Source organism: Salvelinus alpinus, chromosome 26, assembly GCF_045679555.1.
Source record: "Salvelinus alpinus chromosome 26, SLU_Salpinus.1, whole genome shotgun sequence".
Classification (NCBI taxonomy): Eukaryota; Metazoa; Chordata; class Actinopteri; order Salmoniformes; family Salmonidae; genus Salvelinus; species Salvelinus alpinus.
In genome coordinates, this window is record NC_092111.1 from 18770925 (window position 1) to 18843013 (window position 72089).

Genomic DNA, 72089 nt, shown 5'->3' on the forward strand with positions numbered 1-72089 from the left:
TGGGGTTAGAGTGGTGTTGTGGTGGTGGAGTGGGGTTAGGGTAGTGGTGTGGAAGGGTTAGAGTGGTGGTGGGGTGGGGTGGGGTTAGAGTGGCGGTGTGATGGGGTTAGAGCGGTGTTGGGGTGGGGTGGGGTTAGAGTGGCGGTGTGATGGGGTTAGAGCGGTGTTGGGGTGGGGTTAGAGTAGCGGTGGGGTGGGGTGGGTTTAGAGTAGCGGTGGGGTGGGGTGGGATTAGAGCTGCGGTGTGATGGGGTTAGAGCGGTGTTGGGGTGGGGTTAGAGTAGCGGTGGGGTGGGGTGGGGTTAGAGTAGCGGTGGGGTGGGGTTAGAGTAGTGTTGTGGTGGGGTTAGAGTAGTGGTGTGGTGGGGTTAGAGTAGTGGTGTGGTGGGGTTAGAGTAGTGGTGTGGTGGGGTTAGAGTAGTGGTGTGGTGGGGTTAGAGTGGCGGTTGGGTGGGGAGTGGTGGTGGGGTGGGTATACCTTACATTTACATTTGTTTTACAGTAGTAGTGTTGGAATAGATTTACAGTAATGTAAGACCAGACAGACCAGAGTCAGAGGGTTTGGGGCTTGTGAGAAGGAGGCTCATAGTTTTTATTCCAGTGGTGTCATTGCTTCACCCAGGTCACCTGACCAGGAAGTCACCACACCAAATCATGCACACACAAAAAATGAAAACATGAACATAAATGGTTGTTTACTCTCTCAACAAGTTCCTCTTTCCCATTTATTGAAAAGAGAAAGCCCATATCACTGCATGTATTGACATCAGGAGTGAAAATTGTTTTCTAAAACTGTGAAACAAAAATGTTCATTGGGTCAATTTGGTCATTTGTTGAACCAAATTGATATAACATTGTCATTTGGAGATGGTATGCATTTAACATTTTCATCATTTTCAAATAAACATGGTACATGGCATTTGTTCGTCAGACCTAAAAAAAAAAATATATATATATATTATATTGCAAAGGAAGGATACATTTTTTTATTAAAGAAATTAGAGATATTAAGAAAAAGTAACATGGAATCATACAAATAACCCAACAGCCTTCTAGAGTTTATCATGACACAGATAGTTAGTTACTTGTGCAATATGTGTGTCTTTGTCCCAGTGATAGGAGAACTTGACACTGTGAACATCTGGACAGATAGAGATCTGGCCAGCACATGGAGATATCTGCCACATTAAACCCCAGGCATCAGGAGGACGTACAGAATCCAGAACGATCGACCAGTAACCATCTCAATCCAGATCAGCCAAGCCATACAGGTACTATCTCTGTTTCTGGCTGCACAGCTTGGAGGTAAACATATCATTTCAAGAGAGCGGGGATAACTCAACAACTAATATAAAGGCTGACACCAACAATCAATTTATTTCGTACAATGTATTTTATATCGTTCATAACAAACATTTATCTGTTGACTCACTCAGCATTAATCCATGCATGTTAATATGGCACATTTCATGGCAGTAACAATTATTGTTTTACTCATTTTAATCATTGTACATCATTATCATGTTGGCATCACCTCACTATGGCATGATCAGTCATTAAAATGCTGGTATGCACTTTATACAAATACAATTATAGAGATGTATTGAATATATGCAATACTGACTCATAATCGATAAAAATGGCTTTAACATTGACTCCCAACCCTTAATATCCATGTGCATGTCCACCAGTGACACCAAGAAAACACTAATGTGGTATCTTAGCAAAAATGTAAAAGAATGAATTTTCCAGCTATACCAAATCATTCTCCTCAATAATTGGACAAACCTAGAACCTGCGGCAATTCTGCCTAAATAAATTATTTGGATGTTGTAAATAAGCTGGATTGTGTCTGTGTGGTTTGCCAAAAAAAATAACATTTTTGCTTTGGTTTGTATTTGTATGAAGCTACATGAATCCTTAGAGATGGCGACATATTTTATAAGGAAAAGGGTTGGATTTATTTCTCAGATGTAAAATGTGCCTACATGTATAGAAACATTGAAATATCGTTTCTTAAAGGCACATATTCTAAAATGTGTAAAAATGCTAACGCATCGGAGCTGTGGAAAGGCCGTTTTATTCCAAAGGATGAAAACGTACAATATATGATATAAAGTACTGTATATTTACATGTGTATTCCTGGGGTCATCTGAACATTCTAGAACCTTGGATGTTAATGTTACAATATTTTTTGTTATTCTCATTCAAGACAGACACAAGCTATGTTTCCATTAACTTGTCCAGGGATTTTTTGTCGATATTTAGAAAGTTCGCATAGAAAATATTGTTTGTGTGACAGTTGTCTGCTAGGGTGCGTTTTCATTTAACTATCTTGTCGATAAAAACAGAAGGACGAAATGACATCACATCAACAAAACAAAAAACATTTTTTGCAGAACCCTAGTGTCGAATAAAAATGTAGTGGTTGAATTGTTTCCTTTACCCTTTTAATCAAATTGCTTGTTAATACATTGGCAATAGCCTGTATGCCCTCCCACCTATCTGTTTCATGTCTCAGGTAGCCTGCGAAAGCCAGCATGGATAGAATGCAATAATTGACTAATATTTGCCATATTGTAATAATTCTCATGTGCCAACATATCGCCAAGGTCCTTGCCATGGTGAAACTCCTGTAGATCTGATATAATTGGATGGTGAAAGTTGCCAGCCAACCAGAAAAGCAAGGCAAAGCAATTCAGGCATTCTTGAAAGTCAGGACAATCCTTTTTCTGAAAAGAAACCATTTTTTATAGTTGAAAAAATACATTTTGCAAGCAGTTGGCATTTAGAATGAAATGTGAAGTAAAGCTTTATAGTTAACCTACGTGATGACATCACATACCCCGCGTACCTTCAAAATGATTTGGCAGTCATCATTTATTCGTAAATCACCATTTACGTCATCATTTGTCACAATAAAGAAAGTTAGACAAAATAAAAATCCACCCCTGTAGAATGGATACAATTTTTGTCGATCTTTAGACAATTTCTCCAATATTTGCCGTTTCCATTACACGTCACAAATATTTATTTTTCAACATTGCTTTTGATTATAAATAAACCAATGGAAATCTGCCTAATGGTATCCATGGCATTTATCCCTTCTCAATGTGGGTGACTTATATGACACATGTTGTGCTAAATGAATCAATGCCCAGTATTGCATTGTTCCTTCAGAAATCCATCTGGTCCTTTTTTACCCATTGATTGCCATTTGGCTGTCATTGAATTTAAATGACAGCCAGTGATAACATCACTGTATACATCTCAAATGCCTGTCATTGTGTTCGTGGGCTATAGGCGTGTATATATTCTCAGTGGCTCAACATCCTTACAGAATAGCAGAGGTTCCCTGGCCTGCTCCTCTGTGGCTTGATACAGTGAAGGGGGGGAGGGTGTGTGTGTGTGTGTGTGTGTGTGTGTGTGTGTGTGTGTGTGTGTGTGTGTGTGTGTGTGTGTGTGTGTGTGTGTGTGTGTGTGTGTGTGTGTGTGTGTGTGTGTGTGTGTGTGTGTGTGTGTGTGTGTGTGTGTGTGTGTGTGTGTGTGTGTGTGTGTGTGTGTGTGTGTGTGTGTGTCCGCCCACGCTTCTCTATAGTACAGGAAGTTTCCCTTAGTAAGATGATGCATCTCAATATCCTTTTCCTGGAAAATTAGTACAATTCTTTTTTCATTAATTAATATGTATTGTTTTGTTTGGCAGGTGCATTCGCATTTATGGGATTTCTTCTGTGATTTGATTCGGGGAGCAGAACTTAAAGAGGCTATCCATTCAAAACCTGAGAGCAAAGGTTATTGTACAATTTTTCTGAATGAAAAAAAATATGGAAAAGCGAATAAACTGTTCAGCCTACACTATACATCATTACTTTTAAGTGGCTAAATAAAGTATATTTTTAAATAATTATTATGATTATTTGCTATCAAAATTCATTTCAATTGCAAGGCTATTGTTTTTCTCCATTCATCTATATGCATACCAGTTTCACAAAGTACATGCACTTAGCAACTTTTCAAACTGGAAAGCCTTAAAATCCTTGCTTATTCCTTTTCACATCCTCATATTTTACACTATCTGAAATCCAGAAAGAAAACATCTACAGACACAAACCATAATAATACAAAATCTGCTGTTTAAAAAAAAATTGACAAAAAAAGTAATGAAATAAAATAATGACACACTCATTTGATGACATCTAATGCACATGCTAAGATTGGCAACAATATTTTGGCATGATGTTCTGTGAACAAATCATTTACACTTTTTTTCCCTAGAATTGCTTATAGAAAATAATACCTGATGTCATTTCAAATTGTATCATCTCTGTCTGCAGTGATGCAATGGAGGAAAAGCACTTAACTGCAATCATTTTAAGTTAAGGTGAAACAGGCATGCTCACTTTAAAAAAAATACATATCCCCCTTATAATGCTAAGTGTGCATCATTTGGTACATTGTTACCAAGGTGCTATATTATCTTTGTGAGCCGGCAATAAGAAAATGTATAACAAGATTTGTTGGTTCTGGTTAATATTTCTCTGATGGGACAATTTCCTGGGACAATAAGTATCCATGCTTCATGCTTTGAATCCCTCACAAGAAATGAATGTAATAATTCATGTCCAACAAGTTTGCCATTTCTTTCCAACGCTCCTTCCTCTTCAATCAATCCCTGTGAATCGCTTCAATATATTATATCCTTAGACCAACCAAAAGAAACAACACAAAAGTACTAAAAGGAGATTTGGTTAGGAGCAGCATTGGAGATGCATTGTACTTATATAAAAAAGGAAAGCTAGGAGTTGCCTGTGTAGATAGGCCAACCCAGTCTGATGATCTATTCCAATTCAACGTTTTACCATTTAGGCAAAAACGTTGAAATGCAATATGTAGTTCAAAACACTATGATGCACTAGGCTCAGATAGATTTCCTTCTCTTCATGAGTCGGCGATTGTCTGTGAAGCTGTGGAGGCCTGGGGAGACTGAGCTGATGGGCGAGGGGAAGAAGCTGTTCTTTAGGGTGCTGGGAGAGATCTCCTCGATGCGGTACGACACCGAGTGAAAGTACTGGTGGGGGTTCAACTGGGAACTAAAGGAGTTCTGGTGAGAGAAGGCACAGCCCATCCCTCCGCCCCCCATCCCTCCTCCCATCCCTCCCCCACAGCTACCAAACTCATGTGAGTGGTAGTTCATGCAGGAGCATACAGAAGGCAGGTCGGTGACCTCAGCGCAGTACTGGCCCTGCGTTTCCCTGCGCCTCCTCCTGGCACCACCTCCTCTCCCCAGTGTCTCCTCCTGGATATGGATGATCATGCTGTTTCTGTTCCCCACCAGCGAGGCCCTCTCCTCGGCATCCCGCCTCTCGTCCTCACTGTTCATGGTCAGGAACCTCAGCACCACCAGGTTGAGGAAGGCTCCTATGACAGTCAGGCCCACCAGGATGTACATGAAGCTGAAGGCCACGTACAGGGGCCTCCGCTGCAGGGCCCGGTTCTTCTGCAGAGCCACAAAGTCCCCGAAGCCGATGGTAGTCAGTGTGATGAAGCAGTAGTAGTAGCTCTGGAAAAAGCTCCAGTCCTCGTAGTGGGAAAAGGCGGCTGCCCCAATGCACAGCGTACCGATGCAGGAGAAGAACCCCACCGTCACCATGTTCTCCATGGAAACATCGGTGATGTGCATGCCACAGCACTTCTTGATGCGCTTCAGTAGGGACTTGACGAAGGTGTTCATCCTCTCACCCAGGCTCTGGAACATGACCAGGGTCAGGGGTATCCCCAGGACGGCATAGAACATGCAGAAGGCCTTCCCCGCGTCTGTGCCGGGAGCTGCATGGCCATAACCTGTAGGGAGACAACAGACCACAGTCACCAGGGTGTAACATCTATGGTACAGCACCATGGCCATAACCTGCAGGGAGACAACAGACCACAGTCACCAGGGTGTAACATCTATGGTACAGCACCATGGCCATAACCTGCAGGGAGACAACAGACCACAGTCACCAGGGTGTAACATCTATGGTACAGCACCATGGCCATAACCTGCAGGGAAACAACAGACCACAGTCACCAGGGTGTAACATCTATGTTACAGCACCATGGCCATAACCTGCAGGGAAACAACAGACCGCAGTCACCAGGATGTAGCATCAATGGTACAGCACCATGGCCATAACCTGTAGGGAGACAACAGACCACAGTCACCAGGGTGTAACATCTATGGTCCAGCACCATGGCCATAACCTGCAGGGAGACAACAGACCACAGTCACCAGGGTGTAACATCAATGGTACAGCACCATGGCCATAACCTGTAGGGAGACAACAGACCACAGTCACCAGGGTGTAACATCTATGGTACAGCACCATGGCCATAACCTGCAGGGAGACAACAGACCGCAGTCACCAGGGTGTAACATCAATGGTACAGCACCATGGCCATAACCTGTAGGGAGACAACAGACCGCAGTCACCAGGGTGTAACATCTATGGTACAGCACCATGGCCATAACCTGCAGGGAGACAACAGACCACAGTCACCAGGGTGTAACATCAATGGTACAGCACCATGGCCATAACCTGTAGGGAGACAACAGACCACAGTCACCAGGGTGTAACATCTATGGTACAGCACCATGGCCATAACCTGCAGGGAGACAACAGACCACAGTCACCAGGGTGTAACATCAATGGTACAGCACCATGGCCATAACCTGCAGGGAGACAACAGACCACAGTCACCAGGATGTAGCATCAATGGTACAGCACCATGGCCATAACCTGCAGGGAGACAACAGACCACAGTCACCAGGGTGTAACATCTATGGTACAGCACCATGGCCATAACCTGCAGGGAGACAACAGACCACAGTCACCAGGGTGTAACATCAATGGTACAGCACCATGGCCATAACCTGCAGGGAGACAACAGACCACAGTCACCAGGGTGTAACATCAATGGTACAGCACCATGGCCATAACCTGCAGGGAGACAACAGACCACAGTCACCAGGGTGTAACATCAATGGTACAGCACCATGGCCATAACCTGCAGGGAGACAACAGACCACAGTCACCAGGGTGTAACATCAATGGTACAGCACCATGGCCATAACCTGCAGGGAGACAACAGACCACAGTCACCAGGGTGTAACATCAATGGTACAGCACCATGGCCATAACCTGCAGGGAGACAACAGACCACAGTCACCAGGGTGTAACATCTATGGTACAGCACCATGGCCATAACCTGCAGGGAGACAACAGACCACAGTCACCAGGGTGTAACATCAATGGTACAGCACCATGGCCATAACCTGCAGGGAGACAACAGACCACAGTCACCAGGGTGTAACATCAATGGTACAGCACCATGGCCATAACCTGTAGGGGAGAGAAGACGGAGACATTGATCAGGACATAACATCTATGGTGCAGCAGCATGGTCCTAACCTGAAAGAGAGACAACAAACCAGAAACCAGGACCAGTATTTTACAGCGATGGCTCGATAACTGCCAGGGTTGGGGTCAAATCACTTTTCAATTCAGTACATTTAGAAGGATAAATAGCCCAATCATTTCCTCAATTGATTGAATTGAAAATAGAACTCAGCCCACCAAGTCACTTTCCATAAACTTAACTCCCCAGTTTGACTTCTGGCTTTGTTTACAAATTTGACCCAGTGAAAAATCCCCAAAGCATCCTGCTGTTCCTCTGCCAACATGGCTATTGAATAAGAGCTAACCCCCACAGATAGAGCCGGTATTGAATAAGAGCTAACCCCCACAGATAGGGCCGGTATTGAATAAGAGCTAACCCCCACAGATAGGGCCGGTATTGAATAAGAGCTAACCCCCACAGATAGGGCCGGTATTAAATAAGAGCTAACCCCCACAGATAGGGCCGATATTGAATAAGAGCTAACCCCCACAGATAGGGCCGGTATTGAATAAGAGCTAACCCCCACAGATAGGGCCGATATTGAATAAGAGCTAACCCCCACAGATAGGGCCGGTATTGAATAAGAGGGCAGCACAGAAATGGGTCCAGTCATTCATCTGAGTACGGCCCAGAGATTATAAGGTTATCCAATTTAGTGCAACTTTCCTTTCCAGTCCTGTGAGCTGCAGGGGAGTGTGGGAAACGTAGGAGTTATTGGATGAGGAAGGAGTCGTACAGGAGCCAATAATGCTTTTAGGATAAGTAGACTTCATCTTTAGGCCTGTAGGTGCTTACACACACACACACACACACACACACACACACACACACACACACACACACACACACACACACACACACACACACACACACACACACACACACATACACACACACACACACACACACACACACAATGGTGCTGTTCTAAATGCAACCTGTGGTGATAACTAAAGAGGAAATAATAGTGTTTTGTTGACCATCCAGATATGGAATATGATTAGATCTAACGCAGAGGTTGGGTAGGCTATACATGCTTTGTTATACACTACCGTACAGTACAGTACAGTACAGTATATGAATGGTTTTGAGTATGAAAGGCCATGCTGAGAATACGTTACATTTCTGTAATACATTTCTGCTGTATCTGGCTCAGATACTGTATCTAGGCCTAACTCACTGTAACCAAATAACACCCACCATTTTTATACATGGATACAGAAAGAAATGTTTTGACAAAGATGCATTGCTCTCCTATTTTTCACAGACCCATTGTAACCTGAACTAGTCCATTGGCCTTTCTGTTTCTTTACTATTGATTTCATACATTCCCTGATGGGTGTCCACCCACTCAAGCACATGAGGAATTATTATTTTTATAGACTCAGGACTTGATCTATCTGATTTGCAGCAAGCAGAGAATGGAATTTTATGTGCATATAAAGTGTGCTCCCGTGACCCTATATGCTTTACCCGTGGAATTCAAGTGCTAAACTTCTTGATGAAAATCAAAGATGGACTATGGGTCAATAGTTGATCTGACTGCATTTGATAAACTCCCGCAGCTTCTCTGGACTAGATTGGGTAATTTTGACTTATTTAGCAAACAAATGGAAGGATAAACTGGTTTGAAAATCTATGGTACCCAACATACAGAACCAGTCAAAAGTTTGGACACAGCTACTCATTCAAGGATTTTTCTATATTTTTTAATATTTTCTACATTGTATAATAATAGTGAAGACATCAAAACTATGAAATAACACATATGGAATCATGTAGTAAGCAAAAAAGTGTTGAACAAATCAAAATATATTTGAGATTCTTCAACGTAGCCACCCTTTGCCAGCTTTGCACACTCTTGGCATTCTCTCAACCAACTTCATGAGGTAGTATTTCAATTAACAGGTGCCTTGTTAATTTGTGGATTTTCTTTCCTTCTTAATGTGTTTGAGCAAATCAGTTGTGTTGTGACAAGGTCGGGGGTATACAGAAGAGAGCCTTATTTGGTAAAAGACCAAGTCCATATTATGGCAAGAACTGCTCAAATAAGCAAAGTTAAATGACAGTCAATACGGAACATTTCAAGAACTTTGAAAGTTTCCTCAAGTGCAGTCGCAAAAACCATCAAGCGCTATGGTGACACTGGCTCTCATGAGGACCGCCACAGGAAAGGAAGACCCAGAGTTACCTCTGCTGCAGAGGATAAATTCATTAGCGTTACCAGCCTCAGAAATTGCAGCCCAAATAAATGTTTCACAGACACATCACAGCATCAACTGTTCAGAGGAGACTGTGTGAATCAGGCCTTCATTGTCACATCCTGACCATAGAGAGCTGTTTATTCTCTTTGTTGGTTGGGGCATGACAGTGACTAGGGTGGGTCATCTAGGTGATTTATATTGTTGGCCTGGTATGGTTCCCAATCAGAGGCAGCTCTTTATCGTTGTCTCTAATTGGGGATCATATTTAGGCAGCCATTTCCCCTTTGTGCTTTGTGGGATCTTGACTATCTTGACTGCGAGCACTATAGTAGCTTCACGTTTCGTTTTGCGATTTATTGTTTTGTTTTGCTGTGAGTTTCACCTAGTAATAAAAAGATGTGGAACCCAGATCACGCTGCGCTTTGTTCCAGTTATTATGACGAGCGTGACATTCATGGTCGAATTTCTGCAAAGAAACCACTACTAAAGGACACCAATAAGAAGAAGAGACTTGCTTGGGCCAAGAAAAACAAGCAATGGACTTTAGACCGGTGGAAATCTGTCCTTTTGGTCTGATGAGTCCAAATGTGAGATATTTGGTTCCAACCGGCGTGTCTTTGTGAGACGGATGAACGGTGAACGGATGATCTCTGCATGTGTGGTTCCCACCGTGAAGCATGGAGGAGGAGGTGTGATGGTGTGGGGGTGATTTGCTAGTGACACTGTCAGTGATTTATTTAGAATTCAAGGCACACTTAAACCTCATGGCTACCACAGCATTCTGCAGCAATATGCCATCCCATCTGGTTTCGCTAGGTGGCACTATCATTTGTTTTTCAACAGGACAGTGACCCAACACACCTCCAGGCTGTGTAAGGGCTATTTGACCAATAAGGACAGTGATGGAATGCTGCATCAGATGACCCGGCCTCCCCAATCACCCAACCTCAACCCAATTGAGATGGTTTGGGATGAGTTGGACTGCAGAGTGAAGGAAAAGCAGAAAATAAGTGTATGCAGGAACTCCTTCAAGACTGCTGGGAAAGCATTCAAGGTGACTACCTCAGGAAGCTGGTTGAGAGAATGCCAAGAGTGTGCAAAGCTGTCATCAAGGCAAAGGGTGGCTACTTTTAAGAATCTAAAATATATTTTGATTTGTTTAACACTTTGTTGGTTAATACATGATTCCATATGTGTTATTTCATAGTGTTGATGTCTTCACTTTTATTCTGCAATGTAGAAAATAGTAAAATATAGAAAAACCCTTGAATGAGTAGGTGTGTCCAAACTTTTGACTGGTACTGTATATATACACACCCCTTTGCTATGATGCTTCATATTGAGCTCCGGTGCATCCAATTTCCTTTGATCATCCTTGAGATGTCACTACAACTTGATTGGAGTCCAACTGTGGCCAATTCAATTGTTTGGACATGATTTAGAAAGAAACACACCTGTCTATGCTGTATAAGGTCGCACAGTTGACAGTGCATGTCAGAGCAGAAACTATACCATGAAGTCCAAGGAACTGTCTGTAGATCTCCAAGAAATTGTGATGAGGCATATATTTGGGGAAGGGCATAAAACAACTTATAGAGTGTTGAAAGTTTCCAAAAGCACAGTGGTCTCCATCGTTGGGAAATTGACAAAATATGGAACTACCCAAACTCTGCCTAAAGCTGGCCGTCCGACCAAACTGATTGACCAGGCAAGAAGGACCTTGGTCATGGAGGTGACCAAGAACCCAATGAGCACTCTGACAGAACTACAGAGTTCCATGGCTGAGATGGGTGAACCTGCCAGAAGGACAACAGTCTCTACAGCACTTCAACAATCCGACGATTTATGGGAGAGTGGCCAGACGGAAGCCACTCCTGAGAAAAAGTCACATGAGTTTGCCTTGAGTTTGCAAAAAGGCACGTGAAAGAGAGCATAAGGCAAAAAATGGTGTGGTCTGATGAGACAAAAATGTAACTATTTGGCCTGAATGCAAAGGGCTATGTCTGGAGAAAATAAGGCACAGCTCGTCACCATCCCTACTATGAAGCACGGTGGTGGCAGCATCATGCTATGGGGATGCTTTTCAGCGACAGGGACTGGGAGACTAGTAAGAATAGAGGGAACAATGAATTAAGCCAAATGGCAATTTTCCTTGATGAGAACCTGCTTCAGAGTGCAAATGACCTTAGACTGGGCGTGCAAAGATTTACGTTCAAAGAGGACAATGAGCCCAAGCATACAACCAAAGCAATGCTGAAATGGCTTCCCGAACAAGATTGTGAAAGTCCATGAGTGGCCCAGCCAAAGCCCAGACTTGAGTCCCATTGAAAATCTGTGGAAAGACTTGAAGATTGCTGTTCACCACAGCTCCCCATCTAATTTAACAGAGCTTGAGAAAATCTGCAGGGAAGAATGGGAGAAAATCCCAAATGTGCAAAGTTGATACAGACATAACCAGGTTGACTCAAAGCTGTAATTGCCGCCAAAGGTGCTTCTACAAAGTATTGGCTCGGGTGTGAATACTTATGTAAATTAGATATTTCTGTATAAAAGTTTCAATTAATTTGCAAAAAATTCTAAAAACATGTTTTCCCTTTGTCATTATGGGGTATTGTGTGTAGATGGGTGAGAAATCGTTAATATTTAATCCATTTTGAATTAGTAACAACAATGTGGAATAAGTCAAGGGGTATGAATACTTTCTGAAGGCACTGTATTTATGATTATGTCTATCGTTCTGCGAGGTGAAAAGTTTAGCACTATGAATGTATCCAGAAATGTTAGGCTGACAAATAGTGTAACGGCAGATATGACTGTGCCCTCATTCATATCTTTATTTATTCATGTTCCTGCCCCAGTCCTCTCAGTGATACAGTAGCCCTGCGGTATTCATAAAAGGAATGAACTGCATTATTAACCCAGAGCCTGGTCGACTCACTACATGTTCTGTCTGAACAAATGAAACACAGTTATTCTGTCAGACTGATTCTCATATTCCTCCTCAAAGTTTCTTAAAAGTTTCTACTTCATGTTGGTCGGTAGTGTGTTATAGTACCCCTCTCTCTATTTCGTTTTTGCCCTTTATCTCTCTCTTTCTCTCTCTTCTCTCTCAATCTCTCTTGCTCTGTCTCTCCCACTGCATTTACATATGTAATGGTTGTGTACAGCTTGACAATGTTTCTCCGAGCAGCCACCAGAGTTGGATAGCCGACTTGAATCTGATGACAGAAAGGTGCAAATCAAAATCTCACATTGTCAGTGGGAATTCGTCTTGCTCCGTTTTGCACCAAATCAATGAACCTCCGCAGCTATATCTATTTCTCAGACAAAGAGATGTCTGAAAGTGTTGTCTGTGTGTGAGCGGAGGGAGAAGTTGAACATCTGCCAACTAGGATTTAGATCAGTTACAGTGTAAGGGGGTGTTTTGTTGATGGTGTCGTTATGCTGCTAGTAGAATTGTGATACAGTATGCATTATTAAAATACAGTTAGGACCCCAATGACAACACTGATATTGTTTTCTCAAAGTGACCATATTACTCAGTTCCACAGCATTTACTTTGAAATCTCTGGCTTCAAAACACAGTGAGAACCACCTCAGTAGCTAGGTGTAATATAAGATGTTACTAGAGACGTCCCGTGTACACTCCATCACCTTGCTGTGCTGCTCCCCTTGCCAGTGCTTATTCATCACCTTTAGATGGAGTGATGTTATTATCATCATCTCTGTGCTCTGTTTTTTAATCAGGTTGGGAGAGATAACAACCTCTAAGTGATTAAACTGTAAATGGATTTCATGAGACCAAACTGAGAGCCAAAACAAACACAAGTTGTTTGGAATTACCACAGGGAAATTAGATGTTTGGAATTACCACAGGGAAATTAGTTGTTTGGCATTGCCACAGGAACACTAGATGTTTAGCATTACCACAGGGAAATTAGTTGTTTGGCATTGCCACAGAGACACTAGTTGTTTGGCATTGCCACAGGGACACTAGATGTTTGGCATTGCCACAGGGACACTAGATGTTTGGCATTGCCACAGGGACACTAGATGTTTGGCATTGCCACAGGGACACTAGATGTTTGGCATTGCCACAGGGACACTAGATGTTTGGCATTGCCACAGGGACACTAGATGTTTGGCATTGCCACAGGGACACTAGATGTTTGGCATTACCACAGGGACACTAGATGTTTGGCATTGCCACAGGGACACTAGATGTTTGGCATTGCCACAGGGACACTAGATGTTTGGCATTGCCACAGGGACACTAGATGTTTGGCATTGCCACAGGGACACTAGATGTTTGGCATTGCCACAGAGACACTAGATGTTTGGCATTGCCACAGAGACACTAGATGTTTGGCATTGCCACAGAGACACTAGATGTTTGGCATTGCCACAGGGACATTAGATGTTTGGCATTGCCACAGGGACACTGGATGTTTGGCATTGCCACAGGGACATTAGATGTTTGGCATTGCCACAGAGACACTAGATGTTTGGCATTGCCACAGGGACATTAGATGTTTGGCATTGCCACAGGGACACTAGATGTTTGGCATTGCCACAGGGACACTAGATGTTTGGCATTGCCACAGGGACACTAGATGTTTGGCATTACCACAGGGACACTAGATGTTTGGCATTACCACAGGGACACTAGATGTTTGGCATTGCCACAGGGACACTAGATGTTTGGCATTACCACAGGGACACTAGATGTTTGGCATTGCCACAGGGACACTAGATGTTTGGCATTACCACAGGGACACTAGATGTTTGGCATTGCCACAGGGACACTGGATGTTTGGCATTGCCACAGGGACACTAGATGTTTGGCATTGCCACAGGGACACTAGATGTTTGGCATTACCACAGGGACACTAGATGTTTGGCATTACCACAGGGACACTAGATGTTTGGCATTACCACAGGGACACTAGATGTTTGGCATTGCCACAGGGACACTGGATGTTTGGCATTGCCACAGGGACACTAGATGTTTGGCATTGCCACAGGGACACTAGATGTTTGGCATTGCCACAGGGACACTAGATGTTTGGCATTGCCACAGGGACACTAGATGTTTGGCATTGCCACAGGGACACTAGATGTTTGGCATTGCCACAGAGACACTAGATGTTTGGCATTGCCACAGGGACACTAGATGTTTGGCATTACCACAGGGACACTAGATGTTTGGCATTGCCACAGGGACACTAGATGTTTGGCATTGCCACAGGGACACTAGATGTTTGGCATTGCCACAGGGACACTAGATGTTTGGCATTGCCACAGGGACACTAGATGTTTGGCATTGCCACAGGGACACTAGATGTTTGGCATTGCCACAGGGACACTAGATGTTTGGCATTGCCACAGGGACACTAGATGTTTGGCATTGCCACAGGGACACTGGATGTTTGGCATTGCCACAGGGACACTAGATGTTTGGCATTGCCACAGAGACACTAGATGTTTGGCATTGCCACAGGGACACTAGATGTTTGGCATTGCCACAGGGACACTAGATGTTTGGCATTGCCACAGGGACACTAGATGTTTGGCATTGCCACAGAGACACTAGATGTTTGGCATTGCCACAGGGACATTAGATGTTTGGCATTGCCACAGGGACACTAGATGTTTGGCATTGCCACAGAGACACTAGATGTTTGGCATTGCCACAGGGACACTGGATGTTTGGCATTGCCACAGAGACACTAGATGTTTGGCATTGCCACAGGGACACTAGATGTTTGGCATTGCCACAGAGACACTAGATGTTTGGCATTGCCACAGGGACACTGGATGTTTGGCATTGCCACAGAGACACTAGATGTTTGGCATTGCCACAGGGACACTAGATGTTTGGCATTGCCACAGGGACACTGGATGTTTGGCATTGCCACAGGGACACTAGATGTTTGGCATTGCCACAGGGACACTAGATGTTTGGCATTGCCACAGGGACACTAGATGTTTGGCATTGCCACAGGGACACTGGATGTTTGGCATTGCCACAGGGACACTAGATGTTTGGCATTGCCACAGAGACACTAGATGTTTGGCATTGCCACAGGGACACTAGATGTTTGGCATTACCACAGGGACACTAGATGTTTGGCATTGCCACAGGGACACTAGATGTTTGGCATTGCCACAGGGACACTAGATGTTTAGCATTACCACAGGGACACTAGATGTTTGGCATTGCCACAGGGACACTAGATGTTTGGCATTGCCACAGGGACACTAGATGTTTGGCATTGCCACAGGGACACTAGATGTTTGGCATTGCCACAGGGACACTAGATGTTTGGCATTGCCACAGGGACACTAGATGTTTGGCATTGCCACAGGGACACTAGATGTTTGGCATTACCACAGGGACACTAGATGTTTGGCATTGCCACAGGGACACTAGATGTTTGGCATTGCCACAGGGACACTAGATGTTTGGCATTGCCACAGGGACACTAGTTGTTTGGCATTGCCACAGGGACACTAGATGTTTGGCATTGCCACAGGGACACTAGATGTTTGGCATTGCCACAGGGACACTAGATGTTTGGCATTGCCACAGAGACACTAGATGTTTGGCATTGCCACAGGGACACTAGATGTTTGGCATTGCCACAGGGACACTAGATGTTTGGCATTGCCACAGGGACACTAGATGTTTGGCATTGCCACAGGGACACTAGATGTTTGGCATTGCCACAGGGACACTAGATGTTTGGCATTGCCACAGGGACACTAGATGTTTGGCATTACCACAGGGACACTAGATGTTTGGCATTGCCACAGGGACACTAGATGTTTGGCATTGCCACAGGGACACTAGTTGTTTGGCATTGCCACAGGGACACTAGATGTTTGGCATTGCCACAGGGACACTAGATGTTTGGCATTGCCACAGGGACACTAGATGTTTGGCATTGCCACAGAGACATGAGTCCAAATGTGAGATATTTGGTTCCAACCGGCGTGTCTTTGTGAGACGGATGAACGGTGAACGGATGATCTCTGCATGTGTGGTTCCCACCGTGAAGCATGGAGGAGGAGGTGTGATGGTGTGGGGGTGATTTGCTAGTGACACTGTCAGTGATTTATTTAGAATTCAAGGCACACTTAAACCTCATGGCTACCACAGCATTCTGCAGCAATATGCCATCCCATCTGGTTTCGCTAGGTGGCACTATCATTTGTTTTTCAACAGGACAGTGACCCAACACACCTCCAGGCTGTGTAAGGGCTATTTGACCAATAAGGACAGTGATGGAATGCTGCATCAGATGACCCGGCCTCCCCAATCACCCAACCTCAACCCAATTGAGATGGTTTGGGATGAGTTGGACTGCAGAGTGAAGGAAAAGCAGAAAATAAGTGTATGCAGGAACTCCTTCAAGACTGCTGGGAAAGCATTCAAGGTGACTACCTCAGGAAGCTGGTTGAGAGAATGCCAAGAGTGTGCAAAGCTGTCATCAAGGCAAAGGGTGGCTACTTTTAAGAATCTAAAATATATTTTGATTTGTTTAACACTTTGTTGGTTAATACATGATTCCATATGTGTTATTTCATAGTGTTGATGTCTTCACTTTTATTCTGCAATGTAGAAAATAGTAAAATATAGAAAAACCCTTGAATGAGTAGGTGTGTCCAAACTTTTGACTGGTACTGTATATATACACACCCCTTTGCTATGATGCTTCATATTGAGCTCCGGTGCATCCAATTTCCTTTGATCATCCTTGAGATGTCACTACAACTTGATTGGAGTCCAACTGTGGCCAATTCAATTGTTTGGACATGATTTAGAAAGAAACACACCTGTCTATGCTGTATAAGGTCGCACAGTTGACAGTGCATGTCAGAGCAGAAACTATACCATGAAGTCCAAGGAACTGTCTGTAGATCTCCAAGAAATTGTGATGAGGCATATATTTGGGGAAGGGCATAAAACAACTTATAGAGTGTTGAAAGTTTCCAAAAGCACAGTGGTCTCCATCGTTGGGAAATTGACAAAATATGGAACTACCCAAACTCTGCCTAAAGCTGGCCGTCCGACCAAACTGATTGACCAGGCAAGAAGGACCTTGGTCATGGAGGTGACCAAGAACCCAATGAGCACTCTGACAGAACTACAGAGTTCCATGGCTGAGATGGGTGAACCTGCCAGAAGGACAACAGTCTCTACAGCACTTCAACAATCCGACGATTTATGGGAGAGTGGCCAGACGGAAGCCACTCCTGAGAAAAAGTCACATGAGTTTGCCTTGAGTTTGCAAAAAGGCACGTGAAAGAGAGCATAAGGCAAAAAATGGTGTGGTCTGATGAGACAAAAATGTAACTATTTGGCCTGAATGCAAAGGGCTATGTCTGGAGAAAATAAGGCACAGCTCGTCACCATCCCTACTATGAAGCACGGTGGTGGCAGCATCATGCTATGGGGATGCTTTTCAGCGACAGGGACTGGGAGACTAGTAAGAATAGAGGGAACAATGAATTAAGCCAAATGGCAATTTTCCTTGATGAGAACCTGCTTCAGAGTGCAAATGACCTTAGACTGGGCGTGCAAAGATTTACGTTCAAAGAGGACAATGAGCCCAAGCATACAACCAAAGCAATGCTGAAATGGCTTCCCGAACAAGATTGTGAAAGTCCATGAGTGGCCCAGCCAAAGCCCAGACTTGAGTCCCATTGAAAATCTGTGGAAAGACTTGAAGATTGCTGTTCACCACAGCTCCCCATCTAATTTAACAGAGCTTGAGAAAATCTGCAGGGAAGAATGGGAGAAAATCCCAAATGTGCAAAGTTGATACAGACATAACCAGGTTGACTCAAAGCTGTAATTGCCGCCAAAGGTGCTTCTACAAAGTATTGGCTCGGGTGTGAATACTTATGTAAATTAGATATTTCTGTATAAAAGTTTCAATTAATTTGCAAAAAATTCTAAAAACATGTTTTCCCTTTGTCATTATGGGGTATTGTGTGTAGATGGGTGAGAAATCGTTAATATTTAATCCATTTTGAATTAGTAACAACAATGTGGAATAAGTCAAGGGGTATGAATACTTTCTGAAGGCACTGTATTTATGATTATGTCTATCGTTCTGCGAGGTGAAAAGTTTAGCACTATGAATGTATCCAGAAATGTTAGGCTGACAAATAGTGTAACGGCAGATATGACTGTGGCCTCATTCATATCTTTATTTATTCATGTTCCTGCCCCAGTCCTCTCAGTGATACAGTAGCCCTGCGGTATTCATAAAAGGAATGAACTGCATTATTAACCCAGAGCCTGGTCGACTCACTACATGTTCTGTCTGAACAAATGAAACACAGTTATTCTGTCAGACTGATTCTCATATTCCTCCTCAAAGTTTCTTAAAAGTTTCTACTTCATGTTGGTCGGTAGTGTGTTATAGTACCCCTCTCTCTATTTCGTTTTTGCCCTTTATCTCTCTCTTTCTCTCTCTTCTCTCTCAATCTCTCTTGCTCTGTCTCTCCCACTGCATTTACATATGTAATGGTTGTGTACAGCTTGACAATGTTTCTCCGAGCAGCCACCAGAGTTGGATAGCCGACTTGAATCTGATGACAGAAAGGTGCAAATCAAAATCTCACATTGTCAGTGGGAATTCGTCTTGCTCCGTTTTGCACCAAATCAATGAACCTCCGCAGCTATATCTATTTCTCAGACAAAGAGATGTCTGAAAGTGTTGTCTGTGTGTGAGCGGAGGGAGAAGTTGAACATCTGCCAACTAGGATTTAGATCAGTTACAGTGTAAGGGGGTGTTTTGTTGATGGTGTCGTTATGCTGCTAGTAGAATTGTGATACAGTATGCATTATTAAAATACAGTTAGGACCCCAATGACAACACTGATATTGTTTTCTCAAAGTGACCATATTACTCAGTTCCACAGCATTTACTTTGAAATCTCTGGCTTCAAAACACAGTGAGAACCACCTCAGTAGCTAGGTGTAATATAAGATGTTACTAGAGACGTCCCGTGTACACTCCATCACCTTGCTGTGCTGCTCCCCTTGCCAGTGCTTATTCATCACCTTTAGATGGAGTGATGTTATTATCATCATCTCTGTGCTCTGTTTTTTAATCAGGTTGGGAGAGATAACAACCTCTAAGTGATTAAACTGTAAATGGATTTCATGAGACCAAACTGAGAGCCAAAACAAACACAAGTTGTTTGGAATTACCACAGGGAAATTAGATGTTTGGAATTACCACAGGGAAATTAGTTGTTTGGCATTGCCACAGGAACACTAGATGTTTAGCATTACCACAGGGAAATTAGTTGTTTGGCATTGCCACAGAGACACTAGTTGTTTGGCATTGCCACAGGGACACTAGATGTTTGGCATTGCCACAGGGACACTAGATGTTTGGCATTGCCACAGGGACACTAGATGTTTGGCATTGCCACAGGGACACTAGATGTTTGGCATTGCCACAGGGACACTAGATGTTTGGCATTGCCACAGGGACACTAGATGTTTGGCATTGCCACAGGGACACTAGATGTTTGGCATTACCACAGGGACACTAGATGTTTGGCATTGCCACAGGGACACTAGATGTTTGGCATTGCCACAGGGACACTAGATGTTTGGCATTGCCACAGGGACACTAGATGTTTGGCATTGCCACAGGGACACTAGATGTTTGGCATTGCCACAGAGACACTAGATGTTTGGCATTGCCACAGAGACACTAGATGTTTGGCATTGCCACAGAGACACTAGATGTTTGGCATTGCCACAGGGACATTAGATGTTTGGCATTGCCACAGGGACACTGGATGTTTGGCATTGCCACAGGGACATTAGATGTTTGGCATTGCCACAGAGACACTAGATGTTTGGCATTGCCACAGGGACATTAGATGTTTGGCATTGCCACAGGGACACTAGATGTTTGGCATTGCCACAGGGACACTAGATGTTTGGCATTGCCACAGGGACACTAGATGTTTGGCATTACCACAGGGACACTAGATGTTTGGCATTACCACAGGGACACTAGATGTTTGGCATTGCCACAGGGACACTAGATGTTTGGCATTACCACAGGGACACTAGATGTTTGGCATTGCCACAGGGACACTAGATGTTTGGCATTACCACAGGGACACTAGATGTTTGGCATTGCCACAGGGACACTGGATGTTTGGCATTGCCACAGGGACACTAGATGTTTGGCATTGCCACAGGGACACTAGATGTTTGGCATTACCACAGGGACACTAGATGTTTGGCATTACCACAGGGACACTAGATGTTTGGCATTACCACAGGGACACTAGATGTTTGGCATTGCCACAGGGACACTGGATGTTTGGCATTGCCACAGGGACACTAGATGTTTGGCATTGCCACAGGGACACTAGATGTTTGGCATTGCCACAGGGACACTAGATGTTTGGCATTGCCACAGGGACACTAGATGTTTGGCATTGCCACAGGGACACTAGATGTTTGGCATTGCCACAGAGACACTAGATGTTTGGCATTGCCACAGGGACACTAGATGTTTGGCATTACCACAGGGACACTAGATGTTTGGCATTGCCACAGGGACACTAGATGTTTGGCATTGCCACAGGGACACTAGATGTTTGGCATTGCCACAGGGACACTAGATGTTTGGCATTGCCACAGGGACACTAGATGTTTGGCATTGCCACAGGGACACTAGATGTTTGGCATTGCCACAGGGACACTAGATGTTTGGCATTGCCACAGGGACACTAGATGTTTGGCATTGCCACAGGGACACTGGATGTTTGGCATTGCCACAGGGACACTAGATGTTTGGCATTGCCACAGAGACACTAGATGTTTGGCATTGCCACAGGGACACTAGATGTTTGGCATTGCCACAGGGACACTAGATGTTTGGCATTGCCACAGGGACACTAGATGTTTGGCATTGCCACAGAGACACTAGATGTTTGGCATTGCCACAGGGACATTAGATGTTTGGCATTGCCACAGGGACACTAGATGTTTGGCATTGCCACAGAGACACTAGATGTTTGGCATTGCCACAGGGACACTGGATGTTTGGCATTGCCACAGAGACACTAGATGTTTGGCATTGCCACAGGGACACTAGATGTTTGGCATTGCCACAGAGACACTAGATGTTTGGCATTGCCACAGGGACACTGGATGTTTGGCATTGCCACAGAGACACTAGATGTTTGGCATTGCCACAGGGACACTAGATGTTTGGCATTGCCACAGGGACACTGGATGTTTGGCATTGCCACAGGGACACTAGATGTTTGGCATTGCCACAGGGACACTAGATGTTTGGCATTGCCACAGGGACACTAGATGTTTGGCATTGCCACAGGGACACTGGATGTTTGGCATTGCCACAGGGACACTAGATGTTTGGCATTGCCACAGAGACACTAGATGTTTGGCATTGCCACAGGGACACTAGATGTTTGGCATTACCACAGGGACACTAGATGTTTGGCATTGCCACAGGGACACTAGATGTTTGGCATTGCCACAGGGACACTAGATGTTTAGCATTACCACAGGGACACTAGATGTTTGGCATTGCCACAGGGACACTAGATGTTTGGCATTGCCACAGGGACACTAGATGTTTGGCATTGCCACAGGGACACTAGATGTTTGGCATTGCCACAGGGACACTAGATGTTTGGCATTGCCACAGGGACACTAGATGTTTGGCATTGCCACAGGGACACTAGATGTTTGGCATTACCACAGGGACACTAGATGTTTGGCATTGCCACAGGGACACTAGATGTTTGGCATTGCCACAGGGACACTAGATGTTTGGCATTGCCACAGGGACACTAGTTGTTTGGCATTGCCACAGGGACACTAGATGTTTGGCATTGCCACAGGGACACTAGATGTTTGGCATTGCCACAGGGACACTAGATGTTTGGCATTGCCACAGAGACACTAGATGTTTGGCATTGCCACAGGGACACTAGATGTTTGGCATTGCCACAGGGACACTAGATGTTTGGCATTGCCACAGGGACACTAGATGTTTGGCATTGCCACAGGGACACTAGATGTTTGGCATTGCCACAGGGACACTAGATGTTTGGCATTGCCACAGGGACACTAGATGTTTGGCATTGCCACAGGGACACTAGATGTTTGGCATTGCCACAGGGACACTAGATGTTTGGCATTGCCACAGGGACACTAGATGTTTGGCATTGCCACAGGGACACTAGATGTTTGGCATTGCCACAGGGACACTAGATGTTTGGCATTGCCACAGGGACACTAGATGTTTGTGAGGATGCCTATTTGTAGTGTTTGCTTTTAAGTGAAGCATCTCTGGATGGGTTCTTACAGCTATTACATTGTGTACACCTTCTAGCAGCAGCAACCAGATGTCTTCGTTCCCTCTTGCACATTAAACAGCCTAATTAATATTGATTTTAATGTCTGGAATTATTCCTGGGGAGTAATCAGGCGGTAATTAATTACATTGGCAGACAGAAATGACAATGAATGAATGGATAAATCATATTTGATTTGTGGCACTAGTTCAAGAGTGTGTTGAAACTAGCTCAACACCGTCTGTAGCCTATTGTGTAATGGCTGATTTATGCTTGATCCGGCAATGCTGTCCGGAGGCTCCGTATAGAGGTGGAGGCTCCGTATAGAGGTGGAGGCTCCGTATAGAGGTGGAGCCTCCGGAGGCTCCGTATAGAGGTGGAGCCTCCGGAGGCATGCGGAGCTTGATTGATCACCGCGAGCCTCACAAATTTTGAAACAATGCGGAGGGCTTCTTTTATACAGAATATCCCTATACCTCTGCATTGACAAGATTGGTTGATGGTAGGTGAGGGCGGGATGTCCTGTATAAACACAAACTAATTTCCTTGACAACTTCCTTCACAACAGCTCTGCTCAGCTGCTCTGCTCTGCTCCTCGAAGCAGTGTGTGCTTTGCCCTTTCGGAAACAAGGAGCGCAGCCCATTGAGTACCTCTGTCTCCCTCACTCAAATCCACACAGAGTATCTGGCATCAAACCTCACGTCCTCTGTACTCAGTCTCAGAGAGAGAGAAGGGATGAGGGCCTAGACACCTTGGTAAGCTGACAGCATGCACTTCTCTAACGTACAGTGTGAGTCTTTAACTAAGACGTTAAGGAACCCACTGACCCCAGAACTGCTGTTACTAATGTCCTTGAAAAGATTCAACCATAATTGGGGAGAGGTTGGACATGTCATTTTTCTGCATTTCTCTCAGTCACTACTGGCTATAAGACCACTTTATTCTCCTTTCCTCTGTCCCTGCAATTGTTTCTATAATCAAGTTTAATCACAATGTTCAACCATGCTGTTATGTTTTCCTATTGCAGCTGTAAATATCGCTTACAGTAAAATATGATTTCATTTTGCAAGATTGTCCAGAGCAGAGGGATTGTTGTCTTAGTAATGACTTGATTTATACAGTATATACAGTACATCTGTCCTCTCTGAGCTGGCCTGCTAAAGTGACTGTTTGATGTTGGATACCTGGTTTTGTGTTGCAGTGTTGGACTGGGGATTGGATACTGTGTTCTATATTAGTGCTAGATTGGATACTTTCTGGACTCTGTAATTTGTTTGTCCTGTTATGACTATATTAGCTGTTGTCAAGAGAACAGACACATTTATTCTGCTGAGCAAAGACCTGTGTGTGTAGATGGGTGCCTGCGTACGTGGGTGTTTGCGTGTGTTGATAGATGTGTAACAGTGATGCACTTGACAATAAAATAGCTGAATAATCTCCTGTGCCTTTACAATTAGCAACTGAATGTGACACTTACAAGACTTCCATAGAAATCAATGCACACTGTGTTGGTCAACTCAAAGCTTTTGATACCTCTTTAATAATCGCAGTATTATCCAACTTGAACATCATGAAACTAATCCTGTATCTTCTCAACTTTCCTCATATATTTCAAGGCTAGTTAATGAGAATAAAATGCCCAGTATTGCAACACAGTGCTAGACTCCCAACCCATCTCATACTGAGGTCTTGGTGAACCTGCTCTCTTTGTCATTCCTAACCATGTCAAATGTATGGTAATGTAGCACACATAAGTAAGTTGCTTTGAATAAAAGCGTCTGCTAAATGGCAGATATTATCGAGGCCCCTCGTTGGTGTTGCGGAGAAGTGTTAGTTACTTGAGTAGTTATTAAAACAAAATCTCTATTAGCTCGTCTGTTCTGGGAGGTTAATCCACCTCACATTATTCTAGTGGCCCAGAGACATTAATTGCCTGTGAGCCATGGAATGTATAAAGAAGGTCAGGACAGGGGAGTTAGACCGCAGGATAGGAGGCGGAGCAACAGTCAGACTGGATAACACCTTGTGCACCTCCCTCTGATGGCCTATCACCAGCTGCCACACTGACAAGAGCTAACTAACTGTGAGCTAGCTAACTGTGAGCTAACTAACTGTGAGCTAACTGTCTGTGAGCTAACTAACTGTGAGCTAACTAACTGTGAGCTAACTAACTGTGAGCTAACTGTCTGCGGTCCAAAACAGCACCTGCAGAGAAGACCTTCAAACACTCCTTCCATGACTCTGGCCAACTCAATGTTAACATAACGGCCCATAATGAAGTATCCTTAAATCTATGTATTTACTGTAGGTACACATTCATTTATGTGTGTTTGTAGTTCTGGAGAACATGAGAGAGAGGTAGAGAGGAAAGCCAATGGACATTAACTGAAAATAGTATCAATAGCCCTTCATTGCAATCACTGATCCTTGATATGGAAAGTTGAGTATGTGTAGTCTAATGCTTTATGAGCGACGAAGCCTATGCTTGAAAGTATTTGCTTCATAGATGCATCTAGTTTCTCTGATGAAAGTACAAGAAACAGTATCTGTCATCTAAGATTACAGGAAACTTCCCACGGACACAAGTCTATTTTTATCATTTTGCTAATGCTGAAGCTTCCAACACAGTCTCATACACAGATACCAGTACGCAGGAACGTACACACATGCGCGGGTGAGCGCACACACACACACCAGGCTGTTAAGATATATACTATCTGCTGTTCAAACATCAAATTTGATCATATCTGTGTCATTTACGTTATCAGATAACCTTGTCGTCTTCACCCACTCACCTGCTCTACCTTTCTCTGCCATCTCCTGTGAGGCGCACACACACACACACACACACACACACACACACACACACACACACACACACACACACACACACACACACGTCTTACTGATAACACAGGGGTTGGGTAGTTTATTATATTACAGCGTTAAAGCACATATCCTCTAACAACAACAAGGGATAGGATGTTTTACTAATTTCCACCATCTGAACACATGCTGGGATCAGCAGGTTTTAACGTGTTTAGTCTGAGGCCTGATTAGTTTGCCTTTCTCTTGCTGGGTGTCTGGTGCTCTTAGACTGATGCTAGAAGGCCCACCCTGAGTTACTAAAGAAACACACACACAGGTATACGTTGGGTTTGCAAAATTCAAGGAATTTTCAATACATTTTCTGGTTTTCCATAAATCGTGGTTGGAGAATTGCGAATTTCCTACTTATTCCCTCATGATTCCAGGAATCCTAGACCAAAGTGGGGCTACTACCATATTGCTTACACATCAACTGCCTCTAAAAGGCGCTGCATGGTCAATCCGACGTCTGCATTTACGGTGATACGGCCTCTGCAGAAGTCAGGGCATTCATTATTTTGGAGCTTCGCAGAGCAGCGTAGACCTGTTGTATAGGAAGTTGTCAAGGAAGTGAGTTTATGTTCAAACAGGACCTCCCGCCCTCACCTACCGTCAACCAATCTTGTCAATGCAAAGCTATACGGAACCCTCCGCAATGTTAAATCATTGGAGAGGTGCACGGCGATGCGGTACAGAGCTCAATTTGGCCTCCAGAAGCTCCGCAACACAATCCATACGCCGCCTCCTAACACATTTTTGGATCAAAGCATAAATTGCCTATAATCCTTGTCAAGGTGAGTGGACAGAACTGTTAATTAACATGCCTCTAAATTACAAGAAGCTATCAAATAAACCGATACTGAAGGTATTTATGGAAACAGCTCCACAGACAATTAGAATGTTCAGCAATAACATAATTGGGTTTGGTATTGATGCTCACCAACCAGTGTGGTTGAATATTGATGTGGGTGTCAATCATGTAAAGGTCAGTAATTTGTGCTAAAGTCACGGAGGCTTATAAATTATTAGTAGGCAATCTCGACCCAGAATAACATTAAGGATGTTTTGTATTATTCTGAGGTGAATTAGGTTTTGGATTTCAGAATTCGATGTGAAGCATTTCAGTTCAGAGTTCAGTGAGCATATTCTCTCTCTCTGCCTCTGTCTATCACATTCTCACACACACACACACACACACACACACACACACACACACACACACACACACACACACACACACACACACACACACACACACACACACACACACACACACACCCCTACACACACTCACTCATTCACACAGTGCCTGCCTCCCTATCCCCTCTACACACTCATTCTAAAACTCAAAGGCAGGCAGTGCAGAGACTTTAAAACCGGTGTAATGTGTGCACTCCATCTGGTCTTGGTCAGTACCCACGCTGCAGCATTCTGTATGTTTTGCAGTTGACCAATTACTTTCTTGGGTAGACCAGACAGGAGAGCATTACAGTAGTCAAGCCTACTTGTAATAAAATCATGAGGATGAGCCTCTCTGTATAAGCCTGAGAGAGGAACAGTGAATTTGGTGAAGTCGTTATTTTTCAATAGAAGCTGGAAAGTATCAAATAGTATATTTTACATACAGAAGCTTTTTATAGTGGATATTTTTGCTCACACACATGGTCTAATTCTACGCTACTGGTTACATGTCTCAACATGCCCATTACCTCACACTTCTGTCTGTTGTGGCACTGTTCACATAGGGCTATTTATAGTTCAGCTTTTTACACAGTGACACACACAGGCAGTGCTATTCCCTGCTGTGACCTGCAGGGAGAGCTGTGAGCACAGTGTTGATCAACTCCGGGGTATATTTGACTTTCCAAGCTGTGAAAATCCACTGTACTGCAGCCCTCCCGTGTGTGTGTGTGTGTGTGCTCTATTACTACTGTGGCTCTATTTGTTTTTCCAGCCCCTAGGGACACACTGTTTAGTATCACAGACACAAGACACCACTTGTAGAGCACAGCATGCTCTAAACTGCCAGAGCAGTCCTGGTAGAGCTGATTTCACTGTGCCCTGCCCACCACCATGTCTCTGGGGAGGGCATCTATTGTGGTACGCCAGTCTGCTTTTACAAGGCAAACTACTGCTTCTTAATGAACAGAATGATAAGCTAATTAGGTGGGTGCTTCCATTTGTCCGTGGAAATATCATTGTTGCGTATCTCACTCCCTGAGAGTGGGGTCAGAGCCAGGGATCAGCCATTATTGACAGTGACCCTGGAGCAATTAGAGTTAAGGGCCTTGCCCAAGGGCACGTCGGCAGATTTTCCACCTAGTTGGCTTGGGGATTTGAACCAGGACCCTTTCAGTTACTGGCCCAATGCACCTAACCACTAGGCTACCTTCCGTCCAAGAGACAGGACATGGATAACTCAGTTATTCCTCCCACTGAGTGTGAAGAACATAATGCCCCCCAGGAAATGGACTCTACAAGGTGTGAAAGCGTTCCACAGGGATGCAGGCCCATGTTGACTCCAATGCTTCCCACAGTTGTGTCAAGTTGGCTAAATGTCCTTTGGGTGGTGGACCATTCTTGAAACACACGGGAAATCCAGCAGTTCTTGACACACTTAAACCGGTGCGCCTGGCACCTACTCCCATACCCCGTTCAAAGGCATATACTGTACATCTTTTGTCTTGCCCATTCACATCATGAATGGCACACATACACAATCCATGTCTCAATTGTCTCAAGGCTTATAAATCCTTCTTTAACCTGTCTCCTCCCCTTCATCTACACTGATCTGAAGTGGATTTAACAAGTGACATCAATAAGGGATCATAGCTTTCACCTGATCAGTCTGTCATGGAAAGTTCCTAATGCTTTGCACACTCAGTGTAGATAAACCTCATAGGAGGCAATGAAGAGCACATTCCATCCCTGAAAAGTAGTGGCAACATCAACACATGTTGAGCACACAACACGGACCTGACACACCACATAAACACTTTGGAAGAGGAATGATTGGGAAGCAGAAGGCTGTGAGCTAAGACCAAGCTGTTGGGTATCGTTGTGGCATTCTGCTGGCTCACCCGGTGAGGTGGGGTGGTCAGAGTGGACCAGGGGATTTAACTTCATGGATCAATAGCCTACTCTGAGCCAGAAGAGGAGAAGCACTGAGGTGGTCCGGGGGCACAGAGCAGGACCGGAGGTGCAGCGTGGTGTAGGACTGGGAGTGCAGTGCGGGGATGGGCCAAGGCCTGGACCTAATGGGCTAAATGTCACGGCTCCTAACGCAGCAGCACCCACGGGCCAGGCTACCTCCATCCATCCCCCAGATCAGACTGCTATGGAAAGATTTGTAATATTCTAGTTCAGAGAAAGTTCTGTGGAAACATGTTTGGTCAGTAACTATATGATGAAAATGAATATCCAATCCAACCAGTGACTTTGGTGCAACAACCGCAAAACGCCTTCTAAATCGTCATACTGTGGTGTGATTGGGCTCTTTTTAACTTATTATTTTATTTGATATCTATTTTCTAAAAGTAATATATATGAGCAGGACAATAACCTACAACACAAGGCCAAATCTACACTGGAGTTGCTTACTGTACCAAGAAGACAGTGAATGTCCTGAGTGGCCTGGTTACAGTTTTACAGTCGCAGTGCTTGAAAAATTAGGGAAAGACTTGAACATTGCTGTCTAGCCATGGTCCCCAACATCTTGAAGAATTTTGTAAGGAATAGTGGTCAAATATCGCACATTCCGGGTGTACACATCTCTTATAGACTCACCCAAACAAACTCAGTAACAGTAATTGATGGCAAAGGTGATTCTAACATGTATTGACTCAGAGAGTTGAATACTTATGCAATGACTATATTTTAGTTATTACATTTTTATTCATATTATTATATATTTTTTTCCCACTTTGACAGAGTATTTTGTGTAGATTGTTGACAAAATATTTATATCCTATTTTGTCACCATAAAATGTGAAGAAATCTGAATACTTATGCAAGGCACTATATATCAAACCTTATACGTTTTAAGGCAATATGCAATATTTAAAGTGCATAAATCAATATTTAAAATATAACTGCTTCATTTTTATGCATTATTAATATTGGTACCCCTTTACCACCAGTATGCACCAGTGTTTAAGGATTACTGCATATTTTAATGTATTTTTTATGAGTACAGTTGGATAAGAACACGTCTATGTATTTAATGGCATTTGATATGTTAAATTTTTAACGTGGTTTCAAGGCTAGGATTGTTAGGGAATAAGGTTAATTCATTAAATTAAAAAAACTCTCAAAATGGCTACTTTCTGATGTTGTTCCTACTTGTTGTTCATATATCTCAGTAGTGGTCCAGACACTTTCATTTGGATGGAGTATTTCAGGAGTTAAGGAGTCTGCCCTAACACAAGTTAAAGGGTACACTTGTTTTCCCCAACACCTGCAGAGTTCAAGTGTTTAATCACTGTCTCTAACCACAGGGAACCCAAGACAACAGAGGTTAATTGGATGGAAAGGAATCCTGCAATATTACATGTAAAAAGTACAAGTAACTCCGCACACAGGTACTCTACATACATCTTGATTTCAGGAGAAAACGTCTGCACAAGCAGTAGCCATTTTGCTACACTTTCTTCACAATCTCCATTTCACAGACAGTGAGATAGCGAACTATATCTGCTATAAACTCAGCACAAAGAGTGAAACAGAGGAGGAGCTCTCCTTTGGTAATAGATGTTCCATGCAAGCTGCTCTTTGAAAACGGGGGCGATACTTGAATGAATAGAACATGAAACATGAGTTTGATGAGACGCGCAACACGCTGTGTAGCACACTGCAAGTTTGAAGAACATCCTCACCGTGTGAACATTAGACTGAAGGCTCTTATTAAGACCAGGGGCCTTATCCACAAAGTGTTTCAGACTAGAAAGTTGGTGGTAAGTGCTGAGAATAGAGACATTTTACTCCTACTCTTATGGGTAAAAATAAAAGCTATGGAGGAAGCCTTTTTAGTCATAGGAGTCCCACCTAGTCGACAGATATTTAGGACACCTCATGAGTTGAGTTACCAGCAGATGTCTTGATAATAGAAAATGTATGTCAGTGGTTCCTGTTCTACAGGCAATTGCTTTGGAGTTGTTGAAAGAATGTTTTGATATTTCTATATGATCAACCCATACATAAGCTAGACCGACATACTTTTGAAAATGATTTCACATGAGCCCTATTTCACATGATATGCCTACTGTAACGGTTGTCGTCGGTGGAAGGAGAGGACCAAAGCGCAGCGTGGTTAGTGTTCATCTTATTTAATAAATCCAAAACTGAACACTTCAAAAACAAAACAACAAAGTGAAAACCGAAACAGTTCTATCTGGTGCAGACACACAAACACTGAAAATAACCACCCACAAAACCCAACAGAAAACAGGCTACCTAAATATGGTTCCCAATCAGGGACAACGATTGACAGCTGCCTCTGATTGAGAACCATATCAGGCCAAACACAGAAATAGAAAATCATAGAAAAACTAACATAGACAACCCACCCAACTCACGCCCTGACCATACTAAAACAAAAGACCAAACAAAGGAACTAAGGTCAGAACGTGACACCTACATACTTATAACCACATAAGCTAATAAATTATTAAAAAAAATATATATATATTTTTTATTATTATTAATTAACCTACGTCACTTTGTTTCAACTAATCCCTTCGGAGCGCAATAACACGTAATAAAATATGCCTAAAGTAAAGGCATCTAGGGCCTATGTTAACTTAGATTGTGTTCGGTGAAAATGGTTGACCTTTCAAACATGTTATGCAACATTATCGGCAAGTGATTTGATGCCAACTGTGCCAAAGCCATTTAAAAATACCTGATATATGTTATGCACAGCAACATATTAGCAAAGACTTAAGAGAATGGCTCCCTACTCCTCATTATGCTTTCAACCAAGGCCCACAGGGAATAAGGTGCTTTACACAATATAATGCTAGGAATAGGGTGTGTTACACAATATAATGCTAGGAATAGGGTGTGTTACACAATATAATGCTAGGAATAGGGTGTGTTACACAATATAACGCTAGGAATAGGGTGTGTTACACAATATAATGTTAGGAATAGGGTGTGTTACACAATATAATGCTAGGAATAGGGTGTGTTACACAATATAATGCTAGGAATAGGGTGTGTTACACAATATAATGTTAGGAATAGGGTGTGTTACACAATATAATGTTAGGAATAGGGTGTGTTACACAATATAATGTTAGGAATAGGGTGTGTTACACAATATAACGCTAGGAATAGGGTGTGTTACACAATATAATGCTAGGAATAGGGTGTGTTACACAATATAATGCTAGGAATAGGGTGTGTTACACAATATAATGTTAGGAATAGGGTGTGTTACACAATATAATGTTAGGAATAGGGTGTGTTACACAATATAATGCTAGGAATAGGGTATGTTACACAATATAATGTTAGGAATAGGGTGTGTTACACAATATAATGTTAGGAATAGGGTGTGTTACACAATATAATGCTAGGAATAGGGTGTGTTACACAATATAATGTTAGGAATAGGGTGTGTTACACAATATAATGTTAGGAATAGGGTGTGTTACACAATATAATGCTAGGAATAGGGTGTGTTACACAATATAATGTTAGGAATAGGGTGTGTTACACAATATAATGTTAGGAATAGGGTGTGTTACACAATATAATGTTAGGAATAGGGTGTGTTACACAATGTAATGTTAGGAATAGGGTGTGTTACACAATATAATGCTAGGAATAGGGTGTGTTACACAATATAATGCTAGGAATAGGGTGTGTTACACAATATAATGCTAGGAATAGGGTGTGTTATACAATATAATGCTAGGAATAGGGTGTGTTACACAATATAATGTTAGGAATAGGGTGTGTTACGCAATATAATGCTAGGAATAGGGTGTGTTACGCAATATAATGCTAGGAATAGGGTGTGTTATACAATATAATGCTAGGAATAGGGTGTGTTACACAATATAATGTTAGGAATAGGGTGTGTTATACAATATAATGCTAGGAATAGGGTGTGTTATACAATATAATGCTAGGAATAGGGTGTGTTATACAATGTAATGCTAGGAATAGGGTGTGTTATACAATATAATGTTAGGAATAAGGTGTGTTATACAATGTAATGCTAGGAATAGGGTGTGTTACACAATATAATGCTAGGAATAGGGTGTGTTAAACAATATAATGTTAGGAATAGGGTGTGTTACACAATATAATGTTAGGAATAGGGTGTGTTACACAATATAATGTTAGGAATAGGGTGTGTTACACAATATAATGCTAGGAATAGGGTATGTTACACAATATAATGCTAGGAATAGGGTGTGTTACACAATATAATGTTAGGAATAGGGTGTATTACACAATATAATGCTAGGAATAGGGTGTGTTACACAATATAATGTTAGGAATAGGGTGTGTTACACAATATAATGTTAGGAATAGGGTGTGTTACACAATATAATGCTAGGAATAGGGTGTGTTACACAATATAATGTTAGGAATAGGGTGTGTTACACAATATAATGTTAGGAATAGGGTGTGTTACACAATATAATGTTAGGAATAGGGTGTGTTACACAATATAATGCTAGGAATAGGGTGTGTTACACAATATAATGCTAGGAATAGGGTGTGTTACGCAATATAATGCTAGGAATAGGGTGTGTTATACAATATAATGCTAGGAATAGGGTGTGTTACACAATATAATGTTAGGAATAGGGTGTGTTATACAATATAATGCTAGGAATAGGGTGTGTTATACAATATAATGCTAGAAATAGGGTGTGTTATACAATGTAATGCTAGGAATAGGGTGTGTTATACAATATAATGTTAGGAATAAGGTGTGTTATACAATGTAATGCTAGGAATAGGGTGTGTTACACAATATAATGCTAGGAATAGGGTGTGTTAAACAATATAATGTTAGGAATAGGGTGTGTTACACAATATAATGTTAGGAATAGGGTGTGTTACACAATATAATGTTAGGAATAGGGTGTGTTACACAATATAATGTTAGGAATAGGGTGTGTTACACAATACAATGCTAGGAATAGGGTGTGTTACACAATATAATGCTAGGAATAGGGTACCATTTCAGACGCAGTCAGAGAATCAGCTGGTGTGGTGTCGCTCCACCAGTCATACCTATGATACATCACCTGTCTGCTGTAAACGTTTACACTCTGCATGATGCCTTCACACATACCTCCCTACACACACACACATACATACGCACACACACACACACACACACAGACAGACACACTTTATAATACTCACCAAACGCAGCATTAAATTATTCATATACACTCTTGATTGGAAACCCACCCACAGCTACTACTGTCACCACATTCCGTGAATGAGATGTGAATGTACATACAGTCGTATGAAAACGTTTGGGCACCCCTGACAATTTCCATGATTTCCATTTATAAATAATTGGGTGTTTGGATCAGCAATTTCATTTTGATCTATCAAATAACTGATGGACACAGTAATATTTCAGTAGTGAAATGAGGTTTATTGGATTAACAGAAAATGTGCAACATGCATCAAAACAAAATTAGACAGGTGCATAAATTTGGGCACTGTCACGTTCTGACCTTAGTTCCTTTTTTATGTCTTTATTTTAGTTTGGTCAGGGCGTGAGTTGGGGTGGGTATTCTATGTTGTTTTTTCTATGTTTTGTTCTGTGTGTTATATTTCTATGTGTTTGGCCTAGTATGGTTCTCAATCAGAGGCAGGTGTCAATCGTTGTCTCTGATTGAGAATCATACTTAGGTAGCCTGTTTTCCCACTATGGGTTGTGGGTAGTTGTTTTCCGTTTTCACCATTCAGGACTGTTTCGGTTTTCATTCTCTTGTTCTTTTTGTATTCATTCTCATTAAAAGTTATTATGGATACGTACCACGCTGCATTTTGGTCCTCCTCTCCTTCCACCAACGAGAATCGTTACATTCACCCCAATAGAAAAATCACATCAATATTTAGTAGAGCCTCCTTTTGCTAAAATAACAGCCTCTAGACGCTTCCCATAGCCTCTAATGAGTGTCTGGATTCTGGATGAAGGTATTTTGGACCATTCCTCCTTACAAAACATCTCCAGTTCAGTTAGGTTTGATGGTTGCCGAGCATGGACAGCCCGCTTCAAATGTGCGTTTGCATACCTCAAGCGACTCTGTTTGTGGCGTGTGTGCAGAAAAGGCGTCTTCCGCATCACTCTCCCATACAGCTTCTCCTTGTGCAAAGTGTGCTGAATTGTTGAACGATGCACAGTGACACCATCTGCAGCAAGATGATGTTGTAGGTCTTTGGAGGTGGTCTGTGGGCTGTTTTTGACCGTTCCCACCATCCTTCGCCTTTGCCTCTCCGATATTTTACTTGGCCTGCCACTTCTGGCCTTAACAAGAACTGTGCCTGTGGTCTTCCATTTCCTCACTATGTTCCTCACAGTGGACACTGACAGCTTAAATCTCTGCGATAGCTTTTTGTAGCCTTCCTCTAAACCATAATGTTGAACAATCTTTGTTTTCAGGTCATTTGAGAGTTGTTTTGAGGCCCCCATGTTGCCACTCTTCAGAGGAGAGTCAAAGAGAACAACAACTTGCAATTGGCCACCTTAAATACCTTTTCTCATGATTGGATGCACTTGTCTAAGTTCAAGGCTTAATGAGCTCACCAAACCAATTGTGTGTTCCAATTAATCAGTGCTAAGTAGTTACAGGTATTCAAATCAACAGAATGACAAGGGTGCCCACATTTTTGCATAGCCTATTTTTCACATCTGATTTAATTTCATACAACTTAATATTCCTACACTAAAAATCTTTGTCTGGACAATACCCCAGTACTCAGCTTTTATTAGAAAATGAATGGCATGCCACTGTGATCATTTTCTGTGACGACAGAGTAAATTATTATGCAGCCTCAGAGGGGTGCCCAAACTTTTTCATACGACTGTATTGTGTTAGGAGACATAGAGACCAGGGCTTTTTATAAGAGGACTTCTTTACAATACTGAGGTCTACTTCACATAGCCACACTCTTAGAAAAAAAGGTGCTATCTAGAACCTTAAAGGGTTCTTTGGCTGTCCCCATTGGAGAACCCTTTGAAAAACCCTTTTTGGTTTCAGGTAGAACCCTTTTGGAACCCTTCTTTCTAAGAGTGTAGTTAAGTGACAGTGAATCAGGCTGTGCTGAACTGCACCTCATTGACAGTGCTTAACCCCTGTCTTTTGCAGCGACTGTACACAGAACATGATTGGTGCTCAGACTTCAATAGGTCCAGTAGTTGTTGTTATGGTAGAAAGGCGTGGGCAGTGTTTGTATTGGAGAATCTAACTAGTCGTGACACACAAAAGCAGCACAGCGCTTCGAGAGCTTATTCCTGGCTCCCATAAAAGCTATTGTTCTGAGAGCAATAAGAATATCAGTGCACCTGTCCAACACTCAGGCGTACGCTTGCACACACACACAAACACACACACACACACACAAACACACACAAGGCAAAGGGAGTTTTTTCATCTCACACAGTCATCAGATCTTAAAAGATGTCGATCTATATACACCGTTTTCACATTTAGCTGTATTCCAGTAAGATAGAAACAGCTTTTTGAAAGTTGATTTAGCAGCGCCATTTTGTTGCTATGTATTTCAGTGAATTAAATGTAAAATGTCTGTAACACTAATACATTTTGTACCATGCCTTTTGAAGAAGAGAGTGCTTTGTGACTAACGGTCTGTGTCTGTCATGTTTCACCAGTTACCCCATTACTCATGAAACCAATTCAAATGCATGATTTAATCAAAGGACAGAAATCACTACAGAGAAAAGCTCTACAACTGTTTTCCCACCACAGGATCCATATTGGCCCTGGTGGAAGTAGTGCAGTAACTAGAGAATAGAGTGTCATTTGGGACGAAGCCTATAATAACATGTTACATCACAGCCTCTGTAGTAACCTGTGCTTGATCCATCACTGTACTGTCTCTGTCTCTGTCTCTGTACATAACACTCAGCGAGTCAGACCCCAACATTGAGTTTCTGCAAGACATAGGATTTTTCAAATCTGTGTCTCTTGCACACCACAAGACTGTGTTAGCCTGTAGAACTAAACGCTTATCTTGTTCAGCTAAGGCAAGGCCTTATGTCTCAGGTAAACTACACTGAACAAAAATATAAACACAACATGTAAAGTGTTGGTCCCATGTTTAATGAGCTGAAATAAAAGATCCCAGAAATCCATCTACCTGAGACGTGTGGCATATCAAGAAGCTGATTAAACAGCATGATCATTCCACAGGTGCACTTTGTGCTGGGGACAATAAAAGGCCACTCTAAAATGTGCCGTTTTGTCACACAATGCAAAGCCACCGATGTCTCAAGTTTTGAAGGAGTGTGCAATTTTCATGCTGACTGCAGGAATGTCTACCAGAGCTGTTGCCAGATAATTGAATGTTCATTACTCTACCATAAGTGACCTCCAACGTCGTTTTAGACAATTTGGCAGCCCGTCCAGCCAGCCTCACAACCGCAGACCACTTGTATGGTGTTGTGTGGGCGAGCAGTTTGCTGATGTCAATGTTGTGAACAGAGTGCCCCATGGTGGCGGTGGGGTTATGGTATGGGCAGGCATAAGCTACGGACAACGAACACAATTGCATTTTATCAATGGCAATTCGAATGTGACGAGATCCTGAGATCCATTGTCGTGTCATTCATCCGCCGCCGTCACCTCATGTTTCAGTATGATAATGCACAGCACTCATGTTTCAGCATGATAATGCACAGCACCCATGTTGTAAGGATTTGTACACAATTCCTGGAAGCTGAAAATGTCCCAGTTCTTCCATTGCCTGCATACTCACCAGACAAGTACCCCATTGAGCATGTTTAGGATGCTCTGGATCAATGTGTACGACAGCGTGTTCCAGTTCCCACCAATATCCAGCAACTTCTCACAGTCATTGAAGAGGAGTGGGACCACATTCCACAGGCCACAATCAACAGCCTGATCAACTCTATGTGAAGGAGTTGTCGCGCTGCATGAAGCAAGTGGTGGTCACACCAGATACTGACTGGTTTTCTGATCTACTCCCCTACCTTTTTTTAATGTACAGTATCTGTGGCCAACAGATGCATATCTCTATTCCCAGTCATGTGAAATTCATAGATTGGGGCCTCCTGAATTTATTTAAATTGACTGATTTCCTTATATGAAATGTAACTCAGTAAAATCTTCAAAATTGTTTTCATGTTGCGTTTATATTTTTGTTCAGTATAGTTACGTGAGTGTGGTTCGCCATCTGAACCTCATCCATTACCAAAGCCCCTTTGTCTTTCTTTACACACGGATGCACAGAGTCAAGAAACGTCTTCACTTTCCGAGCAATTAGTCAGAGAAATGAGAGGAACCAACCCCCGGGCCAATCTGGACACAGTGGAAACGTGAGTTAGAACTGCAAACAGAACAGAATTACCACCACGACATGTCATGCAGTGTCTCCACGGCAACAGCCACGTCGCTACAGCTGTTCGCGCATGTGCTCATCTCCCCTCCTAAATCAGGACGATCACACGCTACTTATAGATTACAAGCAGTTGGCAGTGTTGGTGGCCATGGTGATGATGATGATGATGACGATGAGGATTTGATTTGAAAATCAACTATAGTCAAATTCAGGAAATAATTCTACAGTTTTGGTTTCTTTTTACACACAACAAGCACAGCCAAAATGTTTACTGGAGTCTGTAGTTGTTCTCTCTTGTATGACTTCTCAAAATCATTATGACAGTTCTGTGTCCAGACTTGTGAATATCGACTTCTTTGTTCAAATATGCTGTGCAGGCACAGTTACAAAAACACCCACAAATCTAGTTGTTTCAACTCATTATAATTAAGTAACTGGTTCCACAGACTTTTTTTTGTTTACTCAAATTTACGGTCAAAGTGTTCCCTGAACTTAACATTTTTAGTTGGTTCCAACTTGAGAAAATGTAGGAAACAATTCTGTCCACTTAAAATAATTTATTTTCTCAACTGTATATGTTCATTCAACCCCAATTTTTATTTTTGGTATCTTAACTAAAGAAAAGTCTGTGTACTGTATCTAGTTACACAAACAGATTGTAACATACAATGTTTGACACACATTGTACATGTTCATTTATACAGTAATTATTATTCAACATGTCCTCACCTGGGATTTGAAATCACAACCTCTTGTTTCAAGTTTTTCTGTATAGTTGTCTAATGTTGGTGGGGCATATTTCTTTGTTTTAATGTTACTCCTTAATCACTATGATAAATAAAATCGTTTTTCTTGAGTGTACTTTTAACATAGCAGAGGTTTACTTTGAAGTGCAAAGTGTAGCAATACCATTGAAATCAGTTATTGACACAGACATAGTTGTGTAGCAGGAAGATTGAAATGCTGTGAACCCAGAGGTTGTGAGTTCAAATCCCAGGGGACAACATGTTGAATACTAATTCATGTATAAATATCCATGAATGTGCACAATGTAATCATGTATGTTGAATACGTTGTATGTTAAAAGCACTGTGTTTGAAACTAGTTCCACAGCCTCCTTTCTGGTAAAACGCCAAAAATAATCATTCTATTTGAATTGAGAAAACAATTTTTCTAAAGTTGACTTAATTTTTGTCTACGTTTCCTCATGTTGGAGCTAAGTTTGGGCCGACTAAAAATGTTAAATTCAGGTGACACTTTGACCGAAAAGTTGAGTAAACAAAAAAAAGGCTGTGGAATCAGGTACTTAATAATATTTAGTTTAAACTATTGTTTTTACAGTGCACACACACACACACACACACACACACACACACACACACACACACACACACACACACACACACACACACACACACACACACACACACACACACACACACACACACACACACACACACACACACACACACACACACACACAGGCACCCTGAGAGGTTCCCAAGGTTCATTCTGCCCTTCTGATGTCTGTCTATCCAGCTAGCACTAACAACTACAGCCAATATTATCAGCCTATGGATACAGTATTATCAGCCTTGTGTACATAACGTGTACCGTTCGTAACGTGTACCCCTCACATGGCAAGCCGTTAGTGTCAAGTCAAGTGACACATCCTCCTGCGGAATGTTTTGATGGGGGGGAAAATGGTTAGGCAAAACTGCTACGCTGTGGCCACATAAACTCTTTCTTCATCTGTATATGGAACGTGTCTCTTACAGTGTAATTATAATGTAATAACTACAATATCATTTCCATAACTATCCAGCTCATGTAGATAGGCTATAGCAAGACTTTGAATCATTGGATAATATTTTAAACATGTTCGTATTATTCAAACATAACTGGCTCCTAACCCCTTCTCCATCTGTGGAAACCAGAAAGGCATGAGCCATGGGCTGAGTATGAGCCAGGTCAGGTAAACTCATTATAAGGCAAGCCATCAATACACTCTACAGCCATGCATAGCCATGGGCTGACCCACTTATAAAACACAGGGTTTACTAGGGTTTACTAAATGTTATTTGTTTCAGCTTTACTCCAAATGCATTACAGCATTATTGTCACCATTACCTATGCATAATCATTATCATTACCTAGGCCATAGGTGATGTCTGTCTGTCTGTCTGTCTGTCTGTCTGTCTGTCTGTCTGTCTGTCTGTCTGTCCGTCCGTCCGTCCGTCCGTCCGTCCGTCCGTCCGTCCGTCCGTCCGTCCGTCCGTCCGTCCGTCCGTCCGTCCGTCCGTCCGTCCGTCCGTCCGTCCGTCCGTCCGTCCGTCCGTCCGTCCGTCCGTCCGTCTGTCCGTCTGTCCGTGTGTGTGAATACATGCGTGCTTGTAGGTGTTTGTAGGCTGTTACCTTAATTTTACCACGCCTCCACATTTGGAATGCAGCCCAGGAATATTTTCTATTTCTCCTGGATTGTACGACAACATACTTTGTGAAAGGCTCATGGGTTATGACATAATCTGTAATGAATCAGCAAGTGGAGCTGCTTTCTCTAGCCTCTGTACAGCAGGCTGTGTTGCGTGTCTTTGAACAGGTTTCACTGGACCTGGAACGTGATGTAACAGATGGCTAGAATGTTTTTATGGAAAATCAAATAGTTAGTCAAAACTGCTACGTTGTGGCTTACATCCATATGAACTCTTTATCATGGAACGTATCTCGTACAGATTCATTACAATGTAATAACACTTGTATATAATTTGAGTTTCCATACCTATCTAGATAAAACCAAGTGTTTAAGATCTGAACACATAACTAAACACTTTTCTGTAACACTTTTTAAACGCGCCAATGTATTTAGAGTTTCAATGAAAACGTGTCACAATGTTTCGATTGTAAAGACCAGAACATGTTTATACGCTGTAACACTTTTTAAACACATGAACACGTTTATTCAACACTAAAACTGGGGATGTTGTTTTAACAGGGTTAAAGTTGTTTGCGTATTTCCAAGCATGCCTTTCAAGTGAATGTGAGCGAGACCCACCCATGACCGTGTTTGTTAGTGAAATAGATTGCTGCGTTCAATAAATGATATCCCTGAAGCCTTCACAAAGTGACTGCCTAAGTGAATGTGTTTCAATTAAAAGTGAACCTTTTCTAACCACATACTGTATTATACATTTCATAAGGCCTTTAGTGATGGCCTAGTTATCCTCAACATTGTGGTCTGAAAATCCTGGCTCATGGGCCACATCAGACGTGCCAGTCACAATACGTTGGTTTGTGAAGTGATTTGAGGGAGGACACCCAACAATTAGAATATTTTATCAACCACAAGCTGCACTGAGTGACTGCTATGGTGAAGGACTTAACAAAACCAGACTACCTAAACCATCTAAACTGGAACAACCATCTCAGCAGCAGGTGCAATAAATCCTACCCCTTACCGATTGGATTAGTTTAGAACAATATAAGTTATTTGTCTCTGTATAGTATAAGATCAATTCATCAGTCAATGTGCATGACGAAACAGATATTCAAAGAAACTTTTTCTAAAAATCTACCTGCAAAAAAATCATGCTGGGAAATATGATGAGGCCCTTCCCATATATTCTCACTCTGAGAGAGTTAACGGAAATTAAGTCAACATGGTCGAGTAACAACAACACCAAGATTTCTTGAATCAAATGTCCTGTTCAGTTGTGCTGAAACGTAGGTAAGGGGACAGACGTTCCTAACCCTCATCTGAATTAAAGACAGGGAAAGTCACATCAATTTCTAATGACTAAATGTGTTCCACGATGGGAAAGTAAACACTAGTGTTTAAAATCTGAACACTAGGGAGATATAGGTGTTCTCCTGGTTGGAAACTGACTGGAAACAGCTGACTGTCATGTTTAGTCTTGCATTCTAAACGCCTGTGTTTAAGATGAGAATGCTTACTGGCAAATCTAAATAGCTAATGGTTAAGTTTTAAACACTGACATTTAGGTTCTAAACGTGTCCCATGTTTCACATGTCCACATCACTAAGGAATTATCATGGTCCACACACACCAACGCAGCCATGAAGAGGGCACGACAACGCCTCTTCCCCCTCAGGAGGCTGGAAAGATTTGGCAGCTGCATTGAGAGCATCATGACTGGCTGCATCACCGCTTGGTATGGCAACTGCTTGGCATCCGACCGCAAGGTGCTACAGAGGTTTGTGCGTACGGCACAGTACATAACTAGGGCCGAGCTCCCTGCCATCCAGGACCTCTATACCAGGCACCTCAATTACCTCGTACCCCTGCACATCGACTCGGTGCTGGTACCCCATGTATATAGCCATGTTATCGTTACTCATTGTGTATTTACAATGCATTCTGAAAGAATTCAGACCCCTTCCCTTTTGCATAATCTGTTACGTTACAGCCTTATTCTAAAATTTATCCAAAAAAAATCCCAACCAATCTACACACATTAACCCAGAATGATTAAGCGAAAACAGGTTTTTTGAATTTAACAAATTTCTTCTTATTTACATAAGTACTCAGACCCTTTGCTATGAGACTCGAAATAGAGCTCACGTGCATCCTGTTTCCATTGATCCTCCTTGATGTTTCTAGAACTTGACTGGAGTCCACCTGTGGTAAATTAAATTGATTGAACATGATTTGGAAAGGCACACACTTGTCTATATAAGGTCCCACAGATGACAGTGCATGTCAGAGCAAAAACAAAGCCATGAGGTCCAAGGAATTGTCCGTAGAGCTTCAAGACAGGATTGTGTCGAGGCAAAACATCTCTGCAGCATTGAAGGTCCCCAAAAACACAGTGGCCTCCATCATTCATCAATGGAAGAAGTTTGGAAGCACCTCTTCCTAGAGTTGGCCGACCGGCCAAACTAAGCAATCGGGGGAGAAGGGCCTTGGTCAGGGAGGTGACCAAGAACCCGATGGTCACTCCGACAGAGCTCCAGACTTCCTCTGTGGAGATGAGATAACCTTCCAGAAGGATAACCATCTATGCAGCACCCCACCAATCAGACCTTTATGGTAGAGTGGCCAGGCGGAAGCCACTCCTCAGTAAAAGGCACATGACAGGCCTCCCGAGTTGCGCAGCGGACTAAGGCACAGCATCGCAGTGCTAGAGGCATTACTACAGATGCTTAATTCCCGGGCTGTGCCACAGGTCCAATAGGACAGCGCACAATTGGCTCAGCGTCGTCCGGCTTAGGGTAGGGTTTGGTTTGGCCGGGTAGGGTTTGGTTTGGCCGGAGGGGCTTTACTTTGCTCATCGCGCCCTAGCAACTCCTTCTGGCGGGCCAGGTGCCTGCAAGCTGACCCCGGTCGGCAGTTGAACGGTGTTTCCTTCGACACATTGGTGAAGCTGGCTTCCGGGTTAAGCTGGCGGGTGTTAAGGAGCACGGTCAGGTGGGTCATGTTTTGGAGGACACATGACTCCACCTTCGCCTCTCCCGAGCCCGTTGGGGAGTTGCAGCAATGAGACAAGATCGAAATTGGGGAGAAAATGAATAAGGCACACGGCATGCTTGGAGTTTGCCAAAAGGCACCTAAAGCACTCTCAGATCATGAGAAACAAGATTCTCTGGTCTGATGTAACCAAGATTGAACTCTTTGGCCTGAATGCCAAGCGTCACGTCTGGAGGAAACCTGGCACCATCCCTACGGTGAAGCATGGTGGTGGCAGCATCATGCTGTGGGGATGTTTTTCAGCGGCAGGGACTGGGAGACACGCAGGATTGAGGGAAAGATTAACAGAGCAAAGTACAGAGAGATTCTTGATGAAAGCCTGCTCCAGAGAGCTCAGGACCTCAGACTGAGGTGAAGGTTCACCTTCCAACAGGAGAACGACCCTAAGCACACAGCCAAGACACCTCAGGAGTGGCTTCGGAACAAGTCTCTGAGTGTCCTTGAGTGGCCCAACCAGAGCCCAGACTTGAACTCGATCGAACATCTCTGGAGAGACTTGAAAATAGCTGTGCAGCGACGCTCCCCATCCAAGCTGACAGAGCTTGACAGGATCTGCAGAGAAGAATGGGAGAAACTCTCCAAATACAGGTGTGCCAAGTTTGTAGCGTCATACCCAAGAAATCTCAAGGCTGAAATCGCTGCCAAAGATGCTTCAACAAAGTACTAGGTAAAGGGTCTGAATACTTATGTAAATGTGTTATTTCCATTTTTTCTTTTGAATACATTTGCAAAAATTTCTAAAAACCTGTTTTTGCTTTGTCATTTTGTGGTATTGTGTGTAGCTCGATGAGGGAAAGAAAACAATTTAATTCCTGTTGGGGAGTTGCAGCGATGAGACAAAATCAAAATTGGGGGTGAAATACATTTATTTTATAATAAGGCACTTGACAGCCCGCTTGGAGTTTGCCAAAACCCACCTAAAGCACTCAGACCACGAGAAACAAGATTCTCTGGTCTGATGTAACCAAGATTGAACTCTTTGGCCTGAACGCCAAGTGTCACGTCTGGAGGCAATCTGGCACCATCCCTACGGTGAAGCATGGTGGTGGCAGCATCATGCTGTGGGGATGTTTTTCAGCGGCAGGGACTGGGAGACTAGTCAGGATCGAGGGAAAGATGAACAGAGCAAAGTATAGAGAGATTCTTGATGAAAGCCTGCTCCAGAGAGCTCAGGACCACAGACTGAGGTGAAGGTTCACCGTCCAACAGGACAGCGACCCTAAGCACACAGCCAAGACAACGAAGCAGTGGCTTCGGGACAAGTCTCTGAATGTCCTTGAGTGCCATCAAACACATGTAAATAAGATAACATTCCACCTATTCCACTCCAGCCATTACCAGGAGCCCGTCCTCACCAATTTAGGTGCCACCAATTTCCTGTGGTTTACATTCAACAACGGAAATATGGCCAAACTCTAAAGGGATCGTTTCACATTCAAATAGATCTAACCAGCTCATTCTACATGTAGATACAACTCTAAAGCCCATTCATTTGAATGTTCTTTAGCTGCTGTAACTTATAAAATACAATGGAAGTGTACTACCTGAATTTACACTCTCCAGTAGCCAGTTAATAAGTTTTGCTAGGCTTATCTGAAGACGTGCTTAGTGCATTAGTTTCCTTTGCACCGTTAAGTGCCCGTGTTGAATAATATAATACTTAGATGGTGTCCATAACATAGATGGTGTCCCCCTGCACCTCTATGCTTCAGAGGGGTTGGGTTAAATGCAGAAGACACATTTCGGTTGAATGCATTCCGTTGCGCAACTGACTAGGTATCCCTTTTCCCTAATGTAGGCCTAAAGCCCACCTGCTCTGATCTTCGATACAGTTTAATCAAATATTGTTTGGGGGAAATTAATTATTGATATTGATTTCTGTCTGATGAAAACCTCTTCTCTCCAAAACAGAAACTTTTCAGGAATTTGAAAAAATGACCATATTTTCCCATTAACGAAAATACAATTATGAAACTTCAGAAGCAATTTAGAAAATATTTTCTTGGTCCTAGAATCATTAAATGATCAGTATACATTGAGGGGAGTTATTGCTTTAAATAAATGTAAACAAATAAAATAAATGAAAATAGGTTAAAATGTAGGCCTACTCTCAGTGTAGAAACAATGCTATCTAATCTACTGTCTGTCTTTTCTTGGCCCTCTACAAAAACCATTATGAGTTTGTCTTGTTTAATAGAAATGCTGATTCACCTTAAAATCCATTGTTTTGGGGATGAGAGCTGCTTAAAGAGATGTCCATATTGTGGCAAAGATCAAAGGAGGCTGAACCTTTCACTTTAAGGTTGGCAATACCACTTCAATCAATTAACAAACATGTTCATTATAGGCCCTAAGGTAAATATAGGCCATGCAAATCTGTACATAAAAGGAACCAGACTACTCTGAATATGTTTTCTTTTATTTTCTTTATTTCACCTTTATTTAACCAGGTAGGCTAGTTGAGAACAAGTTCTCATTTACAACTGTGACAAGATAAAGCCAAGCCATGCGTCACAAACAACAACACAGAGTTACACATGGAATAAACAAACATACAGTCAATAATACAATAGAAAAAGGTCTATATAGAGTGTGTGCAAATTAGGTAGGATAAGGGAGGTAAGGCAATAAATAGGCCATAGTGGCGAAATAATTATAATATGGCAATTAAACAATGGAGTGATAGATGTGCAGGAGATTAATGTGCAAGTAGATACTGGGGTGCAAAGGAGCAAAATAAATAAAATAAATAACAGTATTGGGATGAGGTAGTTGGATGGGCTATTTACAGATGGGCTATGTACAAGTGCAGTGATCTGTGAGCTGTTCTGACAGCTAGTGCTTAAAGTTAGGGAGGGAGATATGAGTCTCCAGCTTCATTGATTTTTGCAGTTCGTTCCAGTCATTGGCAGCAGAGAACTGGAAGTAATTGGCTTTGGGGGTGACCAGTGAAATATACCTGCTGGAGCGCGTGCTACGGGTGGGTGCTGCTATGGTGGCCAGTGAGCTGAGATAAGGCGGGCCTTTACCTATCAAAGACTTACACAGTGGGGAGAACAAGTATTTGAAACACTGCCGATTTTGCAGGTTTTCCTACTTACAAAGCATGTAGAGGTCTGTAATTTTTATCATAGGTACACTTCAACTGTGAGAGACGGAATCTAAAATCCAGAAAATCACATTGTATGATTTTTAAGTAATTAATTTGCATTTTATTGCATGACATAAGTATTTGATACATCAGAAAAGCAGAACTTAATATTTGGTACAGAAACCTTTGTTTGCAATTACAGAGATCATACGTTTCCTGTAGTTCTTGACCAGGTTTGCACACACTGCAGCAGGGATTTTGGCCCACTCCTCCATACAGACCTTCTCCAGATCCTTCAGGTTTCGGGGCTGTCGCTGGGCAATACGGACTTTCAGCTCCCTCCAAAGATTTTCTATTGGGTTCAGGTCTGGAGACTGGCTAGGCCACTCTAGGACCTTGAGATGCTTCTTCCGGAGCCACTCCTTAGTTGCCCTGGCTGTGTGTTTCAGGTCGTTGTCATGCTGGAAGACACAGCCACGACCCATCTTCAATGCTCTTACTGAGGGAAGGAGGTTGTTGGCCAAGATCTCGCGATACATGGCCCCATCCATCCTCCCCTCAATACGGTGCAGTCGTCCTGTCCCCTTTGCAGAAAAGCATCCCCAAAGAATGATGTTTCCACCTCCATGCTTCACGGTTGGGATGGTGTTCTTAGGGTTGTACTCATCCTTCTTCTTCCTCCAAACACGGCGAGTGGACTTTAGACCAAAAAGCTCTATTTTTGTCTCATCAGACCACATGACCTTCTCCCATTCCTCCTCTGGATCATCCAGATGGTCATTGGCAAACTTCAGACGGGCCTGGACATGCGCTGGCTTGAGCAGGGGGACCTTGCGTACGCTGCAGGATTTTAATCCATGACGGTGTAGTGTGTTACTAATGGTTTTCTTTGAGACTGTGGTCCCAGCTCTCTTCAGGTCATTGACCAGGTTCTGCCGTGTAGTTCTGGGCTGATCCCTCACCTTCCTCATGATCATTGATGCCCCACGAGGTGAGATCTTGCATGGAGCCCCAGACCGAGGGTGATTGACCGTCATCTTGAACTTCTTCCATTTTCGAATAATTGCGCCAACAGTTGTTGCCTTCTCACCAAGTTGCTTGCCTATTGTCCTGTAGCCCATCCCAGCCTTGTGCAGGTCTACAATGTTATCCCTGATGTCCTTACACAGCTCTCTGGTCTTGGCCATTGTGGAGAGGTTGGAGTCTGTTTGATAGAGTGTGTGGACAGGTGTCTTTTATACAGGTAACGAGTTCAAACAGGTGCAGTTAATACAGGTAATGAGTGGAGAACAGGAGGGCTTCTTAAAGAAAAACTAACAGGTCTGTGAGAGCCGGAATTCTTACTGGTTTGTAGGTGTTCAAATACTTATGTCATGCAAAATTACAGACCTCTACATGCTTTGTAAGTAGGAAAACCTGCAAAATCGGCAGTGTATCAAATACTTGTTCTCCCCACTGTAGACGACCTGGAGCCAGTGGGTTTGGCGGCAAATATGAAGCAAGGGCCAGCCAACGAGAGCATACAGGTCGCAGTGGTGGGTAGTATATGGGGCTTTGGTGACAAAACGGATGGCACTTTGATAGACTGCAGCCAATTTGCTGAGTAGTGTTGGAGGCTATTTTGTAAATGACATCGCCGAAGTCAAGGATCGGTAGGATAGTCAGTTTTACGAGGATATGTTGCCAGCATGAGTGAAGGATACTTTGTTGCGAAATAGAAAGCCGATTCTAGATTTAATTTTGGATTGGAGATGCTTAATGTGAGTCTGGAAGGAGAGTTTACAGTGTAACCAGACACCTAGGTATTTGTAGTTGTCCACATATTCTAAGTCAGAACCGTCCAGAGTAGTGATGCTGGACGGGCGGTCTGGTGTGTGCAGCTATCGGTTGAAGAGCATGCATTTAGTTTTACTTGTGTTTAAGAGCAGTTGGAGGCCACGGAAGGGGAGTTGTATGGCATTGAAGCTCGTCTAGAGGTTAGTTAACACTTCTTATGGCTGCAATCCCGCTAACGGGATCAATATGACAACAGCCAGTGAAAGTGCAGGGCACCAAATTCAAACAACAGAAATCTCATAATTAAAATTCCTCAAACATACATGTGTCTTATATCATTTTAAAGGTAATCTTGTTGTTAATCCCACCAAAGTGTCCGATTTCAAATATGCTTTTCAGCGAAAGCACTACAAACGATTATGTTAGGTCACCACCAAACCACAAAAAGCACAGCCATTTTCCAGCGAAATATAGCAGTCACAAAAAGCATAAATAGAGATAAAATGAATCACTAACCTTTGATGATCTTCATCAGATGACACTCATAGGACTTCATGTTACACAATACATGCATGTTTTGTTTGATAAAGTTCATATTTATATCAAAAAATCGGAGTTTACATTGGCGCGTTACATTCACTAGTTACAAAAACATCAAGTGATTTTGCATAGCCACATCGTTTTAACAGAAATACTCATCATAAATGTAGATGATAATACAAGTTATACACATGGAATTATAGATATACCTCTCCTTAATGCAACCACTGTGTCAGATTTCCAGACAACTTTACGGAAAAAGCAAACCATGCAATAATCTGAGACGGAGCTCAGAACAATAGCCAAATTAGCCGCCATGTTGGAGTCAACAGAAACCAGAAAATACATGATAACTGTTTCCTTACCTTTGATGAACTTCATCAGAATGCAGTCCTAGGAATCCCAGGTCCACAATAAATGCTTGATTTGTTCGATGATGTCCGTTATTTATGTCCAATTAGCTACTTTGGTTAGCACGTTTGGTAAACAATTCCAAAGTCACAAAGCGCGTCCACTATAACGTGACGAAATGTCCAAAAGTTCCATAACAGTCAGTAAAAACATGTCAAACGATGTACTGAACCAATCTTTAGAATGTTGTTAACATACATCTTGAATAACGTTCCAACCGGAGAATTAGATTGACTTCAGTTGAGCGATGGAACGGAGCTGCCTATCACGTGAACGCGCGTGGTCAAAGCATGGTCAGCTCGTTGCAGTGGTGACTAATTCCTGTCTCCTTCGGCCCCCCTTCACATTAGAGTCATCAAAGTTCTATTGACTGTTGACATCTAGTGGAAGCCGTAGGAAGTGAAAATTCATCAATATCTCGCTGTAATTTCAATCAGAGCTTGGTTGAAAATCTGCCACCCTCAGAAGAAATCCAAACAGGAAGTGGAACTTCTCAGGTTTTTGCCTGCCATATGAGTTCTGTTATACTCACAGACATAATTCAAACAGTTTTAGAAACTTCAGAGTGTTTTCTATCCAATACTAATAACAATATGCAAATATTAGCAACCATGACTGAGGAGCAGGCCGTTTACTCTGGGCACCTCTGTGCACCTTTCATCCAAGCTACTCAATACTGCCCCTGCAGCCATGAGAAGTTAACACAGTGTCCAAAGAAGGGCCAGAAGTATACAGAATGGTGTTGTCTGCGTAGAGGTGGATCAGAGAATCACCAGCAGCAAGAGCGACATCATTGATGTATACAGAGAAGAGAGTCGGCCCGAGAATTGAACCCTGTGGCACCCCCATAGAGACTGCCAGAGGTCCGGACAACAGGCCCACCGATTTGACACACTGAACTCTATCTGAGAAGTAGTTGGTGAACCAGGCGAGGCAGTCATTTGAGAAACCAAGGCTGTTGAGTCTGCCGATAAGAATGTGGTGATTGACAGAGTCGAAAGCCTTGGCCAGGTTGATGAATACAGCTGCACAGTATTGTCTCTTATCGATGGCGGTTATGATATCGTTTAGGACCTTGAGCATGGCTGAGGTGCACCCATGACCAGCTCTGAAACCAGATTGCATAGAGGAGAAGGTACGGTGGGATTCGAAATGGTCGGTGATCTGTTTGTTATCTTGGCTTTCGAAGACCTTTGAAAGGCAGGGTAGGATAGATATAGGTCTGTATCAGTTTGGGTCTAGAGTGTCTCCCCCTTTGAAGAGGGGGATGACCGCGGCAGCTTTCCAATCTTTGGGGATCTCAGACGATACGAAAGAGAGGTTGAACAGGCTAGTAATAGGGGTTGCAACAATTTCGGCAGATCATTTTAGAAAGAGAGGGTCCAGATTGTCTAGCCCGGGTGATTTGTAGGGGTCCAGATTTTGCCGCTCTTTCAGAACATCAGCTGTCTGGATTTGGGTGAAGAAGAAATGGGGAGGCTTTGGCAAGTTGCTGTGGGGGGTGCAGGGCTGTTGACCGGGGTAGGGGTAGCCAGGTGGAAAGCATGGCCAGCCGTAGAAAAATAATTATTGAAATTCTTAATTATCGTGGATTTATCGGTGGTGACAGTGTTTCCTAGCCTCAGTGCAGTGGGCAGCTGGGAGGAGGAGGTGCTCTTATTCTCCATGGACTTTACAGTGTCCCAGAACTTTTGGGAGTTTGTGCTACAGGATGCAAATTTCTGTTTGAAAAAGCTAGCCTTTGCTTTCCTAACTGCCTGTGTATATTGGTTCCTAACTTCCCTGAAAAGTTGCATATCGCAGGGGCTATTCGATGCTAATGCAGTAAAAACAGGATGTTTTTGTGCTGGTCAAGGACAGTCGGGTCTGGAGTGAACCAAGGGCTATATCTGTTCCTGGTTCTACATTTTTTGAATGGGGTATGCTTATATTAAGATGGTGAGGAAAGCACTTTTAAAGAATAACCAGGCATCCTCTACTGACTGGATGAGGTCAATATCCTTCCAGGTCGATTAGAAAGGCCTGCTCGCTATGTGCTACACTTGTAGGCCTTACCGTATATCCTAGAGCATATACATCTGTTATCTTCTATCAAATTGGATATAGTGACATCAGGCTAAAATTCGTTGGAGGAAAAGGAAGGACCTGATCATTTGGCTGAGAAAAGGTTATCTGCGTTTTATTCAGGCAGCTCGTACATGGCCAGCTGCAGATCCTCCCTCATGACGTGGCTGTAGGCAGCGCAGCCTGCAGGAGCTCGAGGATCTGTCCTTTCAGCAGCTCAGCTCATGTTCAAGCTGCAGCAACAACTGACAGAATGAACTTCAGATAAAGTTACGTTCACACAATAATGCGATTGTTGTGGATAGTCTGGTTAATATAATAGTACGTTTAATACGTTTACATACTTTGCAAGAAGAACGACTTCCCTAATAATATGTTTACATGGACACATCTGAAATCAGGCTGATGGGAAATGCAGAAAATCGCCAATCAAAATAAACGTTCTACCACAGTGACCATTATTTTTGTGAAGACTATTTGATTCTGAGTTCGGACATGTAAAGTTTGTATGTGAAAACTATCCACTTGCACATGCGTAGAAATATTGCTCAGAAAACCAGGTGTGTTATCGGTGTATGCTTACACCGACTATTAAAATAAGCAGAGTAAGGTGTTAACATGACTCATGCCATAATCAGTTTAATATCGAATTTTTAGTGTGAATGTCAACGTATTGATGCCTCCACAGTTTTTTTTGTGTTGACGCTTTATCAATCACAACATCTTGTAACCTACCACTTGCATGATCTGTCATTAAATCATGACGGAAATGTAAAGGACTCAAACCTGTCTTCTACAGGGGTAATGCAGATGCAGCAACAGTCGTGCAGTTTAAATTATTAGACATGTAGGCCTGTCATTATTTGGTTTCCAAAAATGTGTTCTAACCTATCTCAGTGGCGTGATAGGCTGATGGTGCAACGTGGTACTCGAGGGAATGATTGCATACAGTAACCTATAGGTCAAATTTTTTGTGTAGGCTACTTATCCTTTCTGATTAAATTGATTATCTGCTGAAATGTATAACGGAAATGGTCCGTTTATCTATGCAGACGCATTATTTTGATGCTACTGATGGTAGTAAATATGTTTTTATTATCTATAAAGTTGATGTGCAGAAATATTGCCATGCACAGGTGGCATTTTACTGTTATTGCATCATCATTCTGTTTCGCCTGTTAACATACCAGAGTTATTTAGCTAAAACGACATTTGACCTACTTTTCTAAAACAATATATGTTGCATAATGAACAGGTTTTAAGGGTTAATAGCGGGTAGTGGGTATAGACTGACTACATGTTGCTGGACTAAGTTTAGTGAAACACTTGTCTGCACAATGCTGTGTCGACTTTAATTCCTTGTGCTGTATAGTGGTTATAAGTTATGTAGCTATTTAAAATGGAGCCTTTTCTCCACCTACCACCACGACCCTGACTGTGATTAGGCTATAGACTGTATATCACCGCATAACTAGCATTATCTTGACACAGTGGTTGTGCGTAATGCTGTTACGCAATTAAACCTCCATGGAGTGTAGACTGCAGACTCACCTATGGTGGTGATGACTGTGATGGCAAAGTAAAAAGATCCAGCAAATTTCCACTGAACCCCAGCCCTGTGGGGCTCGGCCTCCATAATGATGGTCTCCAGTTTGCGGTAGTCGTCCTCGCTAATGTTATATTTCCCTTGGAGACGCTTCTCCTCTGCCTCCAGCTGTTCTTTCTCCCGCATCTCGAAATCTGACTCCAGGGCATCGAACACCGCGGCCCCGACCAGCAGGTACGTGAACGTGCAGATGATCAGGGACAAGGTCCGCACGTTCTGCCGCTTCATGACCACCAGGAACCGGCGAGTGAGGGGCTCATGTCCCCTCGTATCCCCCGGGAAGGCTGCGCAGCAATCGGGAAAGCGTTGGCAGCGGCTGGAAGAGGAGGGACAGACTGGCGCGTGTTGGTGACGGTGGGTGCGCTGGACGGAGGAGCAGTAGTGGAGACTGCTATCTGTGTGATCCCTGTAACAGGTCCCCAGATCTTGCTCCGGGTTCGCAGAGAGACACAGGAGACTGCTCGATCGCCGGGACCACGAGCCCTGCAGCCTAGAAACTCTGCGCAAAACCTGCCCAAACCAAGTCCTCCCGGCGCGTAGTGCCATCAACAAGCAGCTGCTAGATTCCTCTGTTGTCTTCTTATCCAAGAGTCAACGTTTTTATAACGAATTCAATGAAACACATATGGCAAATGAATGATCGGTTATTTTCGTTGTGAATCTGTAAATGTTTGATGCGGTATTTTCAGGTTGTGTATCATGCATTCCTGGAAGATTTAAAGAGAAGTGAACAGATCCACGAGAGGTCAGATGAGGGTGAAGCATCTTTTCGCATTTGCTCCCAGTAAGTTTCAGTAAGCAGCAACCTGTTCATTTCGGCGCCTCATCCTCAAGTGGCAGGCTATTTTTAACAACGAACCATCCCCCCATTCGCACATAATCAATTGACTGTGTGGAATCCAGAAATACAGCTCAGAAATAGAAGACATCGCTCGAAGTTATTTCCATTTGATTCACAATGTGCTGTGTTGAGTCGTCGATAAGACAAATAGGTAAATGAGGAGAGCAACACAACTGAGGATCCGGGAGAAAAAAGGCTACTCACTCAATTGATTCGCGCTGTGGGGATCTGAACCCAGGCAATGATCAACAAATTTAACCAAACAGAGATGTAACACTGTGCACAGCATAATTCGTGTTCATTGCGCAATTATTTACTACAGATTCCTTTCCTTATATCGGATCATATTGCCATGCTTTATTGTAAAGATAAAACTATCCCAAAACCGTGACTCGAAGAACCACCTCGTGATCAAAACCGTGACTCGAAGAACCACCTCGTGATCACTGATGCTGAGTGTGTGGATTCTCTCTGCATCAAAGTTATCTCCTGTGAGAAGTGTGGCAGGCTAGATCATTTAAGAGACCGTTGCGATCTGATTATCCATCTGTTCTATTTTAGTACACTCTATTTGAAGACATTCCAATTGTTGAACATGTTTACTTCAATCCGTCTTCCTCCCCAGGGAGATCTCTTAATATCCCTCCCCACTTGTCACCCCACCCCTCTCCTCACCACACCTCCGGCAGCGACCACTACCACTCATTACGAGTTTACTTTCAAATACATGACTGCCTCACATATGATTGCTCTGCCAGCCGGGTTAGCCCAAATCTAATGAAACGCTAAATCGTTGTATGTGCCGGTAGCCAGTAGCTGCTGTCCATGGTGCTAGTTTACAGTCCGAGTTCGCAAGCATGTGCAATGGAAGGACTAGGAAGCACCGTGTTACGGCAGAAGAACGCATCCATCTATGAAGATGGGTGTTCAAAGAAACGGTATCTGTGTCAATTCCTCCTGTTCTTTTTCTGTAATTAGATATGATATAAGTCTGTATTTCCTTGATTGTGTAATTAACAACTCAAATATTGTAACAACATTGCAAAATTCCGAATTTCAGTTTAAATGAATTACAGTGAAGAAAAATATAAATGTAACATGCAACAACTTCAAAGACTTTATTGAGTTACAGTTCAAATTTGGAAATCAGTCAATTTAAATAAAATAATTAGGCCCTAATCTATGGATTTCACATGACTGGGAATACAGATATTCATCTATTGGTCACAGACATCTTAATGAAAATAGATGGGGTGAATCGGAAAACCAGTCAGTATCTGGTGTGACCACCATTTGCCTCATGCAACGCTACACATCTCCTTCACATAGAGTTGATCAGGCTATTGATTGTGACCTGTGGAATGTTGTCACACTCCTCTTCAATGGCTGTGCGAAGTTGCTGGATATTGGCGGGATCTGGAACATGCTGTTGTACACCTCGACCCAGAGCATCCCAAACATGCTCAATGAGTACAGATCCTTGCGACATGGGGCCGTGCATTATCGCGCTGAAACATGAGGTCATGGTGGCCGATGAATGGCACGGCAATGGGCCTCAGGATCTCATCACATTATCTCAAATGTACATAAAATGCAATTGTGCTCGTTGTCCGTAGCTTATGCTTGCCCATACCATAACCCCACCGCCACCATGGGGCCCTCTGTTCACAACATTGACATCAGCAAAATGCTCACCCACACAATGCAATCTGCCCGGTACAGTTGAAACCAGGATTAATCCATGAAGAGCACACCAGTGTGCCAGTGGCCTGGGCTGGTGTGGTTATGCATGGTCTGCGTTTGTGACGCTGGTTTGATGTACTGTCAAATTCTCTAAAACAACTTTGGAGGCGGATTATGGTAGAGAAATGAACATTAAATTATCTGGCAACAGCTCCGGTGAACATTTATGCAGTCAGCATGCCAATTGCAAACTCCTTCAACACTTGAGACATCTGTGGCATTGTGTTGTGTGACAAAACTGCACATTTTAGAGTGGCCTTTTATTGTCCCCAGCACAAGGTGCACCTGTGGGATAATCATGCCATTTAATCAGCTCTCTTCACACCTGTCAGGTGGATGGATTATTTTGGCAAAGGAGAAATGCTCTAACAGGGATGTAAACACATTTGTGCCAAGATTTGAAAGAAATCAGCTTTTTGTGTGTATGAAACATCTCTTGGATCTTTTATTTCAGCTGATGAAACATGGGACCAACACTTTACTTACATGCTGCATTGATATTTTTGTTCAGCATCTCTTTTAACATGGTGAACTGATCATTCCAAGGGGTAGATAGACCTATCAACCATCCCGCTCACATGCCCCTCCTTATCCAACAAAAACAAAACCTTAAGATTTCCACAGTTTGAAATCCAAGTATCAAAATGAATGATCTACAGGATTTACATAAGATCACAGCTTTCACATTCTCAGGATCAATATTTTGTCAGAAATTAAAAACAGCTATTCTCTGGTCTGATGTCAGTTTCATTTGTATGGAAGACAGGCCTCAGAGCGCACCCAATCCACTCACTGTAATCAAGGCAATGTAGTGCCAATCCTTCAATACACTCTGACTCTATAATTTTGTCTTTTGTCTTTTGAGGGAAGTGTGAACTTAAAATCCCCTTGAACTTCATGATAGCACACTTAAATACGCTCAACTGTCAGTTCTCTGCCTTCTAAGGGGCCATAGGGAAAACTCATCCCTAAGGAAGGCTCACATGATCTAATGTTAACCATGGCTAATCAGAAAACAAAACCTTTGGTCCTTTCTGAGAAGGGTCGTACTGGATATTAGTCTATGCCAGATGGCCAGCCCTCCTCCTAGAGAGATACTGAGTGTGCAGGGGTTTGATCTAGTCCAACTCCCATCTGATTCAGAAAATCAAGGTCCTGACAAGCAGCAGGGGCGGCAGGTAGCCTAGTGGTTAGAGCGTTGGACTAGTAACCGAAAGGTTGCAAAATCGAATCCCCGAGCTGACAAGGTAAAAATCTGTCATTCTGCCCCTGAACAAGGCAGTTAACCCACTGTTCCTAGGCCGTCATTGTAATTAAGAATTTGTTCTTAAATGACTTTCCTAGTTAATTAAAGGTAAAAAAACAAACAGCTAATTTGTAGAATCAGGTGCGTTAAAATAGGATTGGAGCAAAAACCTACAGGAGGGCTGTACTATAGATCCCCAGGAATAGGGTGACTGGCTACCCCCTAGTACATTTTTACCATCATTTGAGAGTTACTGGGATGAAAACGATCAATGAGTCCCTCCAAGTTTATTAAGTGAAGTGCCCTTCACATTTTAATTAGCCCAGAGTGCTTTCTGTTGTAAGTTACTGATGGGTAGCACAGCTATCTCAACAAAATGAAGGATCATGGACTACCGGAGACAGCAGAGAGAGCACGCCCCCATCCACATTGATGGGGCCACAGAGGAGAGGGTCAAAAGCTTCAAGTTCCTTGGTGTGCACAACACTGACAACCTGAAATGGTCCCTTCACACAGACATTGTGGTGAAGAAGGAGCAATAGCACCTATTCAACCTCAGGAGGCAGAATAAATTCCGCTCGGCCCTTAAGACCCTCACAAACTTCTACCGATGCACCATTAAGAGCCTCCCAACCCATCATCAGGGGAAAAATGCCTGCGCTCCAGGACATTTACAGCACCCGGTGTCACAGGAAGGCCAAGAAGAGGATCAAGGACCTCAGCCATCTGAGCCAAGGCCTGTTCAACCCGCTACCATCTAGAAAGCAGAGACAGTACATGTGCATCAAAGCTCGGATCCTAGCCGGCCTCCGCCGAGTACCCTGACCTGAACCTTAGTCAATGTTACTAACCAGCTACCACCCGATACTCTACCCTGCACCGTAGACTGAACACTGGTCACTTTAATAACATTTACATACTGTTTTAACCAATTTATATGTACAGTGCGTTCAGAAAGTATTCATACCCCTTGACTTTTCCCACATTTTATGTTACAGCCTTGTTCTAAAATGTATTTCAAAAACGTTCCTCATCAAGCTACACACAACACCCCATCAAGACTAAGCTAAAACATAACATTTACATAAGTATTCAGACCCTTTACTCAGTACTTTGTTGAAGAACCTTTGGCAGCGATTACAGCCTCGAGTCTTCTTGGGTATGATGCTACAAGCTTGGCACACCTGTATTTGGGGAGTTTCTACATTCTTCTCTGCAGATCCTCTCAAGCTCTGTCAGGTCGGATGGGGAGGGTCACTGCACAGCTATTTCCAGGTCTCTCCAGAGATGTTTGATCGGGTTCAAGTTCGGGCTCTGGCTGGGCCACTCTTGGTCATTCAGAGACGTGTCCTGTAGCCACTCATGCGTTGTCTTGGCTGTGTGCTTAGGGTCTTTGTCCTGTTGGACGGTGAACCTTTGCCCCAGTCTGAGGTCCTGAGAGCTCTGGAGCAGGTTTTCATCAAATATCTCTCTGTACTTTGCTCCGTTCATCTTTCCCTTGATTCTGACTAGTCTCCCAGTCCCTGCCACTGAAAAACATCCCCACAGCATGATGCTGCCACCAGTATGCTTCACCATAGGGAGGGTGCCAGGTTTCCTCCAGACGTGAGGCTTAGCATTCAGGCCAAACAATTCAATCTTGGTTTCATCAAGAGTTTGCCTTTTGGCAAACTCAAAGCGGACTTTCATATGCCTTTTAATGAGGAGTGGATTCCGCCAGGCCACTCTACTATAAAGGCCTGATTGGTGGAGTGCTGCAGAGATGGTTGTCCTTCTGGAAGATTATCCCATCTCCACAGAGGAACTTTGGAGCTCTGTCAAGAGTGACCGTCGTGTTCTTGGTCACCTCCCTGACCAAGGCCCTTCTCCCCCGACTGCTCAGTTTGGCTGGGCGACCAACTCTAGGAAGAATTCTTGGTGGTTCCAAACTTCTTCCATTTAAGAATGGTGGAGGCCACTGTGTTCTTGGGGACATTCAATGCTGCAGAAATCTTTTGGTGCCCTTCCCCAGATCGGTGCCTTCACACAATCCTGTCTCGGAGAATTACGGACAATTCCTTCATCCTCATGGCTTGGTTTTTGCTCTGACATGCACTGTCAACTGTGGGACCTTATATAAACAGGTGAGCTTTACACCACTCTAGCCGACGCTTGGCATTGCACATGGTGATCTTAGGCTTGTGTGTGGCTGCTCGGCCATGAAAACCCATTTCATGAACTCACGACGAACAGTTCTTGTGCTGACGTTGCTTCCAGAGGTAATTTGGAACTCGTTAGTGAGTAGTAATTACTTAAAAATCATACAATGTGATTTTCTGGATTTTTGTTATAGATTCCGTCTCTCACAGTTGAAGTGTACCTATGCTAAAAATTACAGACCTCTACATGCTTTGTAAGTAGGAAAACCTGCAATATCGGCAGTGTATCAAATACTTGTTCTCCTCACTGTACATGTACACATACAAACACTGCACTCAGAAAAAAACGAATCTCCCATCTGAATTAATTTTAGGAAGAGAGAGGGGTGGTGATGGGGTACATTCAATGGAAAATAACGAAGTTTCTACACTGTAATGCATAAATCAAGTTTCAAGCCGTGCATAACCGAAACCATTTGGAGTCTGAATAGCTACTTCAATCAACACTGTCTGGATGGTTCTTTATTTTATTTAACCTTTATTTAACTAGGCAAGTCAGTTAAGAACAAATTCTTATTTCCGATGACGACCAACACCGGCCAAACCCGGACGACGCTGGGCCAATTGTGCGCTTCCCTATGTGACTCCCAATCACGGCCTGTTGTGATACAGCCTGGATTCAAACCAAGGTGTCTGTAGTGACGTCTCTAGCACTGAGATGCTGCGCCACTCGGGAGCCCCAGTGTTCTACCATTTATATATAACTCCATATTTTCTACTCATCTCTCGTGTCTCTGCTCTCCTCCCACCTACAGAGCTGTACATATTCCTGGAGAAGAGTCAAAATGAAGTTGGATAACAGCAGCAGGAGCCTCCAGTACTTTAGAGGAAGTCTCCATGGTAAAGACAAAGTGAATCACTAGATGAGGGTGAATATTTTCCTCAATAGAGTAGCTATCAGCAAAGCCAGAGCTAGAAAGGGCATGGGGGGGGGGGGGTCGAGATTACATGATACTTATGTGGTTTAATGCAGTTTTTGGGATGTATTGCAAATTTCCAAATATAAAGCCTCTGTGTGTTAAATACAATATACTGTACTACTATGGACAAAAAACAATTATTTCATTTTGGTAAGATTCAAAAATAAATTGCATTATGTGAAATATATGATAAATCATGCTATGTGCACATAGTGTAAATATCTTTCAACCCCTTTTTCTCTCTCTCCTCTCTCTTCCTCTTTCTGTTAGTTTCATTCACTCTCTTTTTCTCTCTCCTGTTCGTTTTATTCACTCTGTCTCTCGATCTCTTCCACTCTCGCTCCCTCTCTATTTCTGTTTGTTTCATTCACTCTCCGTCTCTCTCTCTCTTTCGCTCTCTGTTCGTCTCTCTCTCTCTCTTTCTCTCTCTGTTCGTTTCTCTCTCTCTCTCTCTCCCTCTTTCCATTCGTTTCACTCAATTTGGTAGTGTCATTCACTCTTTTCTATCTCTCTCTCTCTCTCTCCCTCTCTCTCTCTCCCTCTTTCCATTCGTTTCACTCACTTTGGTAGTTTCATTCACTCTTTTCTATCTCTCTCTCTCTCTCTTTCTCTCTCTGTTCATCTCGCTCTCTCTTTCTCTCTCTGTTCGTATCTTTCTCTCTCTTCCTCTCTTTCTGTTCGTTTCATTCACACTCTTTTTCTCTCTCCTGTTCGTTCTATTCACTCTGTCTCTCGATCTCTTCCACTCTCGCTCCCTCTCTCTTTCTGTTTGTTTCATTCTCTCTGTTTGTTTCATTCTCTCTGTTTGTTTCATTCTCTCTGTTTGTTTCATTCTCTCTGTTTGTTTCATTCTCTCTCTCTCTCTCTCTCTCTCTCTCTCTCTCTCTCTCTCTCTCTCTCTCTCTCTCTCTCTCTCTCTCTCTCTCTCTCTCTCTCTCTCTCTCTCTCTCTCTCTCTCTCTCTCTCTCTCTCTCTCTCTCTCTCTCTCTCTCTCTCTCTCTCTCTCTCTCTACGTTTCTCTCTCTATTTCTCTCTCTGTTCGTCTCTCTCTCTATCTTTCTCTCTATTCGTTTCACTCACTCTCTCTTTTTTCTCTTCCTCTCGCTCCCTTTCTATTTCTGTTTGTTTCATTCACTCTCCGTCTCTCTCTCTTTCTGTTTGTTTCATTCACTCTATTTTCTCTCTCTCTTCCTCTCTTTCTGGTTGTTTCATTCTCTCTCTGTTAGTTTAATTTACTCTCTTTTCTCTCTCTCTCTCTCTCTCTCTCTCTCTCTGTGTCCATTTCACTCACTCTCTCTTTCTCTCTCCCTCTTTATGTTCATTTTATTCAATCTCTCTTTCTTTGTTTCATTCATTCACTCTCTCTCTTCTCTCTCTTCCTGTTCATTTCATTCACTCTCTTTTTCTCTCTCTTCCTCTCGCTCTCTCCCTCTCTATTTCTGTTCATTTCATTCACTCTCTCGCCATTTTTCTCTCTCTCTTCCTCTCTTTCTGTTTGTTTCATTTCCTCTCTCTCCTGTTAATTTCATTCACACTCTTTTTCTCTCTCGTCTCTCTTTTTGTTCGTTTCATTCATTCACTCTCTCTCTCTCTCTCTCTCTCTCTCTCTCTGTTTGTTTGTTTCATTCACTCTCCGTCTCTCTCTTCCTGTTCATTTCATTCACACTCTCTCCTTTTCTCTCTCTCCTCTCTTTCTGTTCGTTACATTCACTCTCTCTCTCTCTCTCTCTCTGTTTGTTTCATTCACTCTCTCTCTTTCTCTCTGTTTGTTTGTTACATTCACTCTTTATCTCTCTCTCTGTTTGTTTGTTACATTCACTCTCTCTCTCTCTCTCTCTCTCTCTCTCTGTTTGTTACATTTCTCTCTCTCTCTCTCTCTCTCTCTCTCTCTCTCTGTTTGTTTGTTTCATTCACTCTCTCTCTCTCGCTCTCTCTGTTCGTTTCATTCAGTCTGTCTCTCTCTCTCATGGTAGAAAAATGTCAATATGATGTTTTAATACTGTTTATGCATCGAATAGCTTTTGATTTTTGATGGTTTGGTGATAGAACCTACAGCCTGCATTCCATAGAATAAGTTGGTGTTTGTGAGCCGAGATGGAGAGAGCCTGGAGGAGTAGAACAATCCCTGTTTGTTTCTAATCCTCTTTGCGTCTGAGAAACAACACCCGGTGCACATAACTCACAAGATGAACACAAGATAGCTTGTGATGCCCTGAGCTACCGGGGACGGGTGGAACCAGCCATGATTAAGCATTGTTAGTGTCAGCTATATAAGACCCATGATTCCTCTGTAAGGTTCGGCTCTCAACTATCACCGAAGGGTGGTCGTTGACCAGCTTCATTATTGCAATTCTTAATCAATAATAAAGATTGATTGTTTGAAGAAATAACAAAGTCTCTCTCACTTAATAAATCATTTTTCTACAACATACATGGCAACGAGGATGGGATCCTTATGTTTGTCTGCTGACCGCTCCTGAGGACAAGGATCAACCGTGCACGGGAATCACTCAAGGTGTGAATCAAGGCAACCCGCACTTCACTAAGGGAGCAGAAAGGGACCTGCCCAGGGGCCTCCAGAGGGGGCCGGCGGATGGATTAAGGATCACGAACAAAGACAAATTGAATAGGGTGAGACTAACATTTCTTGGAAACAATTAATAAAAAACAAAGTCAAGATTATGAGGTCCTGATAGTATTGTTATAACAAAGATGGCGTCAGGACTGTACTGCCCTAGAGTAAAAGACGGCGTCAGGACTGTACTGCCCTAGAGTAAAAGACGGCGTCGGGACTGTACTGCCCTAGAGTAAAAGACGGCGTCGGGACTGTACTGCCCTAGAGTAAAAGACGGCGTCGGGACTGTACTGCCCTAGAGTAAAAGACGGTGTTGGGACTGTACTGCCCTAGAGTAAAAGACGGCGTCGGGACTGTACTGCCCTAGAGTAAAAGACGGCTTCGGGACTGTACTGCCCTAGAGTAAAAGACGGTGTCGGGACTGTACTGCCCTAGAGTAAAAGACGGCGTCGGGACTGTACTGCCCTAGAGTAAAAGACGGTGTTGGGACTGTACTGCCCTAGAGTAAAAGACGGCGTTGGGACTGTACTGCCCTAGAGTAAAAGACGGCGTCGGGACTGTACTGCCCTAGAGTAAAAGACGGCGTCGGGACTGTACTGCCCTAGAGTAAAAGACGGTGTCGGGACTGTACTGCCCTAGAGTAAAAGACGGCGTCGGGACTGTACTGCCCTAGAGTAAAAGACGGTGTTGGGACTGTACTGCCCTAGAGTAAAAGACACTGTTGGGACTGTACTGCCCTAGAGTATAAGACGCTGTTGGGACTGTACAGCCCTAGAGTAAAAGACGGTGTTGGGACTGTACTGCCCTAGAGTATAAGACGCTGTTGGGACTGTACTGCCCTAGAGTATAAGACGCTGTTGGGACTGTACTGCCCTAGAGTAAAAGACGGTTTTGGGACTGTACTACCCTAGAGTATAAGACGCTGTTGGGACTGTACTGCCCTAGAGTAAAAGACGGCGTCGGGACTGTACTGCCCTAGAGTAAAAGACGGCGTCGGGACTGTACTGCCCTAGAGTAAAAGACGGTGTCGGGACTGTACTGCCCTAGAGTAAAAGACGGTGTCGGGACTGTACTGCCCTAGAGTAAAAGACGGTGTCGGGACTGTACTGCCCTAGAGTAAAAGACGGTGTCGGGACTGTACTGCCCTAGAGTAAAAGACGGCGTCGGGACTGTACTGCCCTAGAGTAAAAGACGGCGTCGGGACTGTACTGCCCTAGAGTAAAAGACGGTGTCGGGACTGTACTGCCCTAGAGTAAAAGACGGTGTCGGGACTGTACTGCCCTAGAGTAAAAGACGGTGTCGGGACTGTACTGCCCTAGAGTAAAAGACGGTGTCGGGACTGTACTGCCCTAGAGTAAAAGACGGCGTCGGGACTGTACCGCATTAGAGTAAAAGACGGTGTCGGGACTGTACTGCCCTAGAGTAAAAGACGGCGTCGGGACTGTACTGCCCTAGAGTAAAAGACGGCGTCGGGACTGTACTGCCCTAGAGTAAAAGACGGCGTCGGGACTGTACTGCCCTAGAGTAAAAGACGGTGTTTGGACTGTACTGCCCTAGAGTATAAGACGGTGTCGGGACTGTACTGCCCTAGAGTAAAAGACGGCGTCGGGACTGTACTGCCCTAGAGTAAAAGACGGCGTCGGGACTGTACTGCCCTAGAGTAAAAGACGGTGTTGGGACTGTACTGCCCTAGAGTATAAGACGGTGTCGGGAATGTACTGCCCTAGAGTAAAAGACGGCGTCGGGACTGTACTGCCCTAGAGTAAAAGACGGTGTTGGGACTGTACTGCCCTAGAGTAAAAGACAGTGTCGGGACTGTACTGCCCTAGAGTAAAAGACGGTGTCGGGACTGTACTGCCCTAGAGTAAAAGACGGTGTCGTGACTGTACTGCCCTAGAGTAAAAGACGGCGTCGGGACTGTACTGCCCTAGAGTAAAAGACGGTGTCGGGACTGTACTGCCCTAGAGTAAAAGACGGTGTCGGGACTGTACTGCCCTAGAGTAAAAGACGGCGTCGGGACTGTACTGCCCTAGAGTAAAAGACGGTGTTGGGACTGTACTGCCCTAGAGTATAAGACGGTGTTGGGACTGTACTGCCCTAGAGTATAAGACGCTGTTGGGAGTGTACTGCCCTAGAGTAAAAGACGGTGTTGGGACTGTACTGCAGTTCTTAAGATTATAAGATTTTGAAGCAATCGTCATAATAGAAAACAAGTCGTGAACGTACTGTCCTGAGAAGAGAAATACAGAGTCGTGAACGTACTGTCCTGAGAAGAGAAATACAGAGTCGTGAACGTACTGTCCTGAGAAGAGAAATACAGAGTCGTGAATGTACTGTCCTGAGAAGAGAAATACAGAGTCGTGAACGTACTGTCCTGAGAAGAGAAATACAGAGTCGTGAACGTACTGTCCTGAGAAGAGAAATACAGAGTCGTGAACGTACTGTCCTGAGAAGAGAAATACAGAGTCGTGAACGTACTGTCCTGAGAAGAGAAATACAGAGTCGTGAACGTACTGTCCTGAGGAGAGAAATACAGAGTCGTGAACGTACTGTCCTGAGAAGAGAAATACAGAGTCGTGAACGTACTGTCCTGAGAAGAGAAATACAGAGTCGTGAATGTACTGCCGTCTTCAGGATATAAGATTATGAAAATATCGTTATAATAAAAAGGAAGTTCTGATGATACTGTATTATATTATTATTATACTGTATTATATTATAATTATACTGTATTATATTATTATCTGTCCTAATAGGTGAAAACACGGAGTAGTGAAGGTACTGTCGTTGTAAGGAAAGGTGTAAAATGCATTATAAATGCCCTGGGTTAGTATACAGTTGTAAAATGCATTATAAATGCCCTGGGTTAGTATACAGTTGTGAAATGCATTATAAATGCCCTGGGTTAGTATACAGTTGTAAAATGCATTATAAATTCCCTGGGTTAGTATACAGGTGTAAAATGCATTATAAATGCCCTGGGTTAGTATACAGTTGTAAAATGCATTATAAATGCCCTGGGTTAGTATACAGGTGTAAAATGCATTATAAATGCCCTGGGTTAGTATACAGGTGTAAAATGCATTATAAATGCCCTGGGTTAGTATACAGTTGTGAAATGCATTATAAATGCCCTGGGTTAGTATACAGTTGTGAAATGCATTATAAATGCCCTGGGTTAGTATACAGTTGTAAAATGCATTATAAATGCCCTGGGTTAGTATACAGTTGTAAAATGCATTATAAATGCCCTGGGTTAGTATACAGGTGTAAAATGCATTATAAATGCCCTGGGTTAGTATACAGTTGTGAAATGCATTATAAATGCCCTGGGTTAGTATACAGTTGTAAAATGCATTATAAATGCCCTGGGTTAGTATACAGGTGTAAAATGCATTATAAATGCCCTGGGTTAGTATACAGTTGTGAAATGCATTATAAATGCCCTGGGTTAGTATACAGTTGTAAAATGCATTATAAATGTCCTGGGTTAGTATACAGGTGTAAAATGCATTATAAATGCCCTGGGTTAGTATACAGTTGTAAAATGCATTATAAATGCCCTGGGTTAGTATACAGTTGTAAAATGCATTATAAATGCCCTGGGTTAGTATACAGGTGTAAAATGCATTATAAATGCCCTGGGTTAGTATACAGTTGTAAAATGCATTATAAATGCCCTGGGTTAGTATACAGTTGTAAAATGCATTATAAATGTCCTGGGTTAGTATACAGGTGTAAAATGCATTATAAATGCTCTGGGTTAGTATACAGTTGTAAAATGCATTATAAATCCCCTGGGTTAGTATACAGGTGTAAAATGCATTATAAATGCTCTGGGTTAGTATACAGTTGTAAAATGCATTATAAATGCCCTGGGTTAGTATACAGGTGTAAAATGCATTATAAATGCCCTGGGTTAGTATACAGGTGTAAAATGCATTATAAATGCCCTGGGTTAGTATACAGTTGTAAAATGCATTATAAATGCCCTGGGTTAGTATACAGGTGTAAAATGCATTATAAATGCTCTGGGTTAGTATACAGTTGTAAAATGCATTATAAATGCCCTGGGTTAGTATACAGTTGTAAAATGCAAATGTGCAAATTATGTAATTCCAGGAACTAGTCCTTAAGTATAAATGCGTAGGAGTAAGAAAATATTTCTGCACGTTATAAAAATATTGATTAAGTATGTTTGTCAACAGTACTGTGTGAATGGTGATATGAGAGTTGTGTGAATGGTGATATGAGAGTTGTGTGAATGGTGATATGAGAGTTGTGTGAGGGTGATATGAGAGTTGAGTGAATGGTGATGTGAATGGTGATATGAGAGTTGTGTGAATGGTGATATGAGAGTTGAGTGAATGGTGATGTGAGAGTTGAGTGAATGGTGATATGAGAGTTGTGTGAATGGTGATATGAGAGTTGTGTGAGAGTGATATGAGAGTTGTGTGAATGGTGATGTGAGAGTTGTGTGAGAGTGATATGAGAGTTGTGTGAATGGTGATGTGAGAGTTGAGTGAATGGTGATGTGAGAGTTGAGTGAATGGTGATATGAGAGTTGTGTGAATGGTGATATGAGAGTTGTGTGAGAGTGATATGAGAGTTGTGTGAATGGTGATGTGAGAGTTGTGTGAGAGTGATATGAGAGTTGTGTGAATGGTGATGTGAGAGTTGTGTGAGGGTGGTTATGAGAGTTGAGCGAGGGTGATATGAGAGTTGTGTGAATGGTGATATGAGAGTTGTGTGAGGGTGATATGAGAGTTGTGTGAATGGTGATGTGAGAGTTGTGTGAGGGTCATATGAGAGTTGTGTGAAGGTGGAAATAATTGTAAATCTGGAGTTGCATTAATAAGAGATTGAAATTTACATAATTTGACATTTGGATGATAAAACATCAGTCAGGAAGTTAAAGCTTGGTCGCAAATGGGTCTTCCAAATGGACAATGACCCCAAGCATACTTCCAAAGTTGTGGCAAAATGGCTTGAGGACAACAAAGTCTAGGTATTGGAGTAGCCATCACAAAGCCCTGACCTCAATCCTATAGAAAATTTGTGGGCAGATCTGAAAAAGCGTGTGCGAGCAAGGAGGCCTACAAACCTGACTCAGTTACACCAGCTCTGTCAGGAAGAATGGACCAAAATTCACCCACCTTATTTTAGGACGCTTGTGGAAGGCTACCTGAAACGTTTCACCCAAGTGAAACAATTTAAAGGCAATGCTACCAAATATTAATTGAGTGCATGTAAACTTCTGACCCACTGGGAATGTGATGAAAGAAATAAAAGCTGAAATAAATCATTCTCTCTACTATTATTCTGACATTTCACATTCTTAAAATAAAGTGGTGATCCTAACTGACCTAAGACAGGGGTTTTTACTTAAATGTCAGGTGTTGTGAAAAACTGAGTTTAAATGTATTTGGCTAAGGTGTATGTAAACTTCCAACTTCAACTGTATGTACAGTGGGGAGAACAAGTATTTGATACACTGCCGATTTTGCAGGTTTTCCTACTTACAAAGCATGTAGAGGTCTGTAATTTTTATCATAGGTACACTTCAACTGTGAGAGACGGAATCTAAAACAAAAATCCAGAAAATCACATTGTATGATTTTTAAGTAATTAATTTGCATTTTATTGCATGACATAAGTATTTGATACATCAGAAAAGCAGAACTTAATATTTGGTACAGAAACCTTTGTTTGCAATTACAGAGATCATACGTTTCCTGTAGTTCTTGACCAGGTTTGCACACACTGCAGCAGGGATTTTGGCCCACTCCTCCATACAGACCTTCTCCAGATCCTTCAGGTTTCGGGGCTGTCGCTGGGCAATATGGACTTTCAGCTCCCTCCAAAGATTTTCTATTGGGTTCAGGTCTGGAGACTGGCTAGGCCACTCCAGGACCTTGAGATGCTTCTTACGGAGCCACTCCTTAGTTGCCCTGGCTGTGTGTTTCGGGTCGTTGTCATGCTGGAAGACCCAGCCACGACCCATCTTCAATGCTCTTACTGAGGGAAGGAGGTTGTTGGCCAAGATCTCGCGATACATGGCCCCATCCATCTTCCCCTCAATACGGTGCAGTCGTCCTGTCCCCTTTGCAGAAAAGCATCCCAAAAGAATGATGTTTCCACCTCCATGCTTCACGGTTGGGATGGTGATCTTGGGGTTGTACTCATCCTTCTTCTTCCTCCAAACACGGCGAGTGAAGTTTAGACCAAAAAGCTCTATTTTTGTCTCAACAGACCACATGACCTTCTCCCATTCCTCCTCTGGATCATCCAGATGGTCATTGGCAAACTTCAGACGGGCCTGGACATGCGCTGGCTTGAGCAGGGGGACCTTGCGTGCGCTGCAGGATTTTAATCCATGACGGCGTAGTGTGTTACTAATGGTTTTCTTTGAGACTGTGGTCCCAGCTCTCTTCAGGTCATTGACCAGGTCCTGCCGTGTAGTTCTGGCTGATCCCTCACCTTCCTCATGATCATTGATGCCCCACGAGGTGAGATCTTGCATGGAGCCCGAGACCGAGGGTGATTGACCATCATCTTGAACTTCTTCCATTTTCTAATAATTGCGCCAACAGTTGTTGCCTTCTCACCAAGCTGCTTGCCTATTGTCCTGTAGCCCATCCCAGCCTTGTGCAGGTTTACAATTTTATCCCTGATGTCCTTACACAGCTCTCTGGTCTTGGCCATTGTGGAGAGGTTGGAGTCTGTTTGATTGAGGTTGTGGACAGGTGTCTTTTATACAGGTAACGAGTTCAAACAGGTGCAGTTAATACAGGTAATGAGTGGAGAACAGGAGGGCTTCTTAAAGAAAAACTAACAGGTCTGTGAGAGCCGGAATTCTTACTGGTTGGTAGGTGATCAAATACTTATGTCATGCAATAAAATGCAAATTAATTACTTAAAAATCATACAATGTGATTTTCTGGATTTTTGTTTTAGATTCCGTCTCTCACAGTTGAAGTGTACCTATGATAAAAATTACAGACCTCTACATGCTTTGTAAGTAGGAAAACCTGCAAAATCGGCAGTGTATCAAATACTTGTTCTCCCCACTGTAGATGTAAGTAAGGGGCGTGTAAAGTATTCCGAGAGGTTCAGAGTGGTTCCTAAGTGTCAGGACTTCTAGAAGTAGTGGGTGGAGGAGTCAGGCGCAGAGAGCAGGATAGTTTGATACGTGGATATTTATTCCCAAACAACAGAGTGTTGGTCAACGCCACACACACGGGCTCTAAAAGACCCAGTCCAAAACAAACAGGACCAAACGGTTCGGGAAATAAAATCCACCAAAATATACACACACAAATAACAGAAAAACAAGCTTGCACAAAAGCCAGCGGGCCTACCGGGTTTAAATAGCCCAAAACCAAAACCCAAACAAGAAACAGGTGCACTAATCAGACCACACTAAATGAAACAGAAAAGGGGATCGGTGGCAGCTAGTAGGCCGGCGACGACGACCGCCGAGGCCGCCCGAACAGGAAGAGGCACCATTTTCAGCGGGATTCGTGACAGCAAGAGAAAAGATAATCCGCTTTTATTAAACCCGCCAGATCTCTTTCCAAATCAGTGGATGTCGATTTAAATTGTTTGACGGTTTTGTAAATAAATGCCTTTGCGCATGTGAAATTTTTGCAAAGAAACATTTGTACAAATTTTGGCCTATTTTCTGGTAATTGTGTCGTTATTATGTGGCAGATGTTAAGACTACAAACCATTATAATTGGGTTATTTGCGGGGTTTGCTTGTCATTTCAATTGGCATAGGATCTATGTTACTGACCAAAATCTGGGTTTCTGATTGTAATTCAACTATTGCCATGGTTTGCTTAGCTAGATATATTAGCCAGTGATTGTTTTAAGATGTAAACTGAACGATTTAGCAGCTAGCTTAGTTAAAATGTAAAGACTTATTCAACATGAAAACATGAATAGCGAAGCGATTGAGGTAATAGGTTTTTTGTGTTGCTTAATGGTCTGCTGGAGTAGCCTACTGAGAATGGGGGGTCGTAATTGAAATCCCTGAATCCAATATTAATAATATGGATATGAACTGAAAATATGCTTGTCAACAACAGAAAGTGTTTGTTTTATTACCTGTAGTCTAATCAGAAGGCACAGTTACAGTACTTAAATATAATGCATAGAGCTGTTACCATGATCATAATTGATAACTAAACATGGGTATTCATTATTGCATGATTAAACAAGGCTGCAACAGCGATGAATTGACTTTGGGGGCAGTGAGAGGCTCTAGTATTGTGAACTATTTTCGCTCCCACTGAAATTGATCTTTTCCGTTAGGAATTGGCTGATGTAGTTTATAAATTTGGCGCATTACATGTTAATCTTAAAATAATAGACATTTAATAAGCGTGAAGCAGAAAGTGAATATCCAACAGAGGTTGGTAATACAATTTAGAGTAACATTGTTAGGGTGGACTACAATGAAAACATTGCCTTCTAGTAAGGAGAGAATGATCCTGTTTGGTTTGTTTTGTTTTCTTAACCTTAAGATAAGTGACAGTGAGGAAGACATTGATAAGGAGGGTTGTTGTAAACTTAATAAGTGTTGACAGTATGTGAGTGGTAATATGTTATTTGTCTTTTTTTGAATAGCACTCTAATAATGCCATATTTTAGTAAATTGAAGAAGCTGAGGTTTCAATACAAGGTTACATGATGAATAGAGGGATTTTGAGCCTTGAGACTGACAAATTAGATAAGCCGCGAGTGACAGTGAGTAGTACTCACTATGAGTAGTTGAATGGGAGACGTTCTTTGACTATTTCTAATTATTATTACTACATTTTATAGTTTTGGGTAACACCAGTGAATTTAAGCAAGAAGGTAATGTCATTTAAAACAATAATCTGTTTCCATTACGTGGAACACTGTCAAATATTTAAAGTAGATTGAAGTAAATGTTTTAGTAGCAACTTTTAAGCTGATAAACCAGCACTAACTTTTTGAAGTTTCAACAGATTTTATATTTTGACTAAATTAATGCAACAGGTTAAAAAGATAAGATTACCGGAAAGGGGCTCTGGGATAGTTTTTTCTAGAAGGTATTTATTCTGCTTAAAGGGACACTGTATCATCT

At 42.9% G+C, this 72089-nt stretch overlaps 1 protein-coding gene across 1 annotated transcript; it reads right to left on the bottom strand.

Annotated features, from left to right (window-relative positions):
- Positions 1-560: 560 nt before the first annotated feature.
- LOC139554867 (potassium channel subfamily K member 9-like) lies at positions 561-54730 on the bottom strand. The gene is made up of 2 exons (XM_071368088.1): positions 53395-54730; positions 561-5842 (listed from the first exon to the last, which is right to left on the bottom strand). Exons 1-2 carry the CDS (start codon positions 53993-53995, stop codon positions 4920-4922), a joined length of 1524 nt encoding a protein of 507 aa, XP_071224189.1. The 5' UTR covers positions 53996-54730; the 3' UTR covers positions 561-4919.
- Between the last annotated feature and the right edge of the window lie 17359 nt (positions 54731-72089).

Coding starts and splice junctions, on each gene's coding strand:
- LOC139554867 (XM_071368088.1), bottom strand. CDS start 53,995: ATGGCACTACGCGCCGGGAGGACTTGGTTTGGGCAGGTTTTGCGCAGA. Junction 5,843..53,394: donor CACAGTCATCACCACCATAG/GTGAGTCTGCAG, acceptor GTCTCCCTACAG/GTTATGGCCATGCAGCTCCC.